This window comes from Anolis carolinensis, chromosome 1 (genome assembly GCF_035594765.1).
Source record: "Anolis carolinensis isolate JA03-04 chromosome 1, rAnoCar3.1.pri, whole genome shotgun sequence".
In the NCBI taxonomy this organism is placed as follows: Eukaryota; Metazoa; Chordata; class Lepidosauria; order Squamata; family Dactyloidae; genus Anolis; species Anolis carolinensis.
In genome coordinates this window covers 142,880,307-142,952,395 of record NC_085841.1, presented here as the reverse complement: position 1 = coordinate 142,952,395, position 72,089 = coordinate 142,880,307, and the positions used below count along the sequence as shown (strand labels likewise).

Here is a 72,089-nt window from a genome sequence, read left to right as displayed (position 1 = left end):
GATTCAATGACACAAACTTTGTTTCATGCTCAAAAGTATGAAAATATTGTTTATTTGTACAAGATGTACATGAAATATAATGGATTTCGTGTTTAGACTTCGGACCTATCTCCAAGCTATTTCATATGCAAATATCCAAAATCCAAGTTTTGAAATCCAAAATACAGGCAATCTGTCTGAGTTCCTTGCTGACAGAAGTTGGAAATGAAATGAGTTGTGGCTAATTCCAGAGTTAAAAGCGCTGGGACAACTTTCTTATTTTTTGTTTCTACCAACTCTTCTCTTTCTTCACATTGGTGGGTGTTTCAAAAACAGACCGGTCATTCTTACCAGAGATCAGAACTGAAACAGTAAATTAAGCTAAAAACTGCATAAAATTATGCCAAAGACCACAGGCAGACACTTTCGTTTGAAGATACGGTCTCCCCCTTCAGGCTGAAAATTATTTGAAGAGCTGGGACTGAAAAGATATTATGTGAATATGCATGAAAAGGCATGAGGTATATCTGTGTATGTGCATATGAATGCACTCTCTGGGTAAAAATACATGTATAGAGGTGTTTTCCATAAGTAGTCCCATTAATTTTTGGCATTGCACACTTGCAACAAAATCAGACAGCTGGTTATGACCATAAAGTCTGATATGACTTAGGTCCAGACTATTTGACATGTTATGGACCTCATCACATGGATGATTTTCCCCCATTTTATATCTGTTTTTGCACATTGGCAAAATGGAGTCCCATGGAGGCCATCCCATGATATATGGCCACTTAACATGAGCACCCATGGGACTCAGTCTTGCCAGCATGCGAAAATGGAGAGAAGATTCAGTTTTCAGGAAAGTGGGGGAAAGCAAAGGAAAGTAGGAAGAAGAAGGGGAAAGGTTGCAGGATGGCTGGACATCCCCAAAGATGGGCCTTACCAGGAGAGAACAGGATAAGATGATTTCCCCACTCTTGCCAGCATTTCCACCCACTTTCCCCAGCTTCTCTCCTGCCTGTCTTTCTCTAGATATAAATATGCCCAGATCATAAGATCAGAACTTTAACACCCTTCACAACATTGGGAGACATAAGGAAAGGCTTTCTTAACTGCAGCTGTAGTTGATTTAGTGCTTAAGCCATAGGTCTTTCACATACAAAACAAACAAACACATACATAAAAACCAGATCATAAAATATGTGAAATACACTATAAAATACACGAACCATTAAAATGCTACATAAATCAATGGTGAGATGCATCCTTAAAATACTACATAAATACTATATATACTATATTGTCTCCAGTGTTAATATTGTATGTTTTATGTTGATTTTAACGATTGTTTTTACTGTAATTGATGTTTTTATTGGATAACTGTTTTATTTCTGTGTTTTAATATTTGATTTTTTTATCGGGCAAGGCCCCATGTAAGCCGCACCGAGTCCCTTCGGGGAGATGGGGCGGGGTATAAAAATAAAGTTATTATTATTATTATTATATGAACTAGCTCTTGCATAGTTAAAAACCAAGTAAAATTCAGTACAGTGTTCCCTCACTTATTGCTGGGGTTAGGTTCCAGGACCACCCGCAATAAGTGAAAATCTGCGTAGGGTCACTATATTTATTTTAATATTTATACATTCTTTTAGTAGTTAGACACTATTTTAAGTCTTTATCAACCAATCGTGTGTTGATAAATTGCCTCCTTCTTCTCCCGTTGCCAATTGGGCTCCTTTTCTCTTCCTTTGGCTTTTCCTTCCTCCCTTCCTTAGGCTGTAAATTGTAATTTTTTATTATTTATAATAGTCTTTTAGAGTTTATTGAAAAACCGCAAAACAGAAAATCCGTGAAAAGTGAACCGCAAAGTAGTGAGGGAACACTGTATTACTAAAACTTAAGCAAGAATATAGACAGGTAAAGGTAGGTAAAAGTTTCCCCTGATGTTAAGTCCAGTCATGTCTGACTCTGGGGGTTGGTGTCATCTCCATTTCTAAGCCGAAGAGCCGGCGTTGTCCATAGACACCTCCAAGGTCATGTGGCTGGCATGACTGCATGGAGCGCCGTTACCTTCCCACCGGAGCGGTACCTATTGATCTACTCACATTTGCATGTTTTCGAACTGCTAGGTTGGCAGAAGCTGGAGCTAACAGCGGGTGTTCACTCCGCTCCCTGGATTTGAAACTGCGACCTTTTGGTCTGCAAGTTCAGCAGCTCAGCGCTTTAACACCAACTACACTATAATTAGATGAAAGCATCTCTGGCTTTAATAGCTGCCCTACAGTTTGGAACCCGTTCCCTAAGGAGGCTAGACTGGAGCCCTCTTTGCTGTCCTTCCATAAGAAGCCAAATACTTTTTTGAAAATTTAGAAAGGCTTTGAACAAAAGGCTGCCATTTCTGTATTATTTTTTTTTAATGTTTTTAGAATTCATTTTTAATATGGTGAATAGTTAAATTCAGTTTTGATCTTTACATTTTGTACACTTTTAATTGTAATATATAAAAGCCAATTTGAGTTCCAATTTGGGGAAAAGACAGGATATAAATGAAGTTAATAAATAGATGCTAGAATCTGGTTGTGGAGTCATGACTGTGTAAGCATCATAGTTAAGGTGCTACATGGTGAATGCCCTCTCAGTCTTTCTAGTCCCCACTTACTGGGAAACAGCTGCTGTGATCAACAAGGGGCTGTTTCCCTTCAATATAGAAACTACCAATTGACAGCCCTACAACCCCTTTTATATGTGATCTTTGGTGAGACAGACAGAATAAAGGGATTTTCTGCACTTTTCAGTTCTGCCAGAGATTGCTCACACAAAGGAAGGCTGGGCAGTCAGCCAGCTGTTTCCCAATCAATAGCAAAACAAACCCCTGTCAATTGCAGCAGTTGTTAAATGGTAAGTGGGGACTGGGGGGCACTGACAGTCCCTAGGCATGTATCCTCTAAACCAGGGGTCCCCAAACTTTTTAAGCCGAGGGCCGGTCCACAATCCTTCAGACTGTTGAGGGGCCGGATTATCATTTGAAAAAAAAATACAAATTCCGATGCACACTGCACATGTCTTATTTGTAGTGCAAAAACAACAACAACAACAACAACAAAAGAACAATACAATATTTAAAAATAAAAATAATTTTAACCAACATACATTTATCAGGATTTCAATGGGAAGTGTGCTCCTGCTTCTGGCCAATGAGATAGTGAAGTTAATTAGGGTTGTTGTTGTTGTTGTTGTTGTTGTTGTTGTTGTTGTGTGCCTTCAAGTCATTTCAGACTTTGGGCGAGCCTAAGTCTAAAATGTATTTATTTATTATTAAGTATTTTATTTACTACATTTGTATCACACCCTTCTCACCCCAAAGGGGACTCAGAGTGGCTTACAAATTATATGTACATACAATATATTATATTATTAGCATAACACAATATTAGCATTATATATTACTATATTGAACTATACCACTATACTGTAATATTATCAGTAATATTATATGTAATATAGAATATATAATTAATATTATTATATGGTATTATTATTAGTGTTATATTGTATTACATTATAATATTATGATCAATATTATATGTATATACAATATATTATATTATAAAACTGAGGGTGGGGGCCAGGTCAATGACCTCGGAGGGCTGCATCTGGCCCCCAGGCCTTAGTTTGGGGACCCTTGGTCTAGAGCAGGGGTCCCCAAACATTTTAAGCAGAGGGCCAGTCCACAATCCTTCAGACTGTGGAGGGGCCGAATTATCATTTGAAAAAAAATACAAACAAATTCCTATGCACACTGCACATGTCTTATTTGTAGTGCAGCAACAACAACAACAACGAAAAACAATACAATATTTAAAAATGAAAACAATTTTAACCAACATAAACCTATTAGGATTTCAATGGAAAGTGTGGGCCTGCTACTGGCCAATGAGGTAGTCAAGTTAATTAGGATTGTTGTTGTTGTTGTGCGCCTTCAAGTCATGTCAGACTTTGGCCGAGCCCAAGTCTGACATTAATTATTTATTTACTGCATTTATTTACTACATTTATATCCCACCCTTCTCACCCTGAAGGGGACTCAGAGCAGCGGTATGTACATACAATATATTATATTATTAGCATAACACAATATTAGCATTATATATTACTACTAGCTGTGCCCGGCCATGTGTTGCTGTGGCTAGGACTAGGATTTTACTTTTCTTTTTGTTGTATGAACGTAGGGGCGTGGATGAGAGATGGTGCTGTCAATTTTCGAGGTTGTAGGGCATTTAGTTTAGTTGTTTTGACTGGTGCCGTGATTCCATTACCCTTTTATATATATAGATATTGAACTATACCACTATACTATTATATAATATGTAATATATACCATATAATTAATATTATTATATGGTATTACTATTAGTATTATATTGTATAACATAAGATTATCAATATTATATGTATATACAATATATTATATTATTAAAACTGATATAAAAATATTATGTTATAAAACTGAGGGCGGGGGCCGGGTAAATGACCTTGGAGGGCCGCATCCGGCCCCCGGGCCTTAGTTTGGGGACCCCTGCTCTAAACCTAAGGATCATGAACGTAAAACAGTCATGAGTGCGTACATACACTTTAGGTTAAGCATAACTGTTCAACAGGATTCTGGCCAACAACAATGCTCCTTACTTTCACCCAGTCTCTTCACTGGTTTTCCTTTTGTTATTCTTCAATTCTTGTAAGCTATCTAATCTGACTTCTTTTGCTTCCATATATCTTGAAGCCTTACACCTTTACCATTATACCTGAAGTGACTCACACTGAGACAGCTCTGGAAAGAAGAATACCCTATTTTCAGAGCTACACCTTATATATATCTCAACAAGAGTGGGTTGAAACCTCCAAAAGCTTATCCCATAATAAAATTAGGTGGTTTTCTCACCTTCAACAAGAAAGGGGGATACCATTCAAAACATCAGCTGCTGCAACATTATTTGCCCTTGTGTGAGAACTAAAAGGCTGGGTCTTTTTGGAGTGTTGCATAAAAATATATATTTTGTGGGAAACATGTTGGGTTTGGGGGTGGAAAACAATTATTTGGCATAGAAGTCTTTGTGAAAAGTTAGCATTCCCCTCAGAAATGTGAACAATAACTGAAAATGTGCAAAAGTAATCATAGTAGGAAGAAAACGTTTGGAATTTTCACTCTTGCCATCATATTCATGTCTGCTGAAGTGAGAATGGGGCACCCGCATGATCAACAAGAAGGAGGGCATGTTTTCCTTTCTGTTTGCATGGGCTTGCCATTATTGGCTGATGTGACTACAACTCCTAGCTGCTCATAGGAAGCTCCACGGTCAACAAGGGGCCACCCAACAGCTAGGCCATTTGGAGCCAATCTGGAACATAATGCCAGTCTAGATGAGACTGGGAGGTTGTGTGGTTTCTGGGCTGTATGGCTGTGTTCTAGCGGACATTTTGCCTTGTGACGGCGCGAGTGGCGCCATCTATATGTTGGAACTATAAGTTTCAAGATTTGAATTGTTGTATCATGCCTGATTTTGCCCTTACCCTGTAAATGTAGTTGGATTGGTTATTTATATCTGTCAATCAATGTTGTTTGTACCTGTTACATTGCTCACTCAGCAAAACTGTTTGGCTCCACCTCTTCCTGGAGTAGGACTGTGTTTCCTCCTTTTCATTCCACTCTATCGGATGGACGTGAAAGAGAGGCTTGGCTCTGAAAGCCCTTCAAAAGTTACCTCTCAGCACCAATTCTGAGGTTCTTACCCTTGGGACTCACACTTCATGTTCAGGGCCAACCTGAACAACGTTGAGGAGTCTCAAGCGCCTTCACATCAGTCCTTTGGCAACAGAGGAAGACTCTTGTCTTCAGATATAGGTCATTGGACTGAGGCTGAGTTTGCTCCGGCATTCACAGCCAGAGAAAGAGGGATCTGGACAAGCTTCATGGACTTAAACAATCAAAGACTGTAATGTATGTTTTCTTTTACCCCCTTTGTGAAGAATAAACCCAGTTTTTGAGTTAACTACAGTGTTTTGGTCCTTGGGAGTTCCAGTTTCCCTAAAGGAGGGCAAGAAGCAATCCCCTGGGGAAAGATGTCACGTCCATGCCTCTTTCACTAAGAGTTTACAGCCCCAGGCGCGACGGCACAGTGCTGAGAGGACCCTTCTTTTCCAGCAGTGCTGAGAGAAGCCTTCTTTTCCAGAAGTACTGAGAGAGAAGCCTTCTTTTCCAGAACTGCTGAAAGAAGCCTTCCAGAAGTGCTAAGAAGGGAAAAGAAGGAGTGAAAGGGCCTTGAATTTGCCAAGCCCATAGTCTCCTAAAGATAAAGAAGTCAAAAGAAGCCTGCCTTTGCCTCCAGAGGGAAGCCCAGCCTTCACAAAATTGAGACATTTGCAAGCTTTCCCGCTCTTTTTGCATCTCAAGCCACCAGCAAATTGCTACATTCAGCTCTTGTAGCTGCAGCAAGTTCAAGCCTTCTGCAAAGTGGATACATTTGCTAGAAGCCTAGCCTTTGTAAAATTGAGACATTTACAAGCTTTCCCGCTCTTTTGCATCTCAAGCCACCAGCAAATTGATACATCCAGCTCTTGCAGCTGCAGCAAATTGAAGCCTTCTGCAAAGTGGATACATTTGCTAGAAGCCTAGCCTTTGCAAAATTGATACATTTGCTAAGTTTCCCGCCTTTTCTGTTTCTCAAGCCAGCAAATCGCTACATTCAGCTCTTGCAACTGCAGCAAAATCCAGGTTTCTGCAAAGTAGATACATTTCTCCAGAAGTCAGCCTTTGCAGACCAACCAAACCTCTTCCAGAACCCAGTTTGCAAAGCAATAAATTCCAACCTTCTGCAGTTCCTGCCATTTCTTCAAAGCCTGCTGCAAGTTTATGAAAGCCCAGGCTTAACTTCTCAGTTAAGCAGCTGTTTTAATTGTCTTGTTTAAAGTATTGCATTGCCCTTTTGTGTGCCTTTAATTGTATAGTTATATAGTATTGCATTTTGTACTGTTTGAAACTTGGGATAAGTTTCCTTTTGAATTACAGAATGTCAAGTCATAGCAATGAGATTTTGCAAACAAGGGTCAAATCTCCCCACCCAGTCAGAGAAAGGCACCCCACAGAGAAAACAATGCTCTGCCTTTTGCAGCAGGAAGGCCAGCTTAGGCAGAGGTTTAACAGAGCTTGGCAAAACCTGCCAACCATAGCTGATGCAATAAAGGCATCCTTTTGCCCTAAGGAAAAGGAAATTCTTAGGCAAGAATTTGTAAAGGCCTTCAATAATGGGAGTGTTATTGCAGAAGAAATAATCTATGTACTGAACAAAATTAACACTCCAGAGTCTTTAGATAGGGCTAAGGAAATTTCTTTTAGCCTACAAGAAGAGAGGAGGAGCTACAGCGCAGTTCTATTTGAACCAGAGCCCAGTTCCTTATTCAAAGGTGCAGAAGAAAGGGTTCAAGGCTCCCCATGTATAAGCCTTAGATCCAGTCTGCTCAAGATTCCATCTAATGATGCTAGCCATAAATCCAAGCATTCATCTAGGCATAGCAGTTCCTCCCAATCCATACAATCATTCATCAGTACTTCTTCCAAAGCAGCCCACTACAACAGAGAGGCTGTCCGTTTGAAAATTAGAAAAGAGGTTTTGGAAGCACAGGCGTCTGCAGAAATGGCTAAGCAAGACCTTTCCTTCAATGAAGAGGAACTCCTCCTTCAACAGGCTAAAGCCAAGCAGAAACTGCTTCTAGCGCAGGCTAGGGCCCAGCAAGAAGCTGGCCTAGCACAGGCCAGGGCCCAGAGAGAAATAGAGCTTGCAATGGCTGAAGCCAAGCAAGATGAGCTGCAACGGGATCTAGATCTGCTTCAAGTAAAAAGAGACACAGCACAAAAGTTAGTCAGAGCTAACGTTCTAGCCAAAGCCCTATCACAGGAACTAACCCAAGAAAACCTTAGTTTCCTGCCAACACAAGAGCCTACAGCAAAGGTTTCAGCACACCTGCAACTGGCACCACCTGTAGTGCAGAGTCATATCTCCTTTTGCCACCTTGAAGATCGCTCACCTGTTCCAGTGTTTGCAACTTCAAGGCCAGCCCATTCCTCAGAAGTACAGCAAAGCATGGCCGGGAGAGTGCCATCGTCTCTGTCAGAGTCCATCCCTGCACTTAGGCCTCAGAGATACCACCTGTCTACTTGGGAATGAAAGGATGACGTCTTTCAACAACATCCAGATGTCCATCCACATTGGCAAGGCATGGCCGGGAGTGAACCACCACATTCATCCCTGCATACCAAGTCAATTCTCCCATCGCTGAAGATGAAGGCTTCAGAGGTGCTGCCTGCCAGCAATCTGCTGAACCCAGCATCACCTACCATCATGAAAAGATGTGTTCAACCGAAGAACATTGAGTTTGTCATGCCACATCATACTCCTCAGATGTACCCTTACACACTGGAGTCTCAATTGGGTTCCCTCTTGAGAAATCCAAGAAGAGACATCAGAGACAAAGGTGTCCAGAAATTCACTGACCGACCAGATGACTACCTTCTGTGGAAAATCACCTTCATGAGGGCCATTCGAGATTTCAAGCTAGAAGCAGATGAAGAACTGTCCCTTCTTATGGCGTGGCTTGGACCCAGCTCAGCCGAGCAAGTAAAAAGACTTTATGCTGCTCATGTAGCAGACCCCCAAAGAGCTTTGTCCACAGCGTGGTCTCGCTTGGACCAGCGCTTCGGTGCGAGCACTGAGATAGAAGCATCCCTCATGGATCGACTCAACAGGTTCCCATCACTGAAGATGAAAGATTGCAAACAGTTTTGGGACTTTAGTGATCTTTTACTAGAGCTAGCTTCAGCCAAAGGAAATCCAGAGCTGCCAGGTTTAGCATGTCTGGACCAGCACACGTCGCAGAGTGCCATTCTCTGCAAACTTCCTTTTCCTCTTCGAGAAGCTTGGGGAAAACAGGTGTTCAAGTACAAAGAGGAGAATGCAAATGTATACCCGCCCTTCACTTTTTTGGTGGATTTCGTCACTAGAGCAGCCCGCGAGAGGAATGACCCTCAAACAGGTCTTCTCGCTTTGTACCAAGACCTAAAGCCTGAAAAGACCTCCAAAGAAGACAAAGCCCAGGGCAAAGATCTTAGAAGGAACCTGAGTGTCAAGATGACAGACGCAACTCCTGCAACTTCTGCTCAACCAGTCAGCAACAACACCATATCCTGTCCCATTCATCAAAGGCCACACAGCCTAGCTGAATGCAGAGAGTTCGCAAAGAAGCCTTACGAAGAACGACTCCAAATAGTTCAAAAGGCCAAGGTGTGCTTTAGATGCTGCAGCGCCACTATTCACTTCTCCAAAGACTGCAAAGAAAAGGTTAAATGCCAACACTGCAACAGCATCAAGCATTGCTCTGCAATGCACAACTTCGATTCCCCTCAATTCAAAGCAAAGTCAAATTCTCCTACCAAAGAAGAAACCAAAGAAGACCAAAGGCCTACAGAACCTCAGGTAGCCCTCAAGGCTCCTGCAGTTGCCTGCACCAAGCTTTGTCAAAATAGCCACAAGCCCAGGATTTGCCACCCAATCTGCCTGGCAGAGGTGTATCCAGACAAGCAGCCATGGAATAAGAAAAGGGTCTACGTCGCCTTGGATGCCCAAAGTGACGCATCTCTTGCAACCCCAGAGTTCTTCAACATGTTCAACCTTCATACCGAGACAATAGATTACACCATATCCACTTGTTCTGGAAAGAATAAGATGAATGGCAGAGTTGCAACAAAGTTCAAAATCTCACCTGTTGGACAAAAGGCCAGGTATGATCTTCCCGACCTTATAGAATGCAGCCTGATTCCCAGGAACAAAGAACAGATAGCCACGAAAGAGGTGGTACAAGCCCATCCTCATCTCAAAGGTATTCAAGATCTAATTCCAGCTTTGGACTTGGAAACAGACATCGTCATGCTTATCGGTGCAGATTGTCCCACACTGTTCCGTGTTAGCAACCAGATTGAAGGTCCTAAGGGATTGCCTTTAGGATGGACGGTGTTAGGCCCAGTCTGCCTGAACAAGATGTTCCAGCCTGTCACTAAAAGGCCTTCACTAATGCAAGGATGTGCCAGCCACATCTCAGTTTGCTGCCAGGGAGTAATGCCCGATTACTCTTCCATCTTTGAAGTCACAGAGAGAGATGAGCAAACAGCCTTCTCTAAAAATGAACAGAAGTTTCTTGAGATGATGAACAACCAAGTCACTCAAGACCCTGAAGGTAATTGGATAGCACCTTTACCTTTCAAGCCGGAAAGACCATCTCTACCCAACAACAGAGATGTTGCCCTTCATCGTCTCCTGTCCTTAAGAAGAAGGATGCTAAAGGATCCGAAGGTAAAGACCCAGATCACCCAGTTTGTGGAAGACCTCTTCAGAAGCAACTACGCTGAACCAGCCAGCGTGTGTGCGGAGGGAGAAGAGCAGTGGCATTACATATCCACTTCAGAAAATCCGGCAGATGTGACATCTCGAGGAACATCAGCCGCAAAGTTGTCCAAGTCATCCTGGATCACTGGACCCAAATGTCTTCAAAATCCTTCCTTTCCAGAAAGCATTTCCGTGCTCAAAGACACTGAGTTGCCAGAAATTCAGTCCTGCAAATCTACCATCGATGGCCAAGACTTATCAAGGCAAGGTTTAAATCCAGCCAAGTTTGAAAGACTCTCAAAACGGACTAGACTTCAGGCAGCCATTGCCAGGCTCATACATTACATCACTACAAAAAACAGTGGTGCAATTCAGCCCCAAGATCTTTCGAAAGCCTCAACAGTCATCCTGAGATCCACTCAAAGACAGTGTTTTTCAGAAGAAATAGCTTGTTTAGAAAGAAAAGCATCCTTGCCCAAAAATAGTTGTTTAAAGGACTTGAACCCCTTCCTGGACAATGAGGGTCTCCTTAGGGTTGGAGGTAGACTAAAAAGAGCAAAGATTAGATCCTGTGTTAAAAATCCTTTTATTTTGCCACACCATAACCATATAGCTCAGCTGTTGACACAGCATTTCCACGCAAAGGTTAAACACCAAGGAAGGACATTTGCTGAGTCTGCCCTAAGAAACTATGGGTTTTGGTTTGTTAATGATCGTAAAGGTTGGGGATTTGGTGTTACTTAAACAAAGATGCTCCTAGAAACCAATGGGCTAAGGGTATTGTGTCAAAATTATATCCTAGCTCTGACAATAGAGTGTGCAAGGCCCAGGTTAAGGCAGTCTCTAACGAAAAGGTTTTTTTTTATTTGACAGGCCTATTAGCGACATGGTTGAGCTATTTTCACAAGACGTACAGTCTTAAAGTTATTAGAGTTAAAGGTATTTAACTCCATTTTGTTTAGATTTCCGAAAGTCCGGAAATCTAGGCCGGGAGTGTGACGGCGCGAGTGGCGCCATCTATATGTTGGAACTATAAGTTTCAAGATTTGAATTGTTGTATCATGCCTGATTTTGCCCTTACCCTGTAAATGTAGTTGGATTGGTTATTTATATCTGTCAATCAATGTTGTTTGTACCTGTTACATTGCTCACTCAGCAAAACTGTTTGGCTCCACCTCTTCCTGGAGTAGGACTGTGTTTCCTCCTTTTCATTCCACTCTATCGGATGGACGTGAAAGAGAGGCTTGGCTCTGAAAGCCCTTCAAAAGTTACCTCTCAGCACCAATTCTGAGGTTCTTACCCTTGGGACTCACACTTCATGTTCAGGGCCAACCTGAACAACGTTGAGGAGTCTCAAGCGCCTTCACATCAGTCCTTTGGCAACAGAGGAAGACTCTTGTCTTCAGATATAGGTCATTGGACTGAGGCTGAGTTTGCTCCGGCATTCACAGCCAGAGAAAGAGGGATCTGGACAAGCTTCATGGACTTAAACAATCAAAGACTGTAATGTATGTTTTCTTTTACCCCCTTTGTGAAGAATAAACCCAGTTTTTGAGTTAACTACAGTGTTTTGGTCCTTGGGAGTTCCAGTTTCCCTAAAGGAGGGCAAGAAGCAATCCCCTGGGGAAAGATGTCACGTCCATGCCTCTTTCACTAAGAGTTTACAGCCCCAGGCGCGACGGCACATGCCTGCTAGAAAATGCTGCTAGAAGACAGCCATACAGCCCAGAAACCACACAGCACTCTAGTGATTCCGGCTGTTAAACCCTTTGACAATACTAAATGAAACTTTTGTTGCAAAAGTACCCTGCTCAGTTGTTGTAGATGTTATGGAGAGTAAGGGAGGACTTATTCATCCATGTATATACTATTTGTATGCATTGCTTATTGTACATTCAATGAAAGTATGCATGGTTACTTATACAAATAAGAGACAGCAATGCAGGGGAAAAACACCCAGGAAAATCAGACCAGGAGGAAGATTGGATTTACTATGATCATTTCTATATTAAGAGATGACTTTACATTTTAGAAAAGATCAAATGATACATATGGAGAGATCTGTTCCATGTTGCCCACTCCTCTTGTTGCCATGGTTTTATTCCACCTGTCTTCTCCTAGATTATCTTTCATACAGGACTGTATTATCTTAGAGAGATAAAGTCAGTGATGACTTACTTTACATTAGCTTTTTAGATAAATGCCATGAGAACCAGCAAGTTGTGTTGTTGTATATCAGCTCATTTCACTGATGCTTGTTATTTGAGAGAAATGATCAGGCTTTCAGACTGAGTCAGTGTAATTGAATATATCCTTATACAGAACACCTATCCTTAAGCATACATATGCACCACAATAATAATGTGTGGGCAATAGCTTGCTTACAAACACAAAATGCAAATGTTTCTCCATTAGCAACCAATAGCATTTCCAGTATCTGGTGTGTGGGTATTAAAGACCGAGCTGTACTGCATTATTGGGCTTATTTCTTTGCCATCATCACTTGTATCACTCTGTATGATCTACAGAGTATTTTTGTAATATTATTTTTAAGACTATAGATCCCAGTATCCCCAATAACCATTGTCACTAGGGGCAGTTGAGGGTTGTAGTTCAGCAAAGCAAATGCCTGCAATCATGGGAGTGACAGAAAAGCTACCATTAACATGATAGCAACAATATATGAGAACCACTATAGTGTAGTGGTTTGGGTGCTGGACTAGGGCTTTGGAGACCAGGGTTGAAATCCCTACCCAGCCATAAAAAAATCACTGGTTGACCCGTAGCAAATAATACTCTTTCAAAAGTAGGCAATAGCACGCTCTTCTCGACAATCTTTCCAAGAAAACCCCATGAAAGGTTCACTTTAAGCTGGAAAAGATTTTGGGGCATAGGAATCAAAGCTGGAGAAGGTTTGAATTGGTGATGTACAAACACATTGCCCATGACTCAGTAAATCAGCTGTTCTAGCACCTTTCCATCTCCTGCAAAGTGCTCTTTCTGGGGTTGTTTCCATGGTAACAGTTTACTGTGGAAAAGAATACACAAACAAATACAAACTTTTTTGCGTGATGTGAGATTATGGACCTCATCACATGGAGGTACTTAAGCCAGAGTACAGTAGGGTAATTTGTCGAGCAGTGGGGCAAATCCATGGGACAGTGAGGGAAACCATCAGGCAGCGCCCCGCATTGCCCCCTTACCATCACACAAGGTTTCACATCTGTCCCCGGCTTGATCCGATGCCGCTCCCAGCTTAGTCAATGAGAACATAGGTGACTGCCCATGTTCTCAGGGCAACCTCTCAGCACACTGCCTAGATACAGTTAGGATGGAGCCGGGACAGATCCTTGCCAGAAGTAACTCTGTGTCATGTGATGGGTTCTGGTGGGCTTCATCCTGGCTGCGTCTCGGCAATGTCCTAGGACAGGGCTCTTTACAATGTGATGAGATCTTATGAAGCCACTTACATGTATTCATGGATAAGGAAATATGCTTCTTATTTGTTCTCTTTTTTTTTTTAAAAAAAAAAAAACATCATCATCATTGCTTTCATCTTCTTTCACTTTAAAAAATTAGTGCAAAATTTCCCAGCTACAAAGTTATTTCTGTAAATTCAGTAAATTCTGTGAATATGAAAACTGGGACATATACAGTCAAGAAACATGAGAATGTGACCAAACTGGCCAATTATATTAATGAGGAAGAACACACAAGCCAGGAGGAACTGCATGAGTTCACTTTTGAACAACTGAAGTTAAAGGAAGGAACTGGAATGAGGAGTGAGAAACTGGGACATTTTAAAAGCAGCTGAAAAGAGGGAAGGCAGAGGATTAATCCATACTGTAACTGCTAAATGTGGACAATTGGAGGGTTTGCCAGCTACAGGTTCTACTAAAACAAGACAGTCTAGCATAGTGAGGATGCTGCCCTTCAGACAAGGAAAATCCAGTCCTCACAGATTTCAGAGGAAAGTATACAGAAAGTAGCACATAGAGCTGCCTTAACTTGTATTTTTTTTCTTGTAGCTAAATTCAGATTTTTTTTAATTTTGAGAGAGTTTTTAAAAAACACATATCCTTCCTGTCTTGATCATAAATTTTTTTTAGAAAAGACCATGCTGTACCTGTTTGACACATAAATACAATTGGTCTGCAATGGAAAAAGAAAGTGGTGTCAGTTCTAATTCATCTTCATTAACATGGTTGCATAAATGGATTCATCCCCAGGTCTCTATCAGGCAGAACTTTCTTCCCAGTCACATCTTTTCTGTCTCAAGTCATTTCTGTATTACTTTATGAAGACCAAATTGGCAGTTTCTAGTCCCCCTTTGTTGATTTGACTTTTTACTGTGGCAGATTAGGCTTGGCAGTGACGTTGCACCAATAGGAGCCTTTCTTGGGCCACAGCTAGCTGTTTTCAGGTCCGAGGAAAGGGGTGGCTACGGGCATCCCCCCTTTTTGGGTCTCATCTGGCTTGTTTGAAGATGTGGCCTCAGAGGCAGCCTCTTCACTCACACCACAGCTGTGAAATGGGGCCATTGCAGGCAGAAACTGGCACTAATCTGTGGAGTGGGAGAAATATCTACAAGCCTCTTCTCCTTAGAAGCATGTCACTTTTGACAACACCACACTACAAGAAGTGTTTGTATACACTCACATGCATTTCCAACTATGGTATGGCGAGTTAGCCTGGAGTGTCTTGGAAACACTTATACCTGTTGCAATGGTGATAATATAATCTTCCTTACTGGGGAAATCCTTGGTTGATCTGGTAGAGTTTGAATCTAGCACCTTTTCACCTAGACTATATTAGTCCTCTTTATTACAGTTGCAGTCAACACCCCTTATCCATTCACAGTTTGCAAATATTTTAAAAAACTCACAAGCACCAACCTTGGTTTTTCCATTGTATATAAAGAGCATCATTTTAATACACCATTGTATATTACGGGACTTGAGCATCCATGGATTTTGATATCCATGGAAGGCCCTGGAACCAAACCCCAACAGAACCACCCACAGTAGTTTACAACTTGAGAGTTTAGCTAAGATAAAGGACAGTACATAAATGATGTGGAATCTTGTAGATTAAACATTGGGAGTATCTACTCTAGAATTAATGAAGTTTGGCAATACTTTAACTGCCATGACTCAGTGCTATGGAATCATGGAAGTTGAGGTTTTACAAGGTTTTTAGTTTTCTCTTCCAAAATAGTGCTGGTGTCTCACCAAACTATAAATTGCAGAATTCCATAGCATTGAGCCATGGCAATGGCATCAAACAGCATTAATTCTACAGTGTAGAATTTTGTGAAGCAATGCCTCAATGGTTCTGTAGAAGATGTATTATTTATTTCTGATTAAGGTTTTGCATTATCCCATATATTTTGCAGCTGAATGACATTTTTCTCAAAATAACCCCAATACAGAGAGCTTTGGATCCAGTTTGCAACGATTACAAGAGTATAATATACTAGGTGGTGGTGGTGTGAGACACTCCTGCAAAAATATAGATAATATAACCATACACATGTAGTCACTTTTCCTGTTAGATCATTTCAATTAGAAAATAACCATATTCCATTAGACAAATGGAAAACATTTACCCATTGTGTTACTCACAGCAAGAATACGCATGGCTCACAACAATTATCTTAACCTAATCCCCTGATTTTAATAATTTACCATCAGCAAATTGTCTCTCCATCACAGGATACTATTTCACCGTCTGTCTCAGATTATTTCACAAAAGGTGGTTTCAGTTCCAAGCATTAACATCAATAAATCTCTAACATTTAATTAACACAAAAACTCATTTGAAATTAAACATAGCCTTTGACCTCTCTTACTACTTATCCGTGATGATATACTGAAGCATTTTCGATCACCAGAGAAATCCCCTGATTAAGTCCAGACTGAAAGGTTTCATCTCTTAAACTGAACTTTAAAATTAATATTTTGCTTCATATGGTTCAAAGTTAGGTAAATGCAAATGTTTTCCCATTTTAAAGAGAATTCAGAATTTTCACTCAGTTTGAATGATAATATGAAACTAATGATCAATTTGAAGAAATGAGGTTCTTTAATTGAATCAAAGAAAAAAACAACACTCAGCACTGATTTGAAATGACTTTATATTTTACTTCAATTGTCTATATGTTTTCCACAAGCATGGTGTATCAGTTTCATTGTTAGACTAAGTACAGATCGAAATGAGCACCTAAATCTGGGATATTGTTGTTTTGGACCAGGACTGGATTCTGACAAGATGCTCATACACTTCACTTCGAAATCACAGAAATGGTAGGAGTGGAGTCCTGTCTGTCAAGTCAGAATAAATCTGCTTTGGCTAGTTGGTCATCCATACATTTTCTGTATTTTGTTGCTGCAGCAGCAACAGAGCTTTGAAAAGTTCCAGACCATTGCTGAGCCTGAACCGGAGAAAGGAAAAGGATTTCTGTGGAATGCAGGTAAAACAGTATGGCACCACTGGCCTGTGTGAACAGCTGGATCAGGTTGGATCAGAACCAGTCTAGCAGGTCATACCAACCCCAAAGTGTTAAGAAATTCTGGAACATTCCTCAACTTCTGCTAATGTGGGGTAAAATCAGGTTAACTGGTTTTACCTTGTTTTTGGTAATCATGTGAACATCCAAGAGTGACGTCTGGCCTGATTCAATTTTTGTGGCCCATGTGAACAGACTCCAGGAAACTACAATTCAAACCTTCACTAAGCCATAGAGTGACCTTGGCCAAATCAAAGTCAGAAAAAAGGCAATAGCAAACTATTCCTGAATAAATTGAGATGAGAAACCCCTATGATAGGGACACAAACCAGAGTTTATTTGAAGGCACTTAATATCCACAATATGAATATTTAGGATGAGAGGTAAATGCAGGCAGTCGCCAAGTTATGAACAAGATAGGTTCTATAGATTTGTTCTTAACTTGAATTTGTAAGTAAATCAGAACAGGTACATTTTTAAATGTAATTCCATGTGGTGTTTGTTTTGCTGTCTGTGACCCATGTTCAGATGATTTCACCTCACTTTCTGTCCCTGTGATAATTGGATTTTGCAAAATGTGGAAACAATGATTGGTGAGTTTCGGCTGAGACATCTTGCCCCCATGATAATTCTTACAGGAGTGAATTTCCCTTCCTAGGGGTAGAGGTCTCTCACTATTGTCTCACCTTCATTCTTAACAATGAGTCATTTGTAAGTTGGGTATTTGTAACTTGGGGACTGCTATAATACTAGCTTGAAGTTTGTTGATTTGAAATAAAAGTATTATCAGAATGCTCACAATCTTATAGTTCTTTCTCAGCTTCATTAATCACCGTCATAGGCAATCATTTATTATTGTCTTCCAAAGACTTGACAGTGGGTCCATAAGTGACTGTGGAGAGCTATAATAGATCCACATGGTCTTTCACAATGACGACATAGATTTCGAGATAGAAGGCGGTCCCAACAAGGATTTGTTTGATGTGCCTTCCTCTTGGCATGTTTGATGTGCCTTCCCCTTGGTGTGTTTCTCCCTTCCACCCTCTATTTGGGCCTCTCCAAAATCCATAGCACTGTTGGTAACAGCTGACCTCCAGTTACAGTGCTCAAGTACCAGGGCTTTCCAGTTCTTGGTGTTTATAACTTTTTTTAAGATTAGCTCTAAGCACATCTTTAATTTTCCTTTGCTATTCACTGACAACAAGGGAGAATTAAAGATGGTCTTAAAGCTACAGTTAAGAATAAAGTAACTGTTTTGGGAGATGGTGATTGGGCATTCAGACAGTATTATGAGTCCAGCAAAGTTGATGGCAGAGAATAATTGCTTCAATGCTGATGCTCTTCACTTTATCCAGAACTCTGACATTTGTCCACCTGTCTTCCCAAGGGATTTTCAGGTTTTCTCAAAGGCAATGCTGAGGAATTGTTCCAGAAGTCAAGAATGACATTTGAAGATGGTCCATATTTCACAGGTGTACAGCAGAGGTGGAAGGGCAAAAGCTTTAAACAAGCATCTTGGTATTCCTATGAATGTCCTTATCTTAGAACACTTTATGCTTCATTTGAAAAAATGCTGCATTCATAGAACTGAGGTGGTGTTGTATTTCAGCATCAATGTCAACTTTGTGGTGAAGCAACTGCCAAGGTAGTAGAAACGGTCAACATTTTTTGTCATTACACTATTAATCTGGACTGCTGGCACTGCTGAAGAATCAGCAAGAGGCATCATTAATACAGAGCATTGACAATTGCCACTGTTACTAGATTTTCTGGAGACATTATGTCATTTTTTTTAAAAAAGTAGAGAGAGTGCATGGGAGCTACAGGTAGCTTTTCCTAAGTCCAGATGTCCATGTTGCTGCCTTCCACTTATTTCAGATGTTTTCTCCTTCACATCGCTCTTGTAAGGTCTGTTCTTTGGATTACTTTTTCCAGCATTAAACTGGTTCTTAGTTCTCTCCATAGGAAAAATATTATCAACAAAATAGAGCCTGTAATTTCATCTCCTATAACATCTCTAGCAAAACATCATTTGTCTGATAAGGAGGATTTTTTTTACCCTTATTTGTCTCTCTTTTCTTTTCTACCACTCATAGTTTATGCTCTGTATTGTTTACACAACAAAGCCCTGTTACAAAAAGGATGAACAAAAAAGCAAATTGTTGTAAGATCCAAACTGCCAGAATTAGACCATCATGTTGCAAAGTGGTAATTCTCTTTGACAGCCTCAGCTGTACCAATCATGACATTCAGAAAATTAGCCAGGCCAAGAGCAAACAGAAAGAAGAAACAGGTGTGAAACCAACTTCCTGCCTCCCAGGATAAATACATTGTACACTGAAGGGCAATGCACCTGCACTATTGTTATGAGGAGTGGGGTTGGGGCGGGGGAAGAGAAGCTTTTAAAGTGCAAATACACTCAGATCTCAATAAAGACAAGAGAATTCTCTATAATTTGAAGGAAAGTGGACACCTCCTTCCCCCCATTTTTTTGTCATAATTCAGAATAGATTACCTCTTTAAGGAGAGATTTGAAACACTGTTGAATAGTATTTGACAGAAAGGCATTTACAGCCCATCACACTAGAGCATTTGTAGTTTAGTGAGGCCTGGGACTGAGCAGTTTAAAGGCCCCTTACTAAACTACAAGCCTCAGAATTCTGCAGGAAGCAGAAACTGGATTTAAAGTGGATCCATGCACTAGTGTGATGAGGCTGTTAGACTGAAAGGTATGTATTGTCATAGCTTACAAAGACTGCTTACCAGGTTATACATTTGGACCTAGAAGTCTTAGGATCCATATGCATTCCAGAATTAATGCAGTTTGACACTACTTTAACTGTCATGGCTCCATACTGTGGAATCCTGGGGGTTGTAGTTTGGTCAGGCACCAGCATGATTTTGGTAGATGAGACTCAAAATCTTGGAAAACAATTCCATAGCATTGATCCATAGCAGTCAAAGTGGTGATACATTGGATTCATATTACAGTGTAGATGCACCCTAGGAAGTCCTTTTCCCAGCATCATGGCCAAAGATATTGTGGGAATTTTAGTCCAAGACAATCTGAAAAGATGAATATTGCACAACTTCAAGCAAAGAAGCACCCAAATTACACTTGCTTGTTATTTGCATTGCCCTTCTTTGCTTCCAACATTGCTAGATATTCAAGTTTAAGTACTAGTAGTCAGCCTGCTTGCTGAAATGAAGGACTGATCTTTTGGCTTCTCCCTTAGCAGCAGTTTGCCCATACTGAGGACTGTAACTTACCCAGTAATTTTATAATTGACAGTGGGATTTGGGTGGCACTTAAAAAAAGGTAAACTCTCAACGTTGGCACTGCTACATTTATCCCAGTTTGAATGACTCATGCTTGTCCCTCTGTTGTGAATGCGCCTTCAGAGACTGTGGATGATAGTGATGGGATCAGGAGAGGAAGGAAAAACTCTCGCGAGGAGGGCTCGTTGGAGGATTTGTTTAGGAAAAGGGTCAGGGAGACTGCTGGGGAGTCTTCTGAGGAGGATTCCTGAGGTGGAAATGGATGCTGGGGAACAGGTGTTAACGGAGGAATTGGGCACGGACTGGGCACGGGCACCGGAGATGCTTGGGGACGAATCGGGGCCCATGGATACTGCTGATGCTGGGAAGCTTGGGTGTCTTCAGAAGCAGATCCCACTTGGTCTGCTTGGAGGAGTGAGAGGGGGTCCAAAGGTGTGGATAGAGTTGGGCATGGGCAGGATGATTGGGACTCTGATGAGGAATTCGGAACACCTAACCCAAGGGCATTGGCTGTGTGGAGTTCTGATTCAGATTAAGAAGTTGAGACACTTGCTCTTTGGGCATGGATAGTTTGGAAGCCCAGGGAGACCTGGATATATTGGGGTTGTTTGGCTATTATACCTTGCATGTGGCAAGGTGTTGCTGGGCGCCATTGGGTTTCCTGTGTGTGTTACTGAAGACTGGACTGGGACTTTGCAACGGAGGTAAGTTTAATCTGGGTTATTCTGCAATGGAGGGCTGGAATTGTGTGGGTTTTCCTGGACTGCACTGTTATTACTATTTTGTATTAGCTGCTGTTCGCCCTCGTTGCTTTGGCTCTCTGTGCCATTTCGTATTGTGACCTTCTTGGATAACTTCAACCTCTTGGACCTTGGACCTTGACCTTGGACTGGAACTTGACTCGGCTTTGCTCTTTGCTCTCAATCCGTGGCTTGGCGTCGCTCTCTATTCCGTGGCTGTCTGCTGTTGCTGACTACTACCTTCACTCCTGATACCGACGATGTCTGCTTATCCTGACTTCGGACAGGCTTGACGACGTTCTCCTGCTCTGCTCCTTAAACTCCCAGCTTCGCATTTGCTTCTGCAGCAGCTTGGCGCTGCTGGTTTATCCCATCTTCGGACCGGCTTGACGACGCTTTCCCGCTTTGCTCCTTTAACTCTTGGTTTGGTGTATGTTCAAGCAGTGGTTGCTGCGAGCTCGCCAGTGTCTCGCTGTTTCACTGGCTTTGCTGCTCTCAACTGGGAGTTCCCTGGCTCAGTTTGGCATTTGTTTGTTTTGAACTCCTTTTTATACTTTTGAGTTTTGGGAAAGGTTTGTGGGCTTCAATACTACTTGCTTTAGTTCATGCCTCCGTTTTTCAGCCCATTGTGAACTTTTGGGTCAAGTTCTAGAACTTTAAGTTTAACCCGGATTATATCTCTGGCTAATCCGGATTATTTGCCAGTTCTTGTTTTTGGGGGTTTTACCCGCTTGTTCTACTTAATAACACTGAAAGTTAAGTGTTTTAAGTCTTTTTAGTTTGTTGGGCTATTTTTTGGACTGTTGCTTTAATAAACTCTATTTTGGCGTCTGACTTTTGACACCCTCTGACCAATGAGACTGGTGTTGCACAGTATAAAGAGCAGAAATGTACATCTTAACTTAGGAACTATTTCAATATTTTTCCTCCCCCTGGGAGGTTATGAGAATTTTTTTCTTCATGATCTGGAACTTTTTGTAAAAATTTAGTAAGGATAGTTTTTGCAAAAAACAAAAACAAAACAAACAAAAAAGCCTAAAACCTACAGCACATTTTTTGGTCAAGGCAGTGTATATTAGATGAAATTAAAAACAACTAAAACCAGGAGCATTCATCTTTGTTTTTACAAAGAGGTAAATATTTCATGGCAGTTTCTTATTTTTATGCCATGATATGTGGAGATGCCCCTTGTCTTCAAGGGTAAGAAAATTTGTAACTATTTTTAATATCTTTAATTAGAAAGTACCATAACAGTTTTAGTTCAAGCCTGTACAATTATCAGACATAGCCTTTTGTTGAAGAAATTATTCCACTTGTTCATTATAGGATTTCAAATATACATTGTTGAGAGAAAATAGTCTAGCTGTGAGCATTTATGTGTATTCCCCAAAACAAATGGGTTCCAGGTAGGGAAACTTTGGTGATCACATTAGAAAAGGGGAGAGGACATAAGTGAACACAGGCACTTAAAAGGATCACTTCTTTTGCTTTTTGCAAAGGAAATGGATGGATGGATTTTAAATAGAGGCCCAACCTGAATGGTCCTCCCACTTATCTTCTCCCTGTCTGTAGGGGAGAAACAAACCATTTTTTCTTTCTACTTCAGATCACCATTTCAAGGCTCTTCTTATCGTTCATATCTTCAGTGTTTAATTAAAATTTGAGTACTGTATTTGTATATAGAGAGCAAAGTGGTCCCCTTCTTCTCTACGAGATATTGGTGGGCTGCAGCTCTTAGTCAGGATAGCAAATGGTGAAGGACAATGAACATTGTCAGCTACATCTGTAGGCCACATTGTTTAACACTGATATAAAAATATATTTAAATATGCTATGTGCATGTATCTCTATATTATATAAAATGCATCAACAAAACTGTGTAGTCAATTTGCAATGAAATCCATGCACAGATGGTAAGATTTTCTATGACTTGGACATCTACATACTTTCCAAAATGATACTGCTTGAAATGGGTTAGGTGCACCTACTGGATAAGAAGGGATGGCACAGCCTTCTTATTATTTCACTGAACATAGAAAAAAGGTAAGGGACAAAGTCATATGAACTGACTATACTTGAGATTTCTTTTTGCCTCAGGGCCCTTCTGGACGGGCCCTAAAATGCAGAAGAAACCAAGATAAACGGGGAAGGGGTGACTAAATGATGTTTGCAGAAAATGTGCACTGGATTACAGTAATAGCCAAAAACCAGGTGTTAAAAAGGTGTGTTTAAATCCAATTTTGGCAAAAAAAAAAGTGCATATTTGCATCACTGTATATCCCTGCACTCAAGGGAAACACATGACTTTGTTCCTATATGCTGGTGTAGACTGCACATGCCTGCATTTAAAAAAATTTAAACAGCTGATGAGGGCTGTAAACAAATGGTGCCATAGACACACAGTGGCTAAATGGAAGCATAATTGGAAAGCAGTTCCCATTAGAACCATTCCTTTATTCTGATGTGTATGAAATTAAACAGAGATTGAATTATACAGTGGGAACCAGCATGACAAGCAAGTAAACTCAAAGGGATGGGGTTCAAGAAGGAAAAAGTAAAGAAATCTGCTTGTGTGCACATTCAGGCATCCACACCAGCACTTATGAAGTCTAGGACATCTTGGAGAGTCAATTTAAAAAAAGAAAAAACTTCTGGCAAATGTCCCCCCTCCTTCTTGTGGAGTTCTAAAATCCACTACAAATTAATGTATCAAGATGCTTGGGGAGTGTTTATTGAGACTGACAGCTTTGTGTTTGAACTTGCTGCCAGGTACCTTAATTTTTTGCCACACTAATTTGCCTGGATTATGAGGCTGTCTGAAAGCACCCTCAGAGATAGGCTCTTAAAGTGCATAGTGTATAAAGACTTTATCACATTGAGGTCCTCAAGCCGGGGGAAGCAGGGGCATCCACAGGGCAGCAGGACAAATTTCGTGGGCGGTAGGGAAAACTGTCACCTCATGCCCTACATTGTCCCCTTCACATCCCACAGGGGAAACCATCACTGCCCATCTTCCCTCCATGCTTTCCCCGGCTTACCTAATGAGAACACAGGAAGCCTCCCATGTTCTCAGAGCTCTGTCCTAGGATGCTTCCAGGATGGGGCCAAGACAGATCCCCATCGGAAGTAGATCTGCATCATGTGAGGAGCTCCAGTGGGCTCCATCCTGGCTCCATCCAGGAAGTGTCCCAGGACAGAGTCCAGATCTCATGTGATGAGGTTGAAGTTGGTTTTGTCTTTCTTTTATAGGGGAAAAATGTAAAGTTTCTCTGAGTCTGTATATGTGAAGAAAACACTTCTACATAATTGTCTTCCTATTTCAAGGTTCTGAATGTGTAGTAACAATGACGATTAGTGTAGGAGGTAAACCACATTTATTCAGCATTAGCTACTGTGGCTTTTGATATAGTCCTAACCTGCCACCCATAATAATGTGCTCTCCTATTATCTGGGCAATATGGCTGAAGGGATAGTCTCTCCAGGTAAACAAAGGATTAATAATGTGATGGTCTTGGGTTGCATTTATTGGGGATCAGCATCATTAGGAGCAATATAGATTACAACACACAATTGCCCAAAAAGGATTGTAAGTTTGAAGAGAAGTGTGGATGCTTTGAGATACTTCCAAACAAGACATGGTGCTACAAAGCACAACAGAGAATGTCTGAGATGGGTTGTGAGACCATTGGGCTAATAGAGGTACTACTCATCTCACTGTCCCTAAGGAAGCCTGGCCATATGCTGGACAAAGGGGTCAGGGATCCCAGTTCCCCATGTATGTTCAAAGGCTTAGAATGCAATTTGTTTCATGAGTACAGTAGGAAAGTTCAACTAGTAGGTTTGGGTTTATGATTCTTCTGAATATGACTTAGGATACCTGGCCCAATAGCTCCGGTCCTCACTTAATGGTTATCAGCTGCTGCAATCAACAGGAATGCAGAGAATAGATCATAAATACATTCACAAACGTGTAACTCTTAGTTACACAATCATGACTATAAAATAAGATTCTAGTCCTCCTCCTCCTTATTATTCATTATCAATATTATTTCACAAGGCCATGGAAAAAGCCCCCGTTCCTTCAACCACTTGGCATTGTGCTACTTGACAAATTAAACTGTAAAATAAAAGGCTGGGGGATGGAGCAGGGAGTTGTTCATTCTCTTCCCACAGAAGGATCATTTTCAAGTGGGGCTGAGTTAGTTGAAGCAGATGGTTTATCTTTCCTAGTAGTTCTTCTAGTTAGACAAATGAGACTCATATCATTTCGGCTTCCTTACTCTGTCTTGCAGTACCAATGGAGCCATTCTAAATCTGATGCGCTGTGTTTTGACTTATTTAATGCCGACGTACTTTTCCCGCAGTAAACATGATTATCCAAATACTTTAACTTGAGAGCTTCTGCTTTCCTCTGTGGTGTAATTAGTCACACTGCACTCACACTGCATTTAGGAATAAACACACAATTGGAGCATCTTCCAAATGTGCCTATATTCCCATACAGCTGCTTACTTCACTTTATTCTTATTTGATTGCTTCAAATAGACGGCGCTACAGCTGGGCAGCAAATGAGCAAATCTGCAATGGCATCGCCTTTCTTTTTCTTTGCAAAAGCCACTGATTCAGGTATGTAGGTGCAACCCCCATGTGAAGCAGGAGCAGAACAGAGCTAAGTTTTCTTGGATTCCATTATTGAAGAACTTGGCAGGATATCTATTAGGCATAGATTTCAAAGCCAAAAGAGTGATCTGAGATCACACACTGGCAGTTCTACAGTGGTAATTTCCATGTTAAAAGAATACTTATCACCAGCACTGCAGCGAAAGAGGCAGCGTTTCACAGAAAGAGCCTCTTGTGAAATTAATTTTGTGTTTATTTTATTAAGCAGCAGTTTCCAAATGACTTTTCCCCTGACAACATGAAGTCTCTTCCTGATTTTCCTCAACAGAGTGAATGTTATTGCTTTCAAAATGTAGGAGGAAATTCAGAAGCTGGATATTTCTTGAAAGCTAAGAATAAATTTTTTTATCTATCTTCTTGGAAGTAGAAGGACTGGTCACTTCTGGGCAACCTAGAACATGGTCAATGTGTGTGCACCTTTTACAACACTATTTTCATTCTTCTCAAAGATCAGAACTTGACATTTCCCAAGGTTCTATTCTATGGACCTATACAGTATAATGGCATAATCTCTCTCTGCCTTTCAACATAATTTAGGACTAGCCCAAGGTTGCCTCACCAACAAGTCTGCTGAACAAATTCATAGCTCTTGATAATGAGTTATATCCAGATTTCGATGAGAAGATGTAGTCAACATGCACTTACCGTATGTGGGTAGGTATACATTTCAGTTGCATAGAAAGGCAGAGAAACAATACATGGTATGAAAACCAAATTCTTTATCAGAAGCATTTAGCCGTATATACTTGAGTATAAGCCGACCCGAATATAAGCCGAGGCACCTAATTTTACCACAAAAAACTGGGAAAACATTGACTCCAGTATAAGCCGAGAGTGGTAAATTTCAGAAATAAAAACAGATACCAATAAAATTACATTAATTGAAGCACCAGTAGGTTAAATGTTTTTGAATATTTACATAAAGCTCTAATTTAAGATAAGATTGTCCAACTCTGATTAAATCATTATTCTCATCTTCTTCAATGTAAATGTGCTTATGTATCCTTTTAAAAATAATAGAGTAAAATAATACATGTAATAATAATAATAATAATAATAATAATAAATACAGGAAAACAATACATGTAGTAATAAATAGAGTAAAATAATAAATATAATAATAATAAGATCAGAGTGAAATAATAAATGTAATAATAATAATAATAATAATAATAATAATAATAATAATAATAATAATAGTATCGAAAAATCAGCTGATGACCCAAAATGCAGACTGTGCAAGGAAACCGACGAAACCATGGATCATATCCTCAGCTGCTGTAAGAAAATCGCACAGACAGACTACAAACAGAGGCACAACTATGTGGCCCAAATGATTCATTGAAACTTATGCCTCTTTAGAGTCTTCAGCCATAGGATGCATCTTAAAGATTCAGATTAAAAACTTCAGTGCTGAGAATCTATGGCCATGATGGATCAACCTTTGACTTTCTTTTTGGAATAGTTTTCCAACTAGATTATGACCACTGCGGTTATTATTTGATATAAAGTCAACTTTGTCTTATAGTGGCATATAAATGAGAGATTTCCAAGAAAATAGTTTCACTGTACATAGGAAATCTTGGAACTAATTTCAGCTCAGATGGTGATTATACACAAACTATGGATCATTAATGCACATCAAGGACTTCCTTTTGTGTTGTCTAACTACCACAGTTTGAAGCTGCATTAAATGATCAATGTTCTTGGAGTTGTGGCTTCCCTGATTGAACCAGTCCACCTTTAATAGGCTCTTCCTCTTTTCCTGTTGCCTTCTGCTTTTTGGAGCTATTCCCCTCATCAGTATTTTCCAAAGTCTTTTCAATCAGGAAGACAGCATTAATACTGATAAAATCTTTTAAAAGGTAATGCTAGAAGATTAGAATTGCAAAGACAAGCTGCCTAGAATTTGTATTTTATCCTGGTTAGGCACCATGAGGTGTTTTCAGACAATTGCAACTGACTAAAATCCCCAGACCTCTCTTGCTTATACTTCAATGCAGCAAAGAACATCATCAAGGCTGAGAAAATTGCAAGATTTTTCTGTACTTAGGACTTGGGATAAGTGAAGACTGTGCAAGTAGCTCCGGCCTTCTGCTTCTCTGTTTCTACATTATTTCTGAATTACACACAATTTCTGCATATCTATAAGGAACAAGATGCATGTGCTAACGTAGCCACCTATGCATCCACCACCAAGACACTACACTTGGAGGGCCATCATCCTTGGGCTTAAGTAAGTAAGTAAGCATGTGTTAGCAGTGTAGGAATGGCTTCTGAACCATTTGAGAACAAATGGTTCAAAGATACAGAATGGGGGATGCCTGGCTTGACAGCAGTGTGTGCGAAAAAGATCTTGGAGTCCTCGTGGACAACAAGTTAAACATGAGCCTACAATGTGATGCGGCAGCTAAAAAAGCCAATGGGATTTTGGCCTGCATCAATAGGGGAATAACGTCTAGATCCAGGGAAGTCATGCTCCCCCTCTATTCTGCCTTGGTCAGACCACACCTGGAATACTGTGTCCAGTTTTGGGCACCGCAGATGAAGGGAGATGCTGACAAGCTGGAAAGCGTCCAGAGGAGGGCAACTAAAATGATTAAGGGTCTGGAGAACAAGCCCTATGAGGAGAGGCTTAAAGAGCTGGGCATGTTTAGCCTGCAGAAGAGAAGGCTGAGAGGAGACATGATAGCCATGTACAAATATGTGAGGGGAAGTCATAGGGAGGAGGGAGCAAGCTTATTTTCTGCTGCCCTGCAGACTAGGACACGGAACAATGGCTTCAAACTACAGGAAAGGCGATTCCACCTGAACATCAGGAAGAACTTCCTCACTGTGAGGGCTGTTCGGCAGTGGAACTCTCTCCCCCGGGCCGTGGTGGAGGCTCCTTCCTTGGAGGCTTTTAAGCAGAGGCTGGATGGCCATCTGTCGGGGGTGCTTTGAATGCGATTTCCTGCTTCTTAGCGGGGGGTTGGACTAGATGGCCCTTGAGGTCTCTTCCAACTCTACTATTCTATGATTCTATGATTCTATTCTAAATAGTGTTAGAAATGTAAATGTAAACAAAGAGAAGCTAATAGATGGAATAATAACCACTATGATAACAATGAAAGCATCTTAAAGGATGCCTTCCATTGAACTTAGGACTTTGAGTCAAACCACGGGTCCAGCCAGCTTGTTCTTGTCTACTCTGGCAGCAGTTCAGCAACATCTCATCTTTCTCATATTTGCACCAGGATTTCTGAAATCTGGTGCTTAAGGCATGTTTCTTTAATACAGTCACTTTTATTTGAGAAAAAATATATTTTGTCCTAGTTCTATTGCTGTAAAACCAACAAAAACTGGAAAACAACTGTGAATAGTTAGTAATTACTACAGATTCATGATCCCTAGTTTACGGGCTACCTAGGGACTGTGAAAGTCCCCTAAAACCCTACATATCAATAAGCAGTCACTGGAATTGAAAGGGGTTCATTCTCCTGTTGATCAGGGAGCAGTGCCCTGAATTTCCCATGTATCTTTCTCATGAAAGCAATCTCTTACATGAGGGGAATTTACAGCAGGAGTTATTTTTTCTGTCTATTGTGTCAAAGATTGCTCACAGGAGTCATTGGGAATGTCAAGCCAATATACAAGGGAATATATAATATACAAGGGAATGAATTTCTATTGATTCCAGTGGTTGTCTATTGGTAAGTAAAGTTCATGCTAGATTCACCATGCATATATCAACACAGTGGTTGTATAGGATTTCCTATATTTATGTATTTTCTTTTGAAGGTACTTTGAACTTTTTTGCATGAAGGAGACAAACGAGCATTGAAACAGGCTTGTCACCTTTGCTGATGGTACTGATTGCATGACATCATGCATATCCTATTGCTGGTCTTCCTCCTCCCCATGATAAATGTATCTTCCACTATTGATGGAATACTAGCCAGCAAACACAGATTACTCCATGTTCCCATCACTCACCTCGTATTATGAACCCATTTGGCTTCTGTGCCAGTATGTTAAAATTGAAGTGACATCAAGGGCTAGGATTCCCCTCCTCTTCCACTTTCCTTCCTTCCTCTCACTGTTACTATGGTTCTAATTTTTGGATTTAACATTTTATTTGATTTTTATTAACCAAAATTGCTTTAAAATGGTTAAAAATAATGGAGCAGCAAAATATGGGAGGGCAGGGTTACAAGGCTATATAGAAGTAAGAGTGTGGGACATAAAGAGCTGTGGGACATGAAAGGTTTAAACACCCAGCCAAAGACATTATCAATCTCAATGAGATTTCTCATGCCTGAATAAAAAAAATACTTGCATCTGATTTTTACATCATAGATAGCTAACATAAAGAGGATGGAAACATCACACCACAGTGCCCCAATCTCTAGCAGAAAAAAAATCTCCATTGTTAAGTGCAGTGTTTCTCAAACTCTCTTTCTCCAGGTGTTTTGGACTTCAGCTCCTAGAAATCCCAGCCATCTTACCAGCTGTTAAGAATTGTGGGAACTGAAGTCCAAAACATCTGGAGGAGAAGAGTTTGAGAAACTCTGGCTTAGTGTGCCTTCTGGCTGTTAAGATAGATTGGGGCAGGGGGTCATTTGCAAACATGACAATAGTGCCACAATCATAAATGTACATACTGAAGATTTCTGAATGCATACATCTATCTTACACATTCATCACTGCTCAACAGAATGCCAACCAATTATTTTGTAAAACTCTATTTCATGCAAAATACATTTTTGGTCCAACTCATTTACAACATAAATCAATTTTGCATAGATGAAATGCTTGTGAATCTGTAATGAAATACAGGGGAAAAAATCATTAAAACTCATGAAAATGTTTATACTCACTTATATCTCACCTAGCAATTTTTAAATATTGTTTTCATATTTGAAAAGTGTATTGTGCCAAGATTAATATTTCTATAATTCCAATAGAACGTTCTGGTTCTAAAGAGAGAGAGAGAGAGGGAGAAATTATTTGTATTGACGGCTCAGATTACTTAAAACTTTTCTGTGTTCCGTGAATCCAAAACATTTGAAAATTTTCAATAATCTCACTAAAGAAATTACTAGTACAAATAATATAGTTATAATTTTAAATTCCTGCTTCTCTTATATTTCATTTCCTTTTCCTCTTTGCTTTTTTTTTTTTGGATGGTCATATATATAAAATGTTACATGACTCTTGTTTGCTTTTAAAATGAAATGTCACAACGCCCTTCCTCTGAATTTAGTTTTCCTTAAGGGCAACGCTAGGCTCCCTGACATTGGTGGTGAATTTTTGAACCTGTGAAGTATGAAATTAGGTGAGATGCTTTTGTCTATCACTGCCTGTAAACAAATTGAATTACTTCCTTATTGGAAGCTTTGTTCCTTCAGCAGAATAATTTGCACGACTTGAGGGAAGCAACAGCTGCTAATTAACAACAAAGAAACAGCAGCACTTTATCAGTGGTAGAGAGTCATTTTTCTCTCCCAATTTTCAATACCCCCCCCTTTCTGCAAAGATATTTTCATGAATCATCGTTGAAAGAAAATCTTGTCAGTAACAATGGGGTTTCAGCAAGACTAGCTGTGTGCCCATGCTAGGGGTCAACCAGGCAAGGCTGACGATGGATTTGAAATTGCCATTTCCCCAGGCTTTAAAAACGCAAGGTTGACAATTAAATAAACCAATATCAAATCAAAAGACCCAAGCCTCTCTCTCTCAATCTCTCTTTCAACCTCATCAGACGGGCGAGTTTCGGCATCATGCGCCGGTTTCTCGATAGTTGGTGTCAGCTCCCATCCCACAACGTAAAACTACTTTTGTCAGGGCTCTGTCATGAAGCTGTTGAGAAACCGGTGCATGCTACTATGGCGACAACACAGAAGGCTTCCCATGTTCAATAGGAGTCAACCAGGAAAGCTGGGTGGTGGACGCCTTCCCCGTGGGATGAGGTAGGGGGAAGCCGGGTGATGTGGGAAGTGTGGCAATGGGTTCCCCATGCTCCCCACCAACTACTGCTGGATTTGCCACAATGCATTGTGATTCTAGCAGCCCACCTGATCAAGTCCTTATTTTTTAAAAACATCCCCTCAAGTGCCTGCAAATAATGTGTACAGGGAATGGGATAATTTGGCCCCTTGACCTTTTTTAAACTGCAAAACAGTTGACTTCTAGACAACGACCAAGCCTTCTTCTCAACATATTAAAAAGTCTATTTTTGAAGTTTTCTTGTGGGTTTGCAGAGTTGCGTGCTGCCTCAGAACCTATAGCAGTTGCTTGTCTCCTATGTAGGAGACAGGCTGCAAGAAAACTATAATAATTGGAAAATAATATTATGCTAGGTCCAATATTATACCGCTGAGTTGAGGATTACAGCTTCCATCAGCCATGTTATTGATCATGCTGGTTGAGGCTAAGGGAAGTTGAAAACAACATGATATGGAGGCAACACAACTTCCCCAGGCCTGATTATTTATATTACTCTAGGGGTCTTTGAAAAGAGGAGAATGGAAAAAGTTGTAAAGCTAATTGTCACTTCAAAAGCCACATTCCACTAGGATAATGTGGAACTCACCTCCAGGTTATTGAAAACTTGTTAATCCTATAAATCAACACATTGTGAGTAAAAAATAAATAAATCTTTTTTTAGCAGATTGGAAGATGAACAATATAACACATTATATTTTTTGGAAAACCTCCAGGAAATTAAGGGATTCAGTCAAACTTGTGTCCTGTACAGACTGGTGGAAATCATTACTGAGTCTAGAAATATTAATAAGGACCATAATGAAGAGCGGAAATACCATTTGTCATTGGCAGCATTAAGGTTATCAATTCTAACAAAAGGCATGAAACAGTATTTGACTGTTAAGGTTCCATCCAATGTTGTCCCTGTTTTGCCACTGGAAGAGATACTGCATGGTCTTAAAGATCATGGTAGCTGGGTTTGGGGATATGAAGTCCAAAATGTAACTTTTCCAAGCTGTGATTGGATGTCCTGATCATACAAGGTTTCCTATATTTTCAACAGGTCTGTTCATAAAGCAGATCATGTTGTTCCTGGATCTTGTTTTAATGGCCCCTAAAGCCTCCGCCAGTCTCTCAAAGCCCCCCCCCCCCAATCTTCCACATTATTTGAAAAACTAATTTTATGACAATGTTTTGCTTAGCATGTCTTCATTGCCTTGCGGTGGCTAAGCTGAAGAAGCTTGTCTGATTTTGTTTCTATCCCTCTGCATGAAGAAGATTGCCACGTTTTGGGCAATTTTGTGTTGTTTGGACACAGCACCTCTTTATTCCTTTTCTGTCCTTAGCTCCACCCTTCCTTTGTCATTAGAAAAGCCCTTTGAAATCTGCATTTGTTCATGTTGCTGCATTATCCTATTCTCTGTAAAAACCAGCATATTCCACTGTTAAATACCTCAAACCATCAATAGGCGGAATCTCTTTCCCTGCAGTTTGACTCCACTGCTCCGTGTCCTAGCCCTTAGAGCAGCAGAAAATAAGCTTGCCCCCTCCTCAATATGACATCCTCTCAAATATTTAAACATGATTATCATGTTCTCTCTCTACCTTTTTTTCCTAATTAAACATACTCTGTCTCCCAAGCTGCTCCTCATAAGGCATGGCTTCCAGATATTTGATCACATTCCAGCTTGTCAATGTCCTTCTTGAATTGTGATGCCCAGGACTAAACATGGTATTCCACAGTCTGTCCTTGAACTTGATGCTATACTCCTATTGATCCAGTTCGGAATAACACTGGTTTTTAAAGTATGACTTCTATGAAGTTCTGAGACTGACAAAAATCCAAGTCAAATCGATGTACAAATATGCTATTTTTTCATAGAATTATAGAATAATATAATTGGAAGAGACCATGTGGGCCATCTAGTCCAACCCCTTGCCATGCAGGAAAAGCACAATCAAAGGACCCCTGATAGATGGCCATCCAGCCTCTGTTTAAAAGCCTCCAAGTAAGGAGCTTCTACCATACTCTGAGGCAGAGAGTTCCACTTCCAAATAGCTCGTATGGTCAGGAAATTCTTCCTAATGTTCAGATGGAATCTCCTTTCCTGTCATTTGACCTATTGCTTTGAGTCCTAGTTTCAAAGGCAGCAGAAAACAAGTCTGCTCCCTCTTCTTTATGACACCCTTTCACATATTTATACATGGCTACTAGGTCTCCTTTACAGAATTTTACAGGATTTAACACAGCGTTTAGCATGTGGATTCCTTATATGTTCATGGTGGTTGAAGCATTTCCTCACCTTTTATACATGAAGGAATTTAAAAAATGATTACAAGCAAAACAAATATATATATATATATTAATGTGGTAAAAAGTAGGAAATGAAACAATTCTCAAGGTCTTGTCTTTGCATGTTGTCTTTCTGTGTACAGGTTACATATTCCTTATCTTCAGATCAGAAATGTTTTGGATGTTACTTTTGGGCATTTTTGGATTTTGGAATACATGTGTGTGTGTGTGTGTGTGTGTGTGTGTGTGTGTGTGTGTATATATACATACACACACACACACATATACACACACACACGTATATATACACACACACACACACACACACACACACACACACACACACATACACACACACACACACACACTGGTCTAAATCAGACGAGGGCAAACTCGTCACTCCAGGTGTTTTGGACTTCAACTCCTGCCATTTCTAACAGCCTCAGGCCCTTTCCTTTTCCCCATCAGCCGCTTAAGTCCAGTGTCCAGTCTGAAATCCATTCTGGAGAGAAGGATGGAGAACAACATTACTTTCAGATGCATTTTAATTTTAAACATCAGGGTCTTTCCAACAAATTCATGAAACAATTTGAAGATTTGAGTAAGTTCAGATCTGAAATGAACCAAGTGAAATTCTAAGACATCTGTTAATGATGCTAGTGCCCTCGGTATAGGCAATCTGACAATACTACAACCATTGGTATGCTTCTTTCCCTCAAAATGTGTATATAAAGATAATTATTAAATAGAATCCAAAAGATATATAAGAGCCTTTGCAGCAGCCAGTCTAGTGGTGGCTGGTGCCTCGCATTTCAATGGAGTGATTTTTGTGAGTGTGTGTGTCAGGAGCGACTTGAGAAACTGCAAGTCGCTTCTGGTGTGAGAGAATTGGCCGTCTACAAGAACATTGCCCAGGGGATGCCAGGATGTTTTTGATGTTTTTACCATCCTTGTGAGAGGCTTGTCTCATGTCCCCACATGGAGCTGGAGCTGAAAGAGGGAGCTCATCCACACTCTCCCCGGCTGACTGCTATGGTTATTTTTCAAAGCCCTCAGTGATTTGTATGATGGCAGTGGTAACAATGTACACACTTTCAACAAATAACAGTAGCCACTCTGCCAAAATAAAACTTTTCTCCCCAAAACTTTCACCCACTTTTGAATGAGCTTCAAAACATTTTAAGTGGTGGTCTTGAATATTTGAAGATTTTCGGAAACTGTTCTAGGGCCAATCAAGTTAATGAGAAAATATTGGTATATTGAAATTCTGCGGAAGAACGGGGGATTAATATTGGAAGCTTCGACATTAATGAGACAGAGTTTAATGAAAATTACAGATTTTTAGTTAATTATTTTGACACGATGGCTGTGGGTCTGTCATGGCAGAGAAATAGATAACCAGATGAAATGGATATAGATAGGTGATACATAGATAGATAGGTAGACAGATATATAGAGAGATGGCCCATAAATCTAATGATATAGATATAGATATGTGTGATTAAATTACACTTAAAATACGGTAGGAATATTAGTGAGAGATCGGCGCTCCTATATGGCTGGCAGGCATTTAATCATTCTTTACAGGTTGCCATAGCAACCTGCTTTGATAACTCACATCTCCGCACTGGAGTAAAACCAGGGTCACACGGAGCTTTCGAAAAGTGCTGTCTCCTTTAAGCAGATCTATAAGCATCGCAGATGAACAGAACTCGAAACATTCCTCCATGAATATTCATGAAGTAAGTTGTTTTTTGTTGCCTGCCTAGTCAGCAGTCACAAAACACATGGTGTGTGTTGGCAGCATCTTGCCTAGGTAGAGGGCTATGGACTGAGGCAATGGCAGGAACCAGGACCTGTGAGGCTGACTGACATTTCCATCTGTAGCTAAGGCTGGTAATTAACAGGAAGGAGTGTGCCTGCAGCACTGCACCATCTGCTAGGGAAACGGCTCAATAAGAAAGGAGCTGGATATCATCGCAGTGGTGGCTCGAGTTGGTTCCGACATGAGGCTGGGCATCTGTTAGCTGAGGAGATAGGCTATTAGGAAATTCGACTGGGAATGAACCACATGGAAAGAGCACTCTGACCTAGCCCATAAAAGCATCTCTTCAGAAATGGTGCCTTTTTATCTTACTTACACAAGACTTCTGAAAATGGTTGGCGGAGGGACCATTATGGGTCCGTTTGAAGTAACACAATGCATTTTTATTTTTTGAAAAACAAATCCTTGCTTTATTCCAACATGAAATTCTAGAAATCAGGATACAGCTGTCATCTTTTGACAATGGAGCTAATTTCAGAGTGAGGATGTGAGGTTGAATCCTTTCTTCTTTTTCTTCCTTAACGTTTGTGGCAGGGAGATATATTAGCATTTAAGTATTTTACCATTTAACGCTAAGAGCAAGAGATTCATCAGGGACTGAGGGTAGAAAGAAAACGTACTGAGATAAAAGCACACAAGCCTCTCTGTTGCATTTTAAGGAATGTGCATACATGCCTGTTTGGCTACCTGGAATTCCCGTGGGCAGTGTAATGCATTCAAGGTGGACACACTCAAGAGTCGGTTTGGACAACCAGCTTGTCTATGACACTGAATAGCTGCATTGATCCAACCTGGAAAGCTGAGTAACTTGAATGAGTTCAATGTACAAGGGCCTTTGTCACCAGGAGCTTTAACATCGGCAAGATGGGTTTTGTGTTCTATGCCAAAGACTGATGGCCACTAAACATTACATTCCAGCACCACAGACTAATTCCATTGAGACCTTGCCACGTGGTGAAAATACAATGCTTGTGTGATTTATTAACTGGTGTCCAAAACTATTTTGTTAATGAAATGGAGCTGGGCAAAAGGGTGCTGCTAAATATATGACTCACATAATGTGTGTGTATGTGCCTTCAATTTGCATGTTGCTATATGGTGATTCCATTCATTCCATAAGGTTGTTTCATCTGCTCCTTCCTCTACAATATTGCCTACAGCACTTGTCATTCTTTGTTGGTTTCTCATTTAAGTGCTAACCACCAGGACTGACCCTTCTTAGCTTCCCAGATCATTTGGGATCTAGTGTATTTTAGGACATTTAATGACCAGAAAAACATATATAAGATGAGCTTCATGGAAGAATAAAGTCTTCTGTGACCTTCAGGGATAATGCCTATGTATTCAGCTCCACTTATGCCAGTTGCTGGAAAGCACATGCAAGAGGATGCCATTACATATTCCTTGTAGGCTTTTTATAGGCATCTGGTTGACCATTTGATGATGCTGTTGGACCAGATAAGTCAGCAATCTGACCCTGCACAACTGTTCTTATTTTTATATAATTAATTCCTTGCTTTCTTAGTGGAATGCATGGGAGAGAGCCAAGCCATATAGATGAGTATTAAAGGAAATTTTAAATGGTGAGCCATAGAACAGCAAGGGCTTAGTGGAAAACAGGGTGACTTTAATAAGAGTTCAGGCAAATGTCTAGAAAATAAGATTATCAGGAATGGAGTCAGTGTGATGAAGTGGTTTGGGTGTTGGATTAGGATACTGGGAGACAAGGGTGCAAATTTCTGTTCAGCCATGGAAACCCACTTTCCAACCTAAGAAAAAGGCAAGGGTAAAAGTCTCTGAACTAATTCTGCCAAAATAACCCCTAGTAGATTTAGCTTAGGGTCGATATAAGTTAAACATGACTTGAAGGCACATAACAATAACCAGAGTGATCAGCGCCATTCTAAACATGATCACTATTTAATATTTCAATTTTCAGCAGTACACATCTAAATATCATTTTATGGGAACACAAGTGGGGGGATAGTCTTGTGTTCATGTCCTACCAGGGGACCTTTCAAATGCTTTTTGTTTGCCACTTTTGGACTAGAGAGACTTTATGTCTGATTCAGAAGAGAACATTTTCATTCTTCTATTCTTGTCCAGGATTTTTAGTATATACATGTTCCCATATATTCATGCAGAAGCACTTGATGCAAATCCAAGATGTTTCATGACTTATTTATTTATTTGTAGTATTTATGTTCTGCCCTTCTCACCCAAAAGGGGACTCGGTGTGGATCACAATGTATGCATACATGGCAAACATTCAATGCCATTAGAAATATAGACAGAGATTGACAAAGACACAGAGGCTATTTAACTTTCTCCAGCTTCCAGGCTTCTTGAGAGTATGCTCGATTCTGGCCACAGGGGGAGCTGCTGCTTCATCATCCACTGTGACACCAAGTCATTTGATGGATTGCTTCCTCATTCCTTTCAGCATGCTGCTGGATAATTTTTGTTATGGTGTTGTAAATTAGTTAAATTAGCCTCCCTGCATAAGCGGTACCTAAAATTTTCTACTTGATAGATGCAATTATATTTCGGATTGCTTAGATCAACAACGACCTGGGCTATTTTTTTTATGGTCGGGTGCTCACTCCAACACGGGCTGGCTTCAAACTCATGACCTCACGGTCAGTAATGATTTATTGCAGCTGGCTACTAACCAGGTGTGCCACAGCCTGTCCTTGTTTCTACCACCAGTTATCTTACATATCTAAAACGATAACAAGTAACAGAAGGCTCTTTTGTAAATAGAAGAGGCTCATCTGTGTCATTTGACCCTAAGTTTTTCCAGTTGCAAATGATTTTTCCTGTGATCAAGGAAAGGTCCTCAACCTTTTGGCCACAAAATGTCTTGCCAACAGCGGCAGCTAATGCTGACCAGAATTGAAAGGACAGGGTGGCATTGGGCAATGTAAAATGAGTCCAAATTCAATAGTAGGCAGACTCAGCTAAATCAGGTTGTGCTGTCTCCTTTGCAATCACACTGCACCACTAACTTCTCCTATTGGTTTAATTGGGTCTGGTCTGCATAGGCCTAATGTTGCCCTTGGTCTATATTGGTTAATTATTATTTATTTGATTTATATTCTGCTTTTCTTTTGCACCCTACTCAATGTGACTTACATTACACAAATTTAAAAAGTACAGAAGTTAAAAAAGAGATGATAAGACTCATACATAGAATCATAGAATAGTAGAGTTGGAAGAGACCTCATGGGCCATCCAGTCCAACCCCCTGCTAAGAAGCAGGAAATCGCATTCAAAGCACCCCCGACAGATGGCCATCCAGCCTCTGTTTAATAGCCTCCAAAGAAGGAGCCTCTACCACGGCCCAGGGGAGAGAGTTCCACTGTCGAACAGCTCTCACAGTGAGGAAGTTCTTCCTGATGTTCAGGTGGAATCTCCTTTCCTGTAGTTTGAAGCCATTGTTCCGTGTCCTAGCCTGCAGGGCCGCAGAAAACAAGCTTGCTCCCTCCTCCCTATGACTTCCCCTCACATATTTGTACATGGTTATCATGTCTCCTCTCAGCCTTCTCTTCTGCAGGCTAAACATGCCCAGCTCTTTAAGCCGCTCCTCATAGGGCTTGTTCTCCAGACCCTTAATCATTTTAGTCGCCCTCCTCTGGACGCATTCCAGCTTGTCAACATCTCCCTTCAACTGTGGTGCCCAAAATTGGACACAGTATTCCAGGTGTGGTCTGACCAAGGCAGAATAGCGGGGGAGCATGACTTCCCTGGATCTAGACGCTATTCCCCTATTGATGCAGGACAGAATCCCGTTGGCTTTTTTACCTGCCGCATCACATTGTTGGCTCATGTTTAACTTGTTGTCCACAAGGACTCCAAGGTCTTTTTCGCACACACTGCTGTCAAGCCAGGCGTCCCCCATTCTGTATCTTTGCATTCCATTTTTTCTGCCGAAGTGAAGTATCTTGCATTTGTCCCTGTTGAACTTCATTTTGTTAGTTTCGGCCCATCTCTCTAGTCTGTCAAGATCATTTTGAATTCTGCTCCTGTTTTCTGGAGTGTTAGCTATCCCTCCCAGTTTGGTGTCGTCTGCAAACTTGATGATCGTGCCTTCTAACCCTTCGTCTAAGTCGTTAATAAAGATGTTGAACAGAACCGGGCCCAGGACGGAGCCCTGCGGCACTCCACTTGTCACTTCTTTCCATTATGAAGATGACGCATTGGTGAGCACCCTTTGGGTTCGTTCGCTTAGCCAATTACAGATCCACCTAACCGTAGTTTTGTCTAGCCCACATTTTACTAGTTTTTTTGCCAGAAGGTCGTGGGGGACTTTGTCGAAGGCCTTACTGAAATCCAGGTAGGCTACATCCACAGCATTCCCTGTATCGACCCAACTCGTAACTCTATCGAAAAAAGAGATCAGATTAGTCTGGCATGACTTGTTTTTGGTAAATCCGTGTTGACTATTAGCAATGACCGCACTTGTTTCTAAGTGTTCGCAGACCACTTCCTTAATGATCTTTTCCAGAATCTTGCCTGGTATCGATGTGAGGCTGACCGGACGGTAATTGTTTGGGTCGTTCTTTTTTCCCTTCTTGAAGATAGGGACCACATTCGCCCTCCTCCAATCTTCCGGGACTTCTCCTGTTCTCCAAGAACTCTCGAAGATAATTGCCAGTGGTTCTGAAATAACTTCCGCTAGTTCCTTCAATACTCTTGGATGTAGCTGATCTGGCCCTGGGGACATGTTTTCATATGGCTTGGACATGTAACTAATACAGTAAAACAATAAGTAGCCAAACTATGCATCATTTTATTGGCAATCACTCATATCCAAGTATGATTGCCTTCCAAGTGAAGGTTGTGGCGGTGGGTCTGTAGGCGACTGTAAAGATCTATTCTTGATATGCATCTTCTTTTGCAGTGAGGACATCATTGTCCAGATGGAAGGTGGTTCCAACAAGGGTTGGCTTGGCACACCTTCCTCTTGACACATTTCTCCCTTTCACCCTCCATTTGTGCCTCTTCAAATTCCACAGCACTGTTGGTAGCAGTTGACCTCCAGTTAGAATGCTCAAAGGCCAGGGCTTCCCCCAGTTCTCAGTGTCTATATCACAGTTTTTAAGGTTGGCATTAAGCCCATCTTTAAATCTGTATTTCTATCCATCAATATTCAAATTTCTGTTCTTGACTTGGGAGCATAGTAACTATTTTGGGAAATGGTGATCGGACATTCAGACAATGTGGCCAGTCCAACAAAGTTGATGGCGAAGGATCATTGCTTCAATAGATCATATATACCTAAATGCACAAACTGTCTTTCATATATATTTACAGTGATCTCAGTTTAGTGAATACTGGCCTTTATGTAATCAAAATGGCCCAGGCCAAAGAAGAGAAGTATCAGTAAATCCTGAAGTTCAGATAAAATGACTGAAAGTAGTAAAGCATGGGACCAGGAAAACCCAAACACTGGAAAACTACAATGCCCTTAGAAGAGAACACTAACCAACCAGTATAACTATTGCTTGGTCTCTGTGCAGATTTCTTGTTGACCAGATGATTTCATTTGATTTCATTTGATTTTATGGACAAATGCAAGATACTTCACTTCGGCAGAAAAAATGGAATGCAAAGATACAGAATGGGGGACACCTGGCTTGACAGCAGTATGTGCGAAAAAAACCTTCGAGTCCTCGTGGACAACAAGTTAAACATGAGCCAACAATGTGATGCGGCAGCTAAAAAAGCCAACGGGATTCTGGCCTGCATAAATAGGGGTATAGCATCTAGATCCAGGGAAGTCATGCTCCCCCTCTATTCTGCCTTGGTCAGACCACACCTGGAATACTGTGTCCAATTTTGGGCACCGCAGTTGAAGGGAGATGTTGACAAGCTGGAATGTGTCCAGAGGAGGGCGACTAAAATGATCAAGGGTCTGGAGAACAAGCCCTATGAGGAGCGGCTTAAAGAGCTGGGCATGTTTAGACTGCAAAAGAGAAGGCTGAGAGGAGACATGATAACCATGTATAAATATGTGAGGGGAAGTCATAGGGAGGAGGGAGCAAGCTTGTTTTCTGCTGCCCAGGAGACTAGGACGTGGAACAATGGCTTCAAACTACAGGAAAGGAGATTCCACCTGAAAATCAGGAAGAACTTCCTCACTGTGAGGGCTGTTCGGCAGTGGAACTCTCTCCCCCGGGCTGTGGTAGAGGCTCCTTCTTTGGAGGCTTTTAAGCAGAGGCTGGATGGCCATCTGTCGGGGGTGCTTTGAATGCGATTTCCTGCTTCTTAGTGGGGGGTTGGACTGGATGGCCCATGTCTCTTCCAACTCTACTATTCTATGATTCTATGATTCATACTGATCTTGTGCTAAAACATATTTTTGAGTGAATCTATGGGATGAAAATCATCCAACATATCCATAGCTTGTCATTTGGAACTGTAAAATGGACTCTTGCTAAGTCCATGCAGTAATGTGGAAAGACCACTGAACTTGCCAGCGCACTCATTGACAAGTTCTGAAATTTTAGGACATGTTCAATGCTCCTCTCTGTTCCCATAGATGGCAGTAAGCTCTTAAATGTAGCCACTTTCTATGTCATGACCAGTAGGTACAGATGATCTTACTGATCTCAAAATGTCTGACACTGAAAGGATATCCTGGATGATCCATGACTATTTGGAATATATTTCTGGAAACCCTCAGGGGTAGCAGTTCTTCATTAAAAGAAATTAGAGCTTTTCATTGCAATTTTCTCCAAAAAATAAGTTTTATTAAATCTGAAATAGACTTATAGACAGTTCAGGTTTTACTTTTTGAGTATTGGTATTGTTTGCTGTCTATTCTGAGGGTTGATGTTTGGTCCCTTGACACATGGACCTTGCCTAACAAAGAAAGTTCACTAGAAACACAACACAATTGTGGCAAAAATGTAAAATGCAGTAGTTATTACAGACGCTGGATGATTTTGTTGACCCACATTCAAAATAGAAGCAACTTCATTCACACATTTGGGAACGAATAAACAGATTTGAACAGAGTTCTTCTTTGGTTTCTGCACCTCCTCAAATGTTGCAGTGCTGTCCACAACTCACAAAAAATGGGAATATTGGGGGTTACATACTATGTATGACATACATTAGAGGATCTAATGTACAAAGTATATTTTATGGAATATGTATGAACCCCACAGGGTTCTGTACTGTCCCCCATGCTATTTAACATATACATGAAGCCAGAGGGAGAGATCATCCGGAGTTTCGGGGTTCGGTGTCATCTGTACGCAGATGATGTCCAGCTCTGTTACTCCTTCCCACCTGTCACTAAGGAGGCTGTTCAGGTCCTGAACTGGTGTCTGGCCGCTGTGTCGGACTGGATGAGGGCGAACAAATTGAAACTCAATCCATACAAGACGGAGGTCCTCCTAGTCAGTCATAAGGCTGAACAGGGTACAGGGTTGCAACCTGTGTTGGATGGGGTCACACTCCCCCTGAAGACACAGGTTCGCAGTCTGGGGGTGATCCTGGACTCATTGCTGAGCCTGGAACCCCAGGTTTCGGTGGTGGCCAGGGGAGCCTTTGCACAGCTTAGACTTGTGGGCCAGCTTCGCCCGTACCTTGGAAAGCCGGACTTGGCCACGGTGGTCCATGCCCTGGTTGCATCCTGTTTGGACTACTGCAATGCTCTCTACATGGGGTTGCCTTTGAAGATGGCCTGGAAGCTCCAATTAGTACAATGAGCGGCAGTCAAATTAATAACTGGAGCAGCATACAGGGAGCATACATCCCTCCTGCTAAGCCAGCTCCACTGGCTGCCAATATGCTATCGAGCCCAATTCAAAGTGCTGGTCTTGACCTATAAAACCCTAAACGGTTCTGGCCCAAACTACTTGTCCGAACGTATCTCCTCCTATGAACCTACGAGGTTGTTAAGATCATCTGGAGAGGCCCTGCTCTCGGTCCCACCTGCCTCGCAGGCGTGGCTGGTGGGAACCTCTGCAGGGGTGGTGGACCTAAAATGGTCCGCCCCAGGAGACTTATGGATCCAGAAGGATTCCTGACGGCTCTTGGGGAAATTCCCGCCTCCTCGGCAGGTGATCTTGTTGATGCTCTGGTCTCTCTCTGGAATGGAGAGATGACTAGGGCAATAGACACGATCGCTCCGGAGTGTCCCCTCTCGAGTAACTGAGCTAAACCAGCTCCTTGGTTTACTGAGGAGCTGGCAGCGATGAAGCGAAAGAAGAGGGAACTAGAGTGCGTGTGGCGATCAGAGTATAACGAGTCAGACCGAACACGGCTAGGCTCCTATCTTAGGGCATATGCCGCGGCAATCAAAGCTGCAAGGAGAGTCCACCTTGCGGCCAACATTGCGTCCGCACAGAACTTGTACACGCCTATCTATATTTTATAAATGCATTTTATGAATGTTATATGTAAGTTAATTTTTTAACTGATTTATAGTGTATTGTACTGTTTTTATATGTCTGTTTTATTGTAAGCCGCCCTGAGTCCCCTGTTGGGTGAGAAGGGCAGGATATAAATATTGTAATAAATAAATAAATAACGAGGGACAGGGCCTTCTCGGTGGTGGCTCCCCAGCTGTGGAATGCCCTCCCCAGTAGTGTTCGACAAGCTCCGACTCTCCTAGGTTTCAGGAAAGCCTTGAAGACATGGCTATGTCCTCAAGCGTTCGAGGAGTAACATCTGAGGTCGATATGACGTGAATCAAGGTGCACATGAAGGTGTTAGTGGATGAATTTAACTATACATGCATTTTAAATTTTATAATTCATGGTTTTATAGAGTCTAATTAGAGTTTTAATTAATGTGGTACTGTTTTATTGTTTATTAATATGTCATTGTTTTATTGAATGTATTTTGGGCAATGTAATTTGTCGACTGTTGTAAGCCGCCCTGAGTCCCTCCGGGTGAGGAGGGCGGGGTAAAAATGATGTATATGTATGTGTGTGTGTGTGTGTGTATACAGTAGAGTCTCACTTATCCAACATAAACAGGCTGGCAGAATGTTGGATAAGCGAATATGTTGGATAATAAGGAGGGATTAAGGAAAAGCCTATTAAACATCAAATTAGGTTATGAATTTACAAATTAAGCATCAAAACATCATGTTATACAACAAATTTGACAGAAAAAGTAGTTCAATGCGCAGTAATGCTATGTAGTAATTACTGTATTTACAAATTTAGCACCAAAATATCACGATGTATTGAAAACATTGACTACAAAAATGCATTGGATAATCCAGAGTGTTGGATAAGTGAGACTCTATTGTGTGTGTGTGTGTGTGTGTGTGTATATATATATATATATATATAGGTCATAGTTGCCCTTTTAAATAAATCCAGTTTTGTATTGCTTCCAAAATCATGGAATGATTACAGAAATGATAGAATTGATTTATATGCATGTAGATCTGGCCAGGTATTTACTGATCTTTCCATCTATGAAGTACTGCAGGATGAACTGGGTTTCTTTTTCATTCTCTGTGGTCTAGCCAGAAGCTATGGTATTTGCTATGTGATCACTCTTATAAACCCATTGGAGCATGTGTCAGCTTCCTAAGAAGAACCTACAGACTGTTCTTTTGAAGAATATACAGAGAAGATATCAACTGATCAGCTCAGCTCCCTGTTCCAAAGAGCCACCAGTGTTTCGATGGGAGAGCTGGCAAGCTGAGCTACAAAATCCTTTAGGGCAGTCTGGAAGCCCACTGGATCCAAGTTGGCATTAATGCTGGCAGGAGGGCATGGGGACCATCCATAGCACCTGCCCACACTATATTTGGCTTCCAGCAGCATGATTAGCCATTCATTTCCACAAGCACTGAAGGCCTGTCATCAATTAAACAGAAGTATGTGTGTGTGGTGGGAAGTGGGGGGGGGGGGGGGGAGGGAAAGAGAGACATTTCAGCACTAAACATGAGATTCTTTTATGAGAACTATTTGAACATCAGAGAAAAAGGTATTTACCAAAAATATACTTTCAGTATCTTTTGGTTCCATTATAGTAGAGAACTCCATTAGAAAATATGTGTGCACGGTGGAAGGTATGGAAGGACATTTCACAAGATTGTTTTTATTAGTATAATTTGAACAACAAAGGGAAAAATACTTTCTCTCTATATATATAATAGTGTCATTTGGTTTCAATTCAATAGAGAACTCCATTTGGACAAGCTTGATATGGTATAGATGTAAATATCTCCCAATACTGTAGAGGACAACAAAGGAAGCGAATACCAATTAAATGCATTCTGGAGACTGATGCCACAATACTGGGAGCTTATAGTGCTTGAAATATGTTGCAAACTGCACAGAACATGTGGTCTTTGAGCTCCTTAACATCCCTTTTCTCCCTTTTTCCCACAATGAAGAAAAGGGATGTGTCTCCCTCTCCGCTCTGCCCGCCCTCGCCAGCCACAGCACTAAATATTTAGTGGTCTTTTCAACCCTTTTGTAATCTCAACTGGAGAAAACACTGAAAGATATTAATTCTTAGCCATGTGTCTCATAAATGAAGGCCATTCTGCTATTCTTAATGACAAGGCTGAGGCAGCAAGATGTCATTTGCTTTTTTCCTCGCTTTTTAAATTGCTTTCTAAATGAACTACAGCTGTGAGGGCCAGGTGCTGTGATCCCTTTAGAAAGATCAGGAAATGATGAAATCCAAAATTTCAAAGTGTGATGGATGTCAGCTCCCGATTTGGTGTGTGTGTGAGGTCACCCTCATGCACCTGGTGCTATCTCCACAGCAGCAACGTGCTTTCTTTCTCCTTTTTTTCTACGGAGAAAAAGAAAAAGCTGCATATGTCAAATGTGAGCGTAACAATATGAGAAACGGTTTATTATTATCCCTTTGTTTTCTCCTTTTTTTGAAGATGGAAATGATGATGACACACACATATCCTTGTTATAGGTACAGCAGGGCATTAAAACCAAGTTAGCTGTTAAATATCAAGAGCTGGCTGAATGGCGACTGTGTTAAACAGACCAAGGTACAGGAAATCCAGCCTTAGAAAAATAAAGGTTTATTGACTGTTTGCTTAATTAGAAACAGTAGCTGCAAGGTCAAGTACTCTATTTCCTAAAATTTATGATATGGAATATAGTTGAGGCAGTGTCTTCTCCAATGTAGTAATGAGGCTTTTAGCATCTTTATTCTAAAGATATTACCTTGAACCATCAGAAATGTGGCTCTAACTGTACTAGTATGTTTCACTTGAACACAGAACAGGTTGAGTGTCCCTTCTCCAGATATAAAAAATGCTCCAGAGTTGTCTACATCAGTGGCTAAGATGGTCACACCTTTGCTTCCTGGAGGTCCAATATACAAATTTTGTTTTATGCATATTATATAAAATGTTTTGTATAAAATTACCTTTAGATTATTTATTTATTTATTTATTGGACTTGTATACCGCTACTCCCAATTTGGCTCGGAGCAGTTTACAGAAATAAATTAAAACAATACAATTTGCTTTAAAATAACAATAAGAACAGACATAGCCCCGAGTTTTTCACCCATTGAAGGCTTGTCGGAAGAGAAAGGTTTTACAGGCTTTTCGAAAGGCAAGTAGGTCTCGGATAGTTCAGGTTTCAACTGGCAAGGCATTCCATAAATAAGGGGCTACAATCGAGAAGGCTCTCTGCCTAGTAGAAAACAAATGATAAGTCCGGATGTTAGGGACTTCAAGCAAATTTTGGTCTTTGGACCGAAGTAATTTCTGGGGTAGGTAGGGGGATAAGCAGGCCTTCAGGTATGCCAGCCCCAAGCCATGTAAAGCCTTAAAGGTTAGTACCAGTACCTTGAAAGTAATCCGGTACTCAATCGGTAGCCAGTGCAGCTGTTGTAGAATTGGGGTGATACACCACCTCGCTGGCACCCCGGTGAGAAGACGCACCGCCGCCTTCTGCAGCAGCTTCAGTTTCCAGATCACTGACAAAGGAAAGCCAATGTAGAGGGAGTTACAGTAGTCGAGCCTCGAGATGACAGTCGCCTAGATTGTGTAGGTAAGGTTTAGATTTGGGTCTCATCTTAAAGATATCACTATGTATACGGCCCCCAATGTTTTTCAGATATTCAGCTAGTACAGTGTTTTTATGTGTAGTGTATAATTTTTGACAGTATAACTCTATCTGTGTTTTATTTTAATCTTGGAACATAATCTCTCTATGTTTAATGAGAACTGCTGCCAAGGAAATTAACACAGGTTTTAGTTATTTGATTTATGTCCTCCTTTTTTACTAAATGATACTTAGGACCTCATCACATCGAGGTCCTCAAGACGGGGGACAGTAGGGGCACCTGTGGGGCAGTGGGGAAAATCTGGTGGACAGCAGGGGAAACTGTCACCCCATACCTCGCATCACCCACTTTGTCCCCTTCCCCATCCCATGGGGATGTCTCAGGACTCTGTCCTAGGATGCCTCGAGGATGAAGCCATATGAGAAGTAGCCCTGCATCATGTGATGGGCACCGCCGGGTTTTGTCTGGCTCCATTCTGGAAGCGTCCTAGGGCAGAACTTCATCACAGTGTGATGAGGTTCTAAAAGTGGCTTACAATATAAGCTAATATTTTTTTAAAAAATAACAACTTATAAATGCTTTTCTGCTGGACTGAAAGACCCAGTATTGAATGGTTGTTCCAGTGTCAGTGGATCAGTGAAAACACTCTGGGCTTTAGTCTGAGAATTAAAGGGATTAACCAAGTGCTGCCTTATATTCATAAAATACCACCATATGAGCATTTCCAAGTCTTAAGATCCTCAGGGACAAAAAATTTACAAAGGGTTATTTCATATCAGGAAATTGATGAGGTAATATGAAACTTTTTTTTAAAAAAGCAAAATCACCTGGAGATGATGGTTACACAGCAGAGTTTTACAAACAAATGAGGGAGGAACTAATACCGGAGTTGGCAATAGTTTTTAATAATATAATAAGGGGAGGAGAAGTACCTGAATCTTGGAGGGAGGTAGAAATAATAACAATTATCAAACCAGGGAAGAATCCTAGAGAAGTAAATTCTTATAGACCAATTAGTTTAATGAACAGGATTACAAAATAGTTGCAAAAATATTAGCAAATAGACTAAAGGATTTATTACCAAAAGTGATAGGGGAAGACCAATATGGATTTATAAAGGGGAGAAATATCAGCCATTGAATTAGGAATTTGCTTACTATTGCACAGAAAAGTAAGAAAAAATAGCATTTATTAATTGGATGTATACAAAGCATTCAACACAGTGAATCATAACTTTTTATTTAAAAGGATGGAGAATTTGGGATTGGGACAAGAATTCATAGAGGTTATAAGAGAAATGTATAAAAAAGGAGTAGCAAAATTGAAAGTTAATGAAAGATATTCCAGAAAAATAGACATTGAAAGAGGTGTTAAACAGGGGTGTTCTATATTACCAATGTTATTCACAATGGCTATAGAATATTTAGCAGATAGAATTAAAAACAATGGTAGAATAACAGAATTTAGGATAGGAAAGGAGGAAGTGAAAGTGAATCTGTTTGTGGATGATTTTTTAATAATCACAGAAAATCCACTGGACACCTTGAAAGAACTGGAAGTAATATTGGAAGACTATTATAAAATCTCAGGTTTACGGATAAATATGACAAAATCAGAGCTGTTGGGGTTTAACCTGGGGAAAGGAATTTTAGAAGAGATCCGAAAAAGAAAAGATATACAGATTGTAAAAAACAAAATTAAATATTTGGGAATTTATTTAACTAATAAGACAACAAGGATCTGGGATTATAACTATAAGAAGACATGGAATTGGATACAGCTACAAATCATTAATTGGAAGGATAAGAACTTAAGTATTTAAATGAGAATTAGATCAATTAAAATGTATATACTCCCCAAATTATTGTATTTGTTTCGAACTCTACCATTGGAGATTTCACAACAAAAATTCAAAAAATGGGATAGAGAAATAAGTAAGTGGATAATTGGAGGGAAAAAATCAAGAATAAGTAATAAAGAGCTGTATAGATCCAAAAAAGAAATAGGATGGGGAATACCCAAGTTACAAGAATACTATGAAGCATTCCAGGTGAAAGAGTTGTTGGAATTGGTAAAGGAGAAGCAAGAGAAGTGGATAAGAATAGAGAATGAAGTAAATAAAAATCAAGGAGACTATGGAATATTTACAAAAAAATTAAAAGAGGGAATAGAAAAAACAATAGGCCCAAGGAAAATAGCATTAAAAATATGGGGAAAATGGAAAGAGAAATAGATGCCATACTTATCAAAAGAAGCCCCGATAGGTATTTAAGAAATAATGAGAACAGGAGTACAGTAGAGTCTCACTTATCCAAGCTAAATGGGCCGGCAGAAGCTTGGATAAGCGAATATCTTGGATAATAAGGAGGGATTAAGGAAAAGCCTATTAAGCATCAAGTTAGGTTATGAATTTACAAATTAAGCACCAAAACATTGTGTTATACAACAAATTTGACAGAAAAAGTTGTTCAATACGCAGTAATGTTATGTTGTAATTACTGTATTTACGAATTTATCACCAAAATATCATGATATATTGAAAACATTGACTAAAATAATGGCTTGGATAATCCAGAGGCTTGGATAAGTGAGGCTTGGATAAGTGAGACTCTACTGTATTATAAAAAAATTGAAACACATGGGATATAGTAAAATTAAAGATTTATATAATGAAAATAAGAAATTAATGGAATTGAAACAATTGGAAAGATTAGGGGGTGGGATAAATTGGTTAACACTAAGAGGAATTTGGGAACAAATCAAGTAGGAAGAAAATAATGAGGGAGAAAATATAATAGACAAGATATTAAAAGAGAGACTTGGTGGAAAAAAGGATTAAATAAAATGTATGGAAGAATGATAGAAGATAAGGAGTCTATGTATAGAATAATGGAAAACAAGTGGGCAAAGGAAGGGGGCCTAGGAAAAGAAAATATAGAAAAGATAATCAATGGTTTAAATAAAATAAAAATAGACAAATATAAGGAATTAGAACTGAAAATAATTACAAAATGGCACAGAACACCAATTCAGCTGGCACACATGATTCAGGGATTAAATCCCAAATGTTGACATTGTGGGAGTAGGGAGGCATGGTACTCACATCTATGGTGGGAATGTGAAGAGATTAAAAAAACTTGGAACCAAATTCTAACCCAGGTTGAATTACACACTAAAACCAAATTTGATATAAATATGCACATTCTGTTAATAGGGATATATGGGGACAGAAGAATTAAGGACCAAGACCAAGAATTAACGATGATAATGTTTAGAGCTGCACACACAGTAATAGCGTGGGGGTGGAAGCATAAAAAAGAAATGGACACTTGAAAAATGGTATGGATATATGTGGGATCAACTTAATATTATGGACATTATAAGAAGCAAAAAAAAACATGGTCAGGCAAACAGAAGAAAATTAATGAAATATGGACTCCATTTAGCAGAATGCTACAGATTGTTAAACCATATGAGGAAAGCTGGAAGAAAAAATGGGAAAGAATGGAAAGAAGCTCATGTAACAAGAAAATAAGGTTTAAGTTGTCAATAGGAAAGGGGGTGGGGTGGGGGTGGGGAGGGAGAAGGGAATGGAAAAGGAAAATGTATTGTAACTATGATTATGTATTATAAAATAATAATGATTAATAAAAATTCCCTTTGGGGGGGAGAAGATCCTCAGGGGAGGGCTTTCCCTCAATCCCAACTTCATGACAGGTATAATTGGTGAGGACATGAGAGAGAGCCTTCTCAGTAGCTGATCTGAAATTGTGGAAGCTTCTTCCATAGGAACCATGGTTGGAGACCCATCTGCTTTCTTTCCACTGGCAGGCAAAGGCCTTTTTATTTTATTAGCTATCTATTATGGCAGAAGAGTATTTTGGCGGTTGTGCTATGTTGATCTTATGTTTCATATCTACATTTTAAACTGTCTTTTAATATTTCCATTTGATTGTCTATTTACTGGCTTAAATATATTTTAGATATATTTTGATTTAATCGTACACTGTAAACCTTGGGTTGGATACTGGTGGACAGACAGGATATAAATGAAACACATAAAAAGATTGATAAATAACTAGATAAGGTCCAAGACTTTCAGTATTAGATTAAAACTTGCAGTGGATTCATGACCATAATGACAAGGGAGCTATCAAGCTTCCTGGGAAAACCCTACTTGTTTCCATGTGTAGTAGGCATTTTGGCTGGACCTCAATCCATTTCTGCTACCTGAATTCGGGGGGGGGGGGGGAGTGTTCTGTTTTCACGCACCTCCTGAAAACGGCCAGAGGGCCGAATAGCTGTTTTTGGTCTGCAGCCAAAAAATGCAGCTCGATCCCACCCATTGGTGGCAATGAGGGGGCTTCATGGGCTCCCCCTCACATCATTATATTAACACCACTAACCTTTTATGATTTTGATTTTGATTATTATTCATTGAAATTAGGAAGGCTGAGAGTACAGAGAGAAATAAAAACAGAAAGAACTTATTTGCAAAGGAGTGAAAATGTATTGGTGATAGGCTTAGGGAGGTTGGTTGGTTGGTAGGTAGGTAGGTAAGTAGTAGTTTTCTGAGAATGAGGCTTTGCTGCTTGCTGGAATTATTATTATTATTATTATTATTATTATTATTATTATTATTATTATCAATAAATATAAAAGTGATTTCTGAAGGAAGGAAGGGAGGAGAAAAAAATATAAGGAGAGGAAAGAAGGGAAGAAGCTAAAGAGTGAGTCAAGGTTTAGAGCCACTCTAAAGAAAAGCACACCCATCCACCCAAGAGATGCTTTCTTTTCTCTCCCAAGTTCCCAAATGGATACACCCACCCACCCACTCACCCACATTTTCCATGTTTGTGAATCTGCTTGCCTACTTCTTTTAAGCCTCTTTGGTATCCCAAAGAGTGAATGAAATATTATGAAGCAAAGAAGAAGCAGGAATGTTAGGCTGTGTTTCTAAAATATGCAGAGAGCTTACTTGAAAGAAATTTCTCCACCTACTCCACCCCAAAGAATAGATAAATGTTGTCCTCTAGATGTTTTGGACTAAACCTCTATAATTTTAACCATTGAGGGTGCAGGATGGGATCTATGAGAGCTGTAGTCTAATACATATGGAGGGTGCTAGATGGCCAATACCTGGCTTACTTATTAAGGGCTATACAGAGGGAATGGCCATATGGTTGGTAAGAATGTAGACTTCCGTACCTCTGTGATACTCAGTGCAGTAGAACCCTCCCCTCAAATCATGCCGTTTATTTTTCAGCCTCTATGGCCAAACATATCAAAGGAAGGCTTGTGAGCAGCCAGAGAGAAAAGATAGGTCTTAGGTAGCAATTCCAAGTTGGGAGTACATGAGATCAAGGACCTGGGGTATTTTATAACCTGTTATTCTCATTCTCACTGAGATTTTCAATTTCTTTCCAGAATTCTTCCTCTGTCCTAGTTCCATTCTAATTTAGAAAAATGATTTTCCCCACACAGAAATATGTGTAACTCATCTGCATCCCCTGTATTACAAATGTATGTTCAGATTTAAAAAATAAAATAAAATAAATAGATGCATAGTTTTGGGTGTATTTTCCCCCCTTGAAACATATGATCAGCTTTGTAAACATAAACAAGCAAGCAAGATCCAGACTAATTCATTCACAGTTTCATATGGTATTTCTGGATAGAAAGGGACTTATAATTAGGTTTTTCCAATTCTTGTAAAAGGCTTAGATGGGGATAACAGGGTCCTTAGTTCATCAGATAACCATAGGAAAAAGTAAAGTATAGGAAAAGTGAAACATTGAAGAGGAGGGAGGCAGAAAAAAAAGATCTGCATGGATAGTTCCAATGTCACCCTGAACAAAGAGTCAAATTTGATGGACACACAGGAAGAAGGGAGCACTAGATGTAGCCTTTAATTTAGAAGGAAGCCTGGAGATTTAGATGGGATGTAGTCTGAAATAAAAAGGTAGAGAAGGTTATGTTAGGAATAGCTGAAGGAAAAGACATAGGAGACATGTTCTGGGTGTTTGTGTTAATGGAAAGCTAGTTTCAGCATTGCATCTTATTTTGCTTTTGAAAATTGCTTGCTAAAACAATTAAATCATCATCATTATCATCACCATCATTTCAGGGACCTCTCATTCTTGTAAAAAAAACATGTAGTAAGTGTGTTCTTTACTGTTAACAAACTGTTTTAACATGATTATAGGAAAGCTTAAAGAAAATAATGATGCTGGGGAAAATGGAAGGAAAAAGAAAGAGGGGCCGATCAAGGGCAAGATGGATCGATGGTATCCTTGAAGTGACTGGCTCGACCTTGAAGGAGTTGGGGTTGGCAATGACCAAGAGGGAGCTCTGACGTGGGCTGGTCCATGAGGCCATGAAGAGTTGGAAGCGACTGAACGAATAAACAACAACAAGCACTATCTTTTGATTACTATAGCTAATAAAATACTTAAAAATACTTTGAATGTTCCATTCAAAGATGTGGAAACTCTATTGTTGATTCTCTGGGAGGGTATAATCATTATTTTTTGAAAAATACAACCATACCAGAACTTTTGAAAAAGTTTTTTGCTATTGATGTTCTAGTGAGGTTACCACTGGGAAGAATTATGAAATCGTTAAGCCTCTGGTTACGTGATTTTGTCTCCCATTTCCACTTCTCACAGTTTGAGCACAACAGTAGATGACACTATTAACTGTTACCACTTTCACTCTCCCCCCCCTCGCAGATGAATATAAACATATCATTATGCAGTTACACTACTCTATATTTAGAATAGATTTTTAATTATCCATCAGATAAAATACCGGATACAGTGGAAATAACAGAAAGGCAACTGGATAACTAGAAAGGTTTACCTCTTTATTGGAAATTAGCACAGCTAAGTTTTTTTTTAAAAAAAAAAATGCCATTTGTGTGATTCACATTTTTGAAACTGGGATTTTGTTACTATACAATTTGAGAAAAAATGAGGTCACTTCCCATATTCCCCATTTCAAGAATGCAAGCAAATGGCCCACAAACCTGTGTCTGGGATAAGGAAGTATTTATTTCCTAGGTCAGATTGCTCTGCAATAAAAAAGAAGCAATTGGTCCTCCCCCTCCTCTTTTTCCTACACTTACTATTCCCAAACTTGTTCTTTTCCTTTTCTTTTATATCATATGTTTATATTGGATTTTTTGTTTTTAAATGCTAGAATTGTGAAATTGCACTAAAAATAAAAAATAAGGAATAGCAGTAATACAGGAAGGTGGAGTTAGGAGGATTTATGGAAGTAGGGCTGCAGGACCATAAACTATCAGTGCAATTGTGCTAATGGAGAGAGAGGTGTGATATGCTTCAGATAAGTGGTAGACAGATCAAATAGGGTGCACATATTCTGATTTGGGACGATTCCAAAGAGGATGTGGGTTTGTCCTACTACACAGACATCTGATAAATAAAAATAAAAATATATAGACATGGCTGTCTGCTGTTTCATATGCATTTGTTATAAATTGTTTTTATAGATGCATGTGTACAAATCTTTTCTGATCAAATCTTGCCAAGAAAATCTCATGACACGTTTGCCTTAGAGTTGTCATAAGTCAGAAACCATTTGGGCACACAGTATGTGCGTGTTTATGTATATCTGTGTTCACATATACATATTATCAAAAATCCTTCATACCTTAGTCAGCTAGCAACCTATAGGAGGCTTAATGTCCACTGACCAACACAAGGCCTTACTGTACAACAATTAAGGAAGGGTCTTTGATAATACTGGCCACTCCTTGGTAACACTGCCCAAATCAGCGCATGGGACGCTTTTTCATGTGTAAAGTTATTCTCCATCCTTGTCAGAGAGAAACTTGTTTGACCAGTAGCATAGTTTCTCAAACTGTGCTCCTCCAGGTGTTTTGGACTTCAGCTCCCACAATTCCTAACAACTGGTAAGCTGGATGGGATTTCTGAGAGCTGAAGTCCAAAACACTTGGAGGAGCACAGTTTGAGAAACACTGAGGTTTAGGAACACTATTTCCTTGGGACAGATTGTATACATGCTTGGAGCATACGTTGAGCAGAGAGCTGGCAAAACTTGATAGCAAAGCCATATACTCATTTTCAATGATTTTGCAATTTTAAAAATGTAATAGGATTTTTAATATGGTGACTTGTTTGATTATGGTTTTTAAAATGTATCATTGAATGTTGAATGTTTTCCTTGATTTGCTATTTCTGTAGGCCACCTTGAGTCTAATGCAGGGGTCCTCCAACTTTTTAAGCTGAGGGCCAGTTCACAGTCCCTCAAACTGTTGGAGGGCTGGACTATGGTTTGAAAAAAAAACATGAACACATTCCTATGCACACTGCACATATCTTATTTGTAGTGCAAAAATGAAATAAAAATATAATATTTAACCAACAAGTATTTGAGTGGGAAGTGTGGGTCTGCTTTTGACTGGTGAGATAGTCAGATTTATTAGGACTGTTGTTATTGTGTGCCTTCATGTCATTTCAGACTTAGAGTGACCCTAAGTTTAGAGTCTAGGGCAAGGGTTGGGTACATGGGCTGCCTCCGACCCATGAGCTTTAGTTTGGGAACCCCTGGTCTAATGCATACATATCTATAGTGCATTTTCCAGCAATTGAAATCATCCAAGGGTAGCATGCAACTCACTGGCCACTGACTCCTCAATGTGATACTCATGAATGTGGAATACTTCTGTTATGCAGGGGTGGGAATCATATAGTTGTGGAAGGCCCTATCCAACATAACCAATGGAGAGGAATTCAGAAAGACCATTCTCACTCTGAATGTTAAACCTTAGCTTGGAACTTGGAACTCGTTGTTAACTTCTGTCAAGCCAGCTTTGGTTTATGGAATCCTTTGAATGAGAAAATCCAAGTCACCCTATCATCAACAGCCCTGCGGAGGTCTTGGCAGCCTATCAAACCATAGTTGAATAAACTGTAATGAAGTCTTCCTCTTTTCTTGCTGCCTTCTCCCTTACCAAGAATTATTCAGGAGAGTCATGTTTTCTCCTGGTATGTCCAGAGTAGTCTGAATTTGGACTCTGAGAAGACTTCAGACTTGATTTGTGCTAGGACTCATTTATTTCTTTTTCTTTTTTAGCAGTGCTGGAACTCATGCTTCCCTTTACACATATGTTTTAATAAATGAGAGATTATATCTCTGCTGAGATGATTAATTGTGTTAGAATTTTGTTAGCAGCAACATTACTAATAATAAATCATATTTAAGATATAACTAGGTTATTTGTGACTACATTAAGTTTGCATTAGTCAGTGACATGCAGAATTTAAAATTTATATTATACTATGTTACAAAATTTGAAAAAAGTCTGTTCCTGGTTTGAAAGTATTATTTCCCAATTAATTGTGCAGTACTTACTTTGAAAGTAGTTGTTAAGATCCAGAAACTTCATTTTTGTTGATGCCATTTTAAACTTTTCATATGTCATGTTTAACGTTCAGACAACAAAAACAAAGTTTTTTGCAGTTTAATAAACTATTTCCATGTTTTTATGGTAGACCCAATTAGAAAATGACTTTTGTAACAAAAATCATATTTCATAGTCTTCATAATCCTTGTGACTTATGTTCAACTGACCAAACTTATTGACTTCTTATATAGCAACTTTCTATTCTATGTTGACCCATCTGTCTATCCATCTGAGTAAATATCAATGATTTTTCTTGGTTTATATTCTATGAGTTGATATTCATTGGAAATTCCATTGTAATCAGCCAAAAAAAATTATTCCGTTAGTAGGCATTGTATATCTACTGTTCTCTAATCCTAATGTACCAGTGTTGTTGTTTATTTGTTTTTTGCGGGATAAAAGTATTGTAAATGTGTGTTGTGGGCTACTTTCTGATTCTAATAAGAAATCTGGTACATTGAGGATTAGCATGAGAGAGTTGTGATTAAGATTTAACATCACACTGAGGATTACATTGTCTCTTGCACTGAAAGAAACTTTATTTTCTCACAAACAGGGTCAACTACAGACATCCAAAGCACGTGACTTATTGTTCCCTGCAGCATGATGCACTGAAGAATGGAACAGAACATTTTTGTCCTAATACATAATTTTGATTTTGACCCCAGTCTCAAAAAGGAATAGATTTGTTGGGTAAAAGTGCTATAATATGCCTCCTTTATAGGTCTAGTTCTGTGCAGATATGCAACAAAATGTGAATCAAATCCTCCTTCCTGGTTGATGCCTTGGGTTGTTTACATTAGAAGTGGTTAATATTTGAAGAATGCATTTCCTACTACCACAATGCATCAGTATATGGCACCATGTTTTAAAATAAGAAATACAGACAGTGTACACTTTGTTTTCTAGTGGACTAGTACTCACATGTCTTGTTTTAAAGCCAAATCATGTCTTTTAAAAAGGATTTTCTAGTCCTTCAGAAAAACTGCTCTACATGGAAATTGAATGATGGGCATATTGCTCAAAAAAGCTGGTCTCAATGTCAAGTGGGTTGTGTATATGCTGGAAAAAGCCAACCCATTGTTCTTTCAGGGAGATCATTAAGCCTACAAGTTAAGCAAGGCATTTCACAGTAGGAACATCCAGTAACATTTCAATAAAGCATGCCAGATCTGACTGTCAGCTGTAAGCATAGCCAAAATGTTGAACATGGAAAATCTGAATTAACTATATAATAGTGGTTAGTAAAGATTGTTTCCATATTAAGTAAACAAATCTGGCACTTTTTATGGACTTTATGCGCCATCTGAAGGTTTCTTTGGCCTGGAAAATCGAAATTTCACGATTCTCCTTGAAATTTTTAGTCATTTTTCTCTTTCTTCTACAGAGTACATAAGACATATCTACTAGGCTTGAGCGATCCATGAAAAAATTGATTCTAAACTCGTTTCAAAAGTAGGGGGCGCCAGCGTTTCGTTTCTGATGTCATTTCCGAATTTTGCCCCCTCAAAAATTCGAAATTAATGAAAATTCGTTATTTTCGAAATTAATTCGTTAATGGCGGACGCGCATGCGCAGTGGCCAAAAAAAAACAGCACGAGGGGAGATTTTACAGGACTCTCCCGCCCTCATTTTTTGAGTGATCTTCTTCAAACTTGGTACAGTGGTAGAACACATTTAACACTGATAGCTCACCAAAATTTGGAACGTTTCCCTTATCCTCTGATTTTTGGCGAATTTTCATAGCTTTTATAATAAACCATTTTTTAATAATTGCAGAAATCTGTTCCTGGTTTGAAAGTCTTATTTCCTGTTAAATTGGGTTGTCTTTACTGTGAAAGTCATTGTTCTACTTCAGAAACTTTGTTTTTGTGGCTGAAACTTTGTTAAATTGGTGTGTGTGTGATATATACTGTGTATATATATATATAGTCCCTGCATATGTGTGTGTGTGTGTGTGTGTGTGTGTATAGGTAAAGGTAAAGGTATCCCTTGACGTTAAGTTCAGTCATGTCTGACTCTGGGGGTTGGTGCTCATCTCCATTTCTAAGCCCAAGAGCCAGTGTTGTCCATAGACACCTCCAAGGTCATGTGGCCGGCATGACTACATGGAGTGCCATTACCTTCCCGCCAGAGCGGTACCTATTGATCTACTCCCATTGGCATGTTTTCAAGCTGCTAGGTTGGCAGAAGCTGGAGCTAACAGTGGGCACTCACTCTGCTCCCAGGATTTGAACCTGGGACCTTTCGGTCTGCAAGTTCAGCAGCTCAGTGCTTTAACACACTTCGCCATCGGGGCTCATGTATATATAATATACATACACATACACACAATGTGGAGAATATGTGGAAAGGTAGATAGATAAGTTGGGAGCCACAGCGAAGGCACCTTCCTGGGAGCAAGGTCTAATAATAATAATAATAATAATAATAATAATAATAATAATAATAATAATAATAATAATAAATCCCTTACAATATCCAAGATGGCTCACTGCTACAGAATCTTGGGAGCTTTAGTTTGGTATGGTACCATTATTGGCAGAGAAAGCTAAGCTGTAGGAGTTGAAATCCAATCATTTATCCTCCCTATAGAATCAATTTTATATGCATTTTTAGCTACAGAAAAGCTAAAATCAGGACAGTAAAAGAACAACACCCAGAAAATGGGAATTCCAGACAGGAAACAATCAGGGCCAGCTAATACCTCCCAACAAAGGATTCCCCCAGGTAGGAAGCAGCCAGGCTTTGAAGCTGCAAGGCTATTCAATGCTAATCAAGGTGACCAATTGCAACATTCACACTTGCCTCCCACAGACAAGAGTTCTTTCTCCCACCCTGGACCTTCCACAGATATATAAACCCCACTTACCTAGCTTCGCACAGACATCAAAACCTCTGAGTATGTCTGCCACAGATGTGGGTGAAACGTCAGGAGAGAATGCTTCTGGCACATGGCCATAGAGCCCGGAATACATACCACAACAGTGTGATCCCGGCCATGAAAGCTTTCGACAACACAACCACAGTATCCATTCAAGTTCATATAGCGTCGTATGGAGACCTGTATTGGGGGGAGGGAGGGTGCGAATCTGGGCCCCTGGGAGTCGTAGTCCTCCCTCCCTCCCTCCCCGGGAGCAGCCGAGGACGGGCCTGGCCCACACCCCCTCACATCCCGGGCCTCTTCCTCCTCACCGCCAGGCCCCGCGCCAGCCTCCATCTCTGCGTGTCTCTATACAGACCTCTGTCTCTCTCGGTCTCTCCATTCCCAGCTCCATCCGCCGCCTTCCCGCCTCACAGAGAGACACCAGGCCTGAGCTGAGGTGAGGCGGCGGCGGCCATTTCCCCCCTCCGTCTTCCTCCTCCTCCTCGGCCTCCTTCCCCCTCGCCCCCTCCCATTGGCTGAGCCCATGACACCCCTTTTGCTGAGGGGCAAAAGGAAAGGGCCTGAGGCTGTTAGGAATGGTGGGAGTTTGGGTGATTTGCAAAAGCTTTTTTTCCTAACGAAAAAAACGATGACATAACAAAAAACGGCCTCTCGCGGTTCGAAACCGCGATATCCAGACGTGTGGTCAATCAAGGCCGTATATTGCTTCAAAAGTAACGAAAGTAACGAATTAATAACGGGTAACGGGGAAATCGAATTATTTGAGCAAGCCTAATACCTACCTATAAGAATGGGATCAAGCAATGCATCTGCTGGATGCTCAGTTCAGTTTGTTTTATTGATAGTCCATTGGCCATATCAAAACTCTTGACAAACACTTGAGACATACTTATACAGCATACAACCCACATCACAACCAAAGATAAAATAAACAAGCATCTGCTGGATGCTTTTTGCCACCTTTGTAACTGTCAAACATACATTTGTTTGGAGGCTGGTATGCTAATTGGGGCTGGTTTAACCTAATTTAGTCCATTTCCACAAACTGTCAGTCCAGAACCTTCCCTTGTTTGCCCTGGCACTGTAACACCAGTTTATTTCAGCTTTAGGGATTAAAATCTCAGGGAAGGAGTGCTTCTCACCTGGTAACATCATCATTATTATCATCATCACCATCATCATCATCATCATCATCATCAACTTTATAGCCATGTTTCTCCCCATGGGGACTCAAGGTGGCTAACAATCCAATACTTTTGTCATAGTTTAAAAATTGCAATACCATTTTTAAGAAAATTAAATAATACAATGTGGATTAAGGTAAAAAACAGAATAAATAATAAATACACTTAAAATAGACTTTACAACTACATGCCCCCCCCCCCCCCGCCAAATCCCACCCACACTTCCCCAGCAGCTTGTCTCTTATTCTTCTCAAAATGCATGATGGCAGAAGAAGGTCTTAACCTATAGAAGGCCAGCAGGGATGGAGCCATGCTGGTCTCCCTTAGGAGGGAGTTACACAGTCTGGGAGCAGCCACTGAAAAGGCCCTCTCCCGTGTTCCCACCACATGTGCTTGAGCACGTTGTGGGAAGAAGAGAAGGCCCTCCCCAGCAGATCATAGATGTCTACCAGGTTCATAGAAAGAGATACGGTCCTTTAGTTAACCTATATCAGAGACATGTAGACCTTTGTAGGTCAAAAACAGTACTTTAAATTGTGCTTTGAAACGTGTTGGCAGCCAGTGGAGCTGTTGCAACAGAGGAGTTGTCTGCTCCATGTAGCCAGTTATTAGTCTACTAGCTGCTGCTCTTAAGACCAACTGAAGTTTCTGAGCACTTTTCAAAGGCAGCCCCACATAGAGGGTATTACAGTAGTCTGGGATGGCATGGTTAAACATCTTCTCAGCATATTTCAGGAACAATTTGTAAGTCTGTATTAATCATCACAGCTAAGGGTTTAGAGCATCCCTGCTGTAGAACTGCCAGGTGTTAGAGATTTTGTTTAGAAAACAATGCAGTTGCAGTATTTACCAGATAAAGAAAAGTGAGCAGTTTTACAAAATGAAAATAATGTAGATAAATTTAGGTTCAAGGTACTACACCCTGGCCATGTTCCAATGAGTAGACAGATGGAATGCCAGTCTCTACTTATGTCAATCATCCAAGAGAATTGAAGGTATTTCTTCTTCCTTAGGGATGCAACAGTCAAGGGTTTCTCTGGTGCAGATCCAGGATTTTATTAACCATGGAAGAAGGAGCAGCCTCTGTCTTCAGCCTAAGACTAGGTTTTTTTTTCCATATTTGGATGCTCAAGGACATACAGAAGGTGCCCATGTGACTTAGCTCTTCAGTGGCCAGTGGGAAAGAGATGCTCTGGGAAGCTCCTAGCTACTATTTTGCATCTGGGGTGAGAGCAATGCAGAAGGAGCTACAGAATATCATATTTTGAAGACCTCATCTTTTGCAACACCGCATGCACTAGTGTAACCAGAGTCATACTAATATATGTCAACTATTATATTGACCAATAGGGCAAATTTGGGGACCAAAATTATGGTTTTTTGATATGACCTATCTAGGATAGCTGAGGGTTGTTCTATAAAGATGGGAAAGTGCCAGCACTATCTCAAAGGGCAGCTGCCTCTGGCCACTGCTGCCACCATTCACCTATAACTCTCTGGTTCCAAGCCAATCACCCACAAAACCTGCCACTATTCACAGTTGGCCATGTTGGGTCTGTGTGCCAAGTGTAGTCCAAATCCGTCATCTGCTGGGTACAGAGTTCTCCTAATACAGGCGAACTATAACTCCCTGATGCCAATGTCAATCACCCCCAAACCCCACCAGTATACAAAGCTGGCCATATTGGGTCTGTGTGCCAAGTTTGGTCCAGATACATTGTCATCTGGGTTCAGTGTTCTCTGGATAAGAGTGAAATACAACTCCCAGATTCCCAGGGAAATCACCTCCAACCCCCATCTGTATACACCAGGGGTCCCCAAACTTTTTCAACAGGGGGCCAGTTCACTGTCCCTCAGGCCTTGGAGGGCTGGACTTCCTCCATGACGCAAAGAGAGGGATTCCAACTGATAGCTAATTCAACTCATGGCAAGTCTCCTTGAAACTCCCTCAACTCTCTTTGGACTTTAATTACCTTTTCACATTTCCAGTCACATTTTTAAATTAATTTCCTTTGTTCAAAACTTAAATCTGAGGCTGGATCTACACTGCCCTATAGCCTAGGATCCAATCCCAGATTTTCTTCTTATCCCAGATTATATGGCAGTGGGGACTCATATAATTCAGTTTAAATCAGATAATCTGGAATCAAATCCTGGGATATAGGGCAGTGTAGATTCATCATGAGGCCCCTATATCCCAGGATTTGATTCCCTACACTGCCAGATAATCTGTGATAAGAAGATAATCTGGGATCAGATCCTGGGATATAAGGCAGTGTAGATTCAGCCTGATTCCTCTTCCACACTGCTCCTATATCCCATGATATGATCCCAGATTATCTGCTTTGAACTGGATTATATGAGTCCACACTGCCAGATAATCTGGGATAAGAAGATAATCTGGGATCAGATCCTGGGGTATAGGGGCAGTGTAATCCAAACTTCCAACATCAGAAGTACCAACATCATTTCCCTTTGCGTGCATTTTATGAGTTTTGAGAAATGTCTCACTCACCCCTAAATTTCAGTGCTCATGCTCATTGGGTGAGGTCCTACATCATTTCAGTGCAGCATAAAAATTACATGACACTAGCACTGTGCACTCACTAATTACCATATTGCAATGTATGAAAAATGGTGAAGCCCCAGAGCTGTCACTTCATTGCATAATGCACAATATGCAGTGCACAACGAAAAACTATTCTAAGTGCATTATTGCATATGAACTATTGTACCACCTGTGGCACTCCACTGCTGCCACCATCAGCAGGATAAACTCATCCTACTCTCCAAATTGATTCATTTTTGCAGGGACAATCCTGATTAATTCTCTGTCTCAATGTGGTTGATCCAGGGCTGTAGCGGAGGGGGGGGGGTAGGGGTTCAACCCTCCCCCCAAATTTTATAACCCCCCCCCCCATTTTTTCTGGCTACGGCCCTGGGTTGATCTGATATTCACATCCTACTTTTTCAGTGCCTTTTAAATTGTCTATGTTTCTCTAAACTTCTCCCACTCCCCCCCCCTTATTCCTTCCTTTACTTCATTTGCTGCAAAATGAGTTCAAAGCAGATGTGTAGTTTGCACTCAGTTAACCCAGCTAGGGGGAAGGTGGAAGGAGAGAGCCTTGCCTTCACCAGTAGGTTCAGGTAAAATCAAACTGTATTAGCCTCTCCTAATCTGTGTGTTCATCCTTATTAATAACCCTTGCCATCATAAGCACATTCTGGTTTTGCTTGACCATACATGTCCTGGATTTCAACTGTGAAATATGTAGCAGCAATGATAGTGTGTGTATGTTTGTGTGTGCAAACAGAAAGTTTATTTCACTGAGATTGCTTCCGTGAATGTATCCTAGGATTCATCACTCCAACATTCGATCAAACAATTTTCTTTACAAAATTTACTTTCATTAGATATGATGTTGGCAGAGGAGGGAATTAATATGAATCCACATATATGTTTTAAAATTTAGAGCAGGATGTTGACATCAATGGGTGTTGACATCAATAAAATGTGAGCAGAATTAGTCTCTTTAAAGCAGTGATTCCCAAACTCTGGTTCTCCAAGTATTTTGGACTTCATCTCACAGAATCTCTGACCATTGACCAAAATGGCTGAGGCTGTTAGGAGTTGAAGCCCAAAACAACAGAAGGACCAGAATTTGGGGAACTCTGCTGTAAAGTATAGGGTGTAATAATATAATAGCAGGATAGTATAATGACAATAGGAGTTAGGGGAGATTATTTTAGCACACGAGCCTCCAGAGACTTTGTAATGTGGCACACTGTTTGTTTTATATAGGAAATGTTGTAAATATGGTCAAGAAAATAATTGCATTCATATTTCTGTGCAAAAATATCAATTTCTCATCTCTCAGAACATCCAGCACAAGAACTTCCTCTGAAATCTGTACATTTGCAAGTCTTCTGATGTGCTTTGGAAGAGGCAAATGCCTGCAAAACTCTGCTCATGGTTCAAAAAACACACATTTTGAAAGGATCTACATTTGAAGTGTGTGCAAAAATGCATGCAATAATGCTCACATTTCTGGATGAGAAGAAAAAGTCTTGCACTCCAATAAGGTAATGGAATAGCAATGTTCCATTTAACAGAAAAAGTGTTAAATTGAGAATATGAAATTCAGCAAGTGACTTTTTACATTGCTTGTTTTGTTCAGTGGTTGACAAAAATGGGGCAGGGCTTTGGTAGGAAGGAAATATTTCTTCACCAAAGATTGGTTGGTTTGACCCCAACTGAGAGACTTGGGCTTGATCTCCAGGCCAATATACCACATTATAATCGGTATAGTTGTGTTTCTAACAAGCAAGTAAAGTTGACAAATATAAAGCATAGCCAAATGCCCTCAGCTGCATTTGGATTTTGATAATGGCACTGGATAATGGGAAGCTAATTGATGCACTGTTCAGAGAAGAAATGCTACTAGCACAGCTTTGGTATGAGAAGCATGGAACACACTGGCTTTTTCAGTACATGCTATATTAATTGTCTGAACAAAAGGAGGGTGAAGGATGAGAGTTTCTCATTTCTGGTGATCTTGTGAAGAAGGTCTCATAATAGGCAAGCTGTAAAATTATTCCTGAAAAAAAGCCAGTCTGCCTTGCACACACCCATATGTAATGCGTTATTGAGAAATAGGACTCAATGACATTTGGTGAATGTGAAATTAAAAGCAATTTGGGGGATAAGCAGATTAGACATATTCCTAAGTACTTGCATGGCCACTGACTCATTGTGTAGATAGTTAGGTGATTCAGTTTTATCTTCTGGGTGTCCCTAAACTTTTTGGCTGGTAGAAGTGGGAGGTAAATGACAGTGAATCACATCTCTATAACTGTCTTGTGGATTTCCATACATGCCTCAATAGCATCTGGTCCCGGTTGTTATCAGAAATGACACTGACTGAATGGACTATTGGTCTGACCCAATATGGCTGTTCTGATGTTACTGATTTCCATTTCCTCTCCTTCTTTCTATTTTCTTTTTGAGATGGGATATATATTTGCTCATTTGAAAGTGAGACTTGCAGTTGGGAGCTGAGAGGCAAATTATGTTAACTATAGATTTTAAAATCTGGACAAAGCAAATACACTTTTCATTATAGAAAATAGAAATTGCCCAAACTGCTCTAAAGTAACTCAGGCAGGAAGCATTCACCAGCTTGCAAATTCTATGGATATATCCACTTTACTACTTTCTATCCATCTGCCAAACCCACCTGCTTTTCAGATGGGTTATGTGCAATCTCTGTTAATGAGGAGCTACCATCTCATTCTTCCCCTCCCCAAACTTTTCCTGGAGTATGTGTGTGTGTGTGTATGTGTGTTTCTAAAAAATGAAGAAATGTTATGATGTAGATTAGTAAGTCATGCTGTGTTAGCTTGAATTATACAGCAACCAAAATGCTGTATAAACTAATGTGCCAAAGAGTGTATTTCTGTATATCTACAATGAGCTGAAATAGAGAGTCTTTCATCCGAAGTGAGAAGCCAAAATTAAATCACTTCTGACTGCAACATAATCAGATTTATTTTTATTAGGCACCTCAAATACAAGTAAAGTAAGTTACATCGTTAGAAGGAATGATGGCATTGCCATGCTTAAGCAATTACACAGTATAATGAAAGAAGTCCTCCTTGTAGTTACATAGACAAGATGACATAAATAAAAGATAGAAGCCTCAGTTCATAAAAGTTTCTGGTGGGACAAATTTATTTATTTATTTATTTACAACATTTCTACCCCGTCCTTCTCACCCAAGGGGACTCAGGGCAGCTTACAACAACCGGCAAAATTCAATGCCAAACAAATCAATAAAAACAGCAACACATCTAAAACCATTAACAATAATCCATAAAATCCATTAATCAAGCTTAAAACATATAGTTTTATAGTTGTATAGTTAGACAACACATATAGTTACTTATTACCATTCTTTCAAGGAAGCATTGTACATAAACCTAAGTTCAGACCATGTCAATATAGTACTTATTCATTAAATGCTTGTGCACAAAGCCATGTCTTAACGTTCTTCCTGAAGCTCAGAAGAGTTGGGGTCTGCCGGATGTTACTGGGGAGGGCATTCCACAGCCGAGGAGCCACCACTGAGAAGGCCCTGTCCCTCGTTCCCACCAGCTACGCCTGCGAGGCTGGTGGGACCGAGAGCAGGGCCTCTCCAGATGATCTTAGTGTTTTTGATGGTTCATAGGAGGAGATATGTTCAGACAGGTAAGTTAGACCAGAACCGAATCAAAGGAACCGTCTGCTGACAGTTTACCCTTATAGGCGGAGATTGTCAGGAACCTCACTTTTGGGGAGTCAGGGAGATGGTAGAGAATTTCAGAAGACGTTATCATTATTCCAGGAACATGCACATTCTTTTGATTAAATATTTCATTATCTCAATGGCATTTTAGCAAGTAATTCCACAACACTGTTACCTGATAAGTGTTTTGGAAGGTCACTGAAAGGGTTGTTAACTATCTCCCTTCTAATAATAGCTTCCATTCAATGAAATGATATGTCCATGTCATTGATGGCTAGTTTTTCTGCACTTTCTATACACATGTTTGGGTCTGCAAGGTTTGTCTATTTTTACCTATCCAATTCAATATGTCACTACATATCGTGGTAGCATAGGGGAGGGGAAAGAGGATAGTGGTAGAAGTCAAGGTTATTCTTCCATTTATCATACAACACTAATGAAGTGACTCAAGAGAAGTTCCTGATGTCTGTGTGCCTACACTGTCACTCAGTTGTAATTTCATGACATTAAATAAACACAAAGCTATATTATACATTATAAACAGTTGAAAAAGATAAAAATGTTCATTATGAGAATTATGCATTATACTCACTTCTGCCAATGTGAAAATGAACATAAAATAGGTTCAAAATTGTGCACATTCTCAAAACTGGCACAAATTTCCTTACAAAGAAGAGAAAGCATTATGTAACAATTATTTTTACAGTTTTCTTTTTTAAAAAATTACATGCAATGACATGCAAAATAAATAAATAAGCAAAAAGCTTCATCCCTGGTAATACTATAATGCTTCATACTAATATAACAGTTTGCTATCCTTTCCTAGTACTGAAAATCAGCAGTCGAAACTGGCTGCCTCATTGTACCTAATCCATGGCCAGTTCTATTGTAAACCCAAAATCCATTAGGAAAATATACGACATAAAGTCAAATTAAAGAAAACATTAATGCATAATTGCAATTCAGCTATCCATGTTGTTGGTAAAAAAGGAAGATGCAATTGGCCTTATATCAATCAAGGCCAAAACATACAGGGAAGGAAACTACATCTGGACACTAGAGTCTCAGTGAAAATTGCCCCTCCCAAATCTACTACTTCATTGGGAGGGAAACTGAGAATGAATTTTAGTTTGACCAGACTTTGAAAAAGTTACTCATTGGCTTACAACTCCCAGAATCTCCCAGCCACTATAACTTACTATGTTTGGAGTACAGATCCCAAAGTTAGCTTTTCAAAGCCTGAGTTTGGGCCTTCAACCAATGGATCTTATTTCCATATACAGTGTTCGCACTCTACTTTGCAGTTCGCTTTTCGCTCCCTCACTGCTTCGTGGTTTTTTCTGAGAGGTGCGCATGCAAAAAAAGGTGCCAGTTTCCCTTTTGCGCATGAGCCCTCCCTCTCGTCAGCATCCAGCCGGGCCACTCTGGATGCCGACGAGAGGGAGGCTCATGCACAAAAGGGAAACTGACAGGTGCCAGAGAGGAAGAAGCACAGGAAGAAGGTTTGCAAAGGGGAGAAAGGCCACCTAACTACTAATATAATGTGTAAATATTGAAATAAATATAGTGCCCCTACTATGCAGAATTTCACTTGTTGCGGGTGGTCCTGGAACGCAACCCCTGCGATAAGTGAGGGAACACTGTAGTTTGCCCCAAGCATTTATTGCTTAGTATCAAATAGGTTAGGCCCACTGAGTCAATTGTTGAATGGTGAACCAATACCTAAGTAAATTCCATGGGTGCATTGGGATGTATTAATTGGGCCGAACAACAGGATTCGGGTCATAGTGGACAGCTTTTGTGAATGATCAGTTGTCTGTAAAAGCTAGGTAGGTCAACTGATGCAGGTGGGTGGCTCACAGTTACAACAGGAGTAAAATATTATTTGTGGTACCATGGAAGCTGGCAAATGATTCACTGCAGGATAAATGTTCACAGCCAGGATCATAAGGAAATGAATATGCACACATACAGCATGTAAATCTAAGAGCATATATTTCTGTTCTAAAATCTTATCTTGGCTGATCTTAGAAGCTAAGCAAGATCAGGAATGATTAGTGCTTAGAAGGATAAATTCAGAGGATGACAGTGGCAAACCACCTTTGAATATTCCTTCATAAGGACAGCATAAGTTGGAATCAAAATCATGCAACAACAGCTAAAGGTAAGATGTCCCTCCAAAAAGAATGATCCAGTAGTGACTAATGACTTCCATTTGGTGGAACACTGAATCCATGGTTAGCTTTAGAGTGGATTTCAAATGAGTTATCTAGGATATCAAACCATATCCACAGCACAGGTTTATCCCCTTTGGACAGTTTAACAAAATATTCAGACAAAAACCTAGCACGGATTTGTCGCGCCCTGACAAAAGAACCACCAAGAGGTACCAGATTATAGTGGGTCCTCGGTATCAACGGAGGTTTGGTCCCAGTCTCCATGGATACCCAAATTCTGTGGATTTCCAAGTCCCATTGCATACAACGGTGTAGCAAAATTTCATCCCTAATCTACAAAGATAAACAAGTCAAATGAATGCTGGTGTTTATTTTTCTCATAATATTTTGACCCTTGTTTGGTTGCATCTATAGGTGAAGAGCCTATGCTTACAAAGGGTCAATTGTAATGAAATGATTTGAAATAATATAATATGGTGACAGTCTTCTGTTGTTTTCCTGAGAGAGGCACCCTGCCTTTTTATTTCTGCCAATTCTAAATTGTATCCTGGACTAAAGGAACTGTTTTAAGTATAAACTGCTGGGAAAAATTAGGATAGAAATAAATGATTTTTAAAGCCTGCTTTTGCTTTAACAAAAATAAACATTTTTCTTCTTTTTCCAGGAGAGTTGATATACTCTTTTAAACATTTTCTCTTGTTTTAGGAACATTATTTTTTAGCATAAGTCTGAAATAAACCTGGCAAGGGCAATATGTTTTATTGATTTTTAAGCTCTTTTATTTTAATAACTTGCTAAAGAAACAAAAAGCAATAAAGGACAATATGAAAAGCAGGCGGGAATTGGGAAAGTAGCTGTTATCTAAAAAGGCATTTCTTTTCCTTTCTTTAATTTAAACAGCCTGTACAAAACATATATTAATTTTCAATTACCGATTTGAGATAGCATTAGTGGAATGGTTTTTATTATATTTCTTTGTTATCCTTCTGACTTCAACTCTGGCTCAGAAATGCAATTAATTCTGCAACTTGCGTTCAGTGGCGGATGCCATTCAAGCTGCGGCTGCTTATGGGGTAGTTAAAAGGATAAAATCAAGTAGTCATTCTACTAATCCCTTTACAAGGAAACAGCTTTCTGCATAAAAAGTAGAACTTATGTGGTCATTAGCAGATGCTACATCAAGCAACCCAAAATATACACATTTAAATTCTTAAGCACAATCTATGAACACTACACAGATGGTTTCCAAGAAACTGTACCTAAATTGATTACGATAAAAATGATCTGCTGCAATTGTTTCTGTCAAAAGGGAGAACAGAATTTGTCCCAATGTGTCGCTCTGCCCACTCATGCAGAGAACCCAGCTGCTGGGACAGATGTTGCTCTAAGCACTTTATTTTAGGGTCATTAAAATGGTTACAGGGGTTAGTCATTCATTGTTTTATAAATTGTGCTTACTAGCTGAGCTCAACAGACGCTTTGCAAAAAGTTCTTTGTGGCTGAGCAGAACAAAGTTGTGCTTCAGATCCCTAGCTATCACACGCACATCTTTGGGTTTTGAATCATCATGGTGATGCACACCATTGGGTCAAGAAGTAATTTTTAAACTTGCTTTTGTTTATTTATGTTAGCTGATTGGAGGGGTGGGAGCAGGATTAACCCAGTAACCCAAAATTTACGAATGTTTTTAATATTTGTGTGGGCTACAATTATAAGCTATATCTTATTGTTTCATTATAAATATAAAACCAGGCCTACAAGCCAGCAGTTTCCATAACACTGAAGAAAACAATACGGAGGTAATAATAGTAGTGTTTAGTAACATCATGATTACCTCTATGTACAAGCCCCCAAATGAAGAGTTTTGTTTCTCCTCTCCTGAGAACTTTCATAGGCAACAAAGAGTGGTGGTGATTGGCGACTTTAACAGCCATAGCCACATACGAGTTTATGCTCAGGAGGATAAAAATGGAGAGACTGGGTTGAATTGCATAAACGATCACTTATTCATGATGCTCCCACTATCCTACAACAGTGGGAGATGGCACCTAGGATATAACCCAGACCTCCTATTTGTCAGTGACAGCATTGTGCAGCAATGCACTAAATCAGTGAGACAACCAATACCAAGCACACAGCATCAACAGATAATATGCCAGTTGTTTCCAATTATATGGGCTCAGGAAGTTCAATTTAAATGAAGATGTAACTTCAGAAAGGCTGATTGGTTGAAATTCTTAGATATGTTAGATGACAAGATCATATCGGTCACCCCAATCCCTGAGGAATACAAGCGCTTTATCGAAAGAGAAACTCCTCCTTGGGTACACTGAAGACTGGATGACTTGGAAGGCACGGAACACACTGCACTC

The 72,089-nt window shown here is 40.1% G+C and overlaps 1 long non-coding RNA gene across 1 annotated transcript; it reads left to right on the top strand.

The window, feature by feature from the left end:
• The first annotated feature begins 34,764 nt into the window (after window positions 1-34,764).
• On the top strand, window positions 34,765-56,926 carry LOC134299708 (uncharacterized). Its single transcript, XR_010006960.1, has 2 exons — window positions 34,765-35,624; window positions 53,940-56,926. It is a non-coding gene; the product is annotated as an uncharacterized LOC134299708 (long non-coding RNA).
• Window positions 56,927-72,089: the final 15,163 nt, after the last annotated feature.